Here is a 69,897-nt window from a genome sequence, read left to right on the forward strand (position 1 = left end):
TTTGTAAACTTTCTCTAAAGCGGGTGTTTCACTAAACACCAGTTTATATTGAATATAAACTTTGGCAAAATATATTTCGTTTTGTGCTGTTTTAGCAAAAAAAAAATTCTAAATATGTTGATGTAGTCATAAAAATGTGCATATTCTTGATATTTTATGGACCATGCAACTGCTTTTCTTTTTTTTTTTTTATTATAGGGAAAATGAACCCACAAATAACTTATTTGTCTGATATAACCATAACTTTTGCCTCTAATTTCCAATAAAAAAAGTAAAATTTAAAAGTACATTTCTGTTTTTTTTAACATTATTTAATTATATTAAATTAATTGAAATTTAAAGTTTTATATTGTAAATATAAATGTATGTGTTTTCACATTTATTTAATGTTTGAGTTTAGTTAAATATGTAATTATATACAAACTTTAATACATTATTTTCCATTAATTTAGTTTGATCGGCAAACATCCAATTCCTTGTGACTAATAAAGCTGCTTACAATTTTATTTGTGTAAACGCTGGCTCTGATCATACTGAATTTGTTTTCCAGCCCTACATGTTGAGGAAAACGCTGCCAACTCTCTTGATGACGCACTGGGGGAGCAGCCTGGAGATGAGACACTGCAAGGTCCTGAGGTGGGAGGAGCTGAATTTAGATCCAGCAAATGTTAGAATAACCCAGAATTACAGTTTTATCACCCTATAAAACAATCTTTTGCAGACTGCAGACGGCGCTTCAGTTGGAGTTTTCTCCTCAAGCGATCACTCTGACATTGTGACTCTGAGAGACCTGGAGGAGGGCCAGCCTGCAGAGGAGGAGGAGGAGGCGGCGGCAGCAACCAGCACAGAGGAGCTTTACCTCGGCACCTCCAGTAGCAGTCATTATACCTTCACTGCCTCAGACATCGGTAGGAGTCATTTTAGATTCCTTTAAAATCTCTCCTAACCCAGTCCACAGCAATGAGTCCAACACAGAACGTTTCTCCTGTGCCCGAGCAGGTTTGTTGTTAAGTCACTGGAAGCTTCCACACACTCTGGTGACCTTCAGCGACCACCTGAGAAGTCAGTCTGCTCGTTTTCCTCATCCAAATCTAAATGAATCTAGCACGACGCTAACCGTGTTTAGCAGCATCCCAAACTAATAGTGGCTGGTGCTCATGTGTGTTGGTAGTTTCATCCTGTGTGCACGATGCAGATTTCAAGTGTGAGTGCGACCTTTTTGCATCCTCTAACTGTAGAAGACAGCAGACTATAAAATCCACTAAACATTCAAAATTGATAACATCTTTACACTAGAATAATGGTTTTATATATATAATATTTTTGTGGGTTTTTACAGCACTAGGGTCTCATTTTTTACAAAGTAGGCTGACAGGAAAGGGGTTTTGAGAAAAGGGGGAAGACATGCTGCAAAGGACTAAGGCCTCTGTGTATGGGTCGTGCTCTTTACCCCTGCGCCATCGCAGCACGGCCCAGTTTAAATCTCATTTTAATCACATTTTCTCTTATTTAACAAAAGTAAACTGAAGCTCCGGACTTGAAACGTAGATTCAAAAACTTCAAATACTTGTTTTTGTGCTTTGTTCAGCCATTAAGCACAAGATTAAAAGTCTAACATGCAGTGCCCTGCAAAGGTATTTGTACTCTTATTGAACTTCACTGACTGTCTTCCATCTACTTCCAAGCAGAGTTCTTCTTTCTGCTTTATTCTGAAAGCCTTATTTAAGACTTGCACCACTAATAGGTGCTGATAATAAAATTGGCATTTCTCTGGTGCATGCTGGATAGAGATTAAAAGATAGAGTCCAGGAGATCTGATGTAGGCATGATTTATTTTCACAAGAGCTGCAAGACATGTGGCTCCTGAGCTACAAACTGATCTGAGATTTCCTGCGTTGTCCCGCCCCAAAAACTTTAAAGAAAGATGTCTTAGGGCATGGGGGTAGTGAAGTGTGAATTAAGTTTAATATTTGATTCCCATTAAAAGGTTTGTCAACTTTATAGCTAAGCTGTTTGGATAGGGCTGGGCGATAAATCGATTTAATCGATTAATTCGAATTTACAATTCTTTGAGATTTCATTTTTGGAAAATCTGGATTTTATTTTGCCAATACACTTATTGGGTTTCTATGAAGAGAACAGCATGTGATGCTGAATATATGTTTAGGCAAACGAATTGTCAAAATATTGTTAAGTATAAACTTTTTTTTACCATAATACGAGGTACTTCATTTACTTATTTACTTTTTTTTTTTAAACTTAGTTTGAAGTTCACAAGTGCAGTGAAGCCTGTTCTTAGCTCAATGTGTAATACCACTAGCAGCAAATGTTTTGTTATATTTTCATTGTTTATAATGGCACGGCTGCCATCTTGTTTTACAAGCATGTTTCACAGCTTGTTTTTAGTTGCACTTTGAATTCAGGTCAACTCCCTGACGAAATGCTTGACATAAAAGCAAGGTTTTAAATTAATTTATTGTTTGGAGGCCGGTGAACACCACCTGATATGGAGGCTGGTAGGTGAAAATGGTTGAAATGTAGTTATCAGTAGGTTTACGTGCTGAATAAAACAGCCCAGTGAACCTATGTTCTTGTTGCCTAATATTTAGGTACCTGATGATAAAGTTTAGCCTTTTCAGCTCCAAACTGATCTTTCTGCAGCAGCGGTGACATTTTAGGGTTTGCATGATAAGTAAACAGTTCACTTCTCATGATTGCATAACGTCCACCCCTCTCTTCTATATGGAGGAAGTTAAACCAAGGGTGCAAAAGCAGCAACATGCTGTTCAGCGTCACCAGCACAGTGCTGATTTGTCATTTTTTTAACTAATCTTAATCAGTGGAGCTGAGACGGGGCGAATGTGCAGTTTAAGGTTCTTGTGAATCGATATCGCAGAAATCCCGTCATACTCAGCGAATCTCAGCAGCTGAGCAAAGACAGTTCAGAAACCTCTGTGTTTCCACGAAGGGGTTAGAACCTGGGAGCGCTGGCAAATGCTGCCAGAGGTTGTGTCAATGCAGGTCCAATGCACGAGCATTCAGCGCTTTCATCTGGACGGCCTCCTTGTCAAAGTGATGTCAGGAATCTGGAGTTCATCGAGGAGCATAAGGGGACCGTTAGGAAAACTTTTTGCTTTGGGCTTCAAACTGTGGAAAAGCAAATGCACCTTCCAGCTTGATGTCTGCCTGAATAACTACACTTATTCATGTTTACAATCATGACCTGATGCTACACGTATAATTTTACCTTACACCGCCTGGAGTGACTTGACACCGTCATGACACATTGGGATAAAAAAATAAATAAATTGACAGTCAATGTTATAAAATAACCAGTGAAGTGTCGACTTCTCAGGTGTTTTATTTCTCCACTGTGTTTTTTTTAAAACAAAGCTTCAGGTCATAATGGGCTGGTGTCTTCACTGCAAAAAGGGAACTAAAAGTGAGTCAAATGTTCTTGAAATTAATGTATTTTTCCTTGATTTAAGCAGGTAAATCAGACTATTTTTTTAATGGAGTGAGTATTTTTACCCCTAAAATAAGATGATTAGATATGTTGCACTTGAAATAAGATGATCGAGATGAAATGTTCCTATTTTAAGTGCAAAAAATCTTATTCCATTGGCAGATAGTCTTATTTACCCGCTTTAATCAAGGAAAAATACATTGATTTCAAGAAAATCTGACTTACTTTTAGTTCCCTTTTTGCAGTGTTCTTTGTGGAGCCTGCATCCTAATCTTTTTTTCACGTCAACTGTAGCTTTCCTAGCGCAACATCCAGCAGCGACCAGCTCGAGCAGCAGTGAAGATGAGGTCGTGCGAAGCTCCAGTCCCATCGTACGAAGAAGAAGGGTTAGGAAAAATACCCCGAGCGCTGTGACTGATCCAGAGGAAGAGGAGGAGGTGCTGCCAGAGTCTCGATGCGGGGATGAAGAGGTGAAGGAAGAGCAGCAGCAGCAGCAGGCTGATGGGGTGGAGGTGAGGCTGGATGCTGCTCATGAGGGCCGAGAGCAAGGCAGAGGTGGGAGCGGCCTTAACAAATGCGTCCTCCTCGCCATCATTATCGCCGTCGGCATGGGTTTTGGCCACTTCTACGGTAACTGCAGACCTCTGCTTCAACATGTGCCATCGGTGTGTTGGCATGTGTAGATAATACGTTTTTACCAACCTCTCCTTCAGGCACGGTCCAGACTGAAAAAAGGCAGAAAAGCAGAGGGATTGAGAACGCAGACGTGCGGGAGCTTCTGAAGCAGCATGTCAGAGATCAGCATTTAACAAAGCAGGTTGGTTATGACACAGCTCCCAGTTCAGCTGAACATGCAGGACAAATAACATTAAACTGACTAAAGGACAAAAGGAGGAGTCGCTGAGTGAAGAAATTTCTCTTTCATGCACCTCTTGGTGAATTGACTCAACAAATAAACCTAATAGAAAAAAACGTTTCCCTTTACACGTGATGGAGCGGAGAGTCGACCGTGACACCCTCCAAGTACGGTAACCCTCTTGGTGGTGTAGGTGCTGTGCCCACTGAAGCCCGGTCACTGCCTTGGCTGTAATAAAAAGGATCTCACCAGTCAGCTGAAACAAACAACCCATGATTTCCACAGCAGTAAATACAACACCGTAAAAAGGCCTCTGCGCATAGCGGTTGGTATTTTCTGGGTTTCCAGTTGCAGCAGAAAGCGCACACACCTCCAAATTGCTCATACCATGGTTGACTGGAAGAGTTCAGGTTTTCAGGCTGCAGGTCAAATGGAAAACGTACCAGTCAAGGTAGCAGAGAAGTCCTGGCGTTGTATTTAGTGATGTGTAAGAAAACGTTTACAGTACGGTCTGTAATATGATTTTAAAAACATATAAAGAACAATCTACTAACAACAACTGTGAAAGACACAGATCCTATGTGCATGATTTTTTTTTTCTTCGATATTTAAAGGTAATAATGTAAAATTTGAAGAAAAACTGTCAATTTTTGGTAGTATGGCTTTGAAAACAGCAGGGAAAGATGTACTTGGAGCACTAAAGTCAAAGCTAAAACCTAGATAAAGTATATTATGATTGATGATTTGGACTAATAAAACCTGTTCTCTTTACTCCTGACTCATCCCAATCAGGGGAGCGACTTTGGCCAAGATGACTTAAATGAGCAGCAGATTATTCATTTGCTGTCAGAAGTGATTGACAGAGTCATGCAAGAAAACCAGGAGCTCAAAGCAGAACATGTTCGCATCCAGGTAAATCCAGCTGTTCCTCTTCAGACATGCTCTGAGCACTGCAAAAACAGAACTAAAAGTAAGTGAAATTTTCTTGAAATCTTTGTAAATGTCCTTGATTAGAGCAGGTAAATAAGACTATTTGCCAATGGAATAAGATTTTTTGCACTTAAAATAGGAACAATTCATCTCCATCGTCTTATTTCAAGTGCAGGATGTCTAATTATCTTATTTTAGAGATTAATTGTTCCTGTTTTAAGTGCAAAAATCTCAATCTATTGGCAAATAGTCTTATCTACCTGCTCAAATCAAGGAAAAATACACTCATTTCAAGAAAATCTTTACTTATTTTTAGTTCCCTTTTTGCGGTGAGTTAAACAAAACAAACGGGTAACTTAAACTTTAGGTGTTGAAACTATCAACACCTCAACAACTATCAACAGAAACTATCTCCCTTTTTTCATTAAGGTCCAGAGAGATGATCTGGAGGAGCTGCTGAAACAAGCGAAGGAGGACAGGACAAACATCATGTCTCAACAGCAGAGTCTAACAGATGACAACGCCCGGCTGAGAAGCTCCCTGGAGCGCCAAGAAACGTCTTTGACCGTCTTACAGGAGGAGCTGAGAAACCTGCGCTCCGAGATCCAAGATCTGGAGGCGAGGGGAGCAGAGGCCGATTCGCTGCTGTCAGAAAACCAGAGGCTGAAAGAGCAGATGGAGGAGGAGCAGCAGATGATCAGAGACTTTCACATTCAGAGGGAAGACATGACGGGAGAACTTCACACGCTGAGGAGGAAGTTGGAGAGAGAGAGGGAGGTCACGGAGGAGCTGAGGGGAGAGCTAAGTGTTCTGAGGAGTCACGTTTCTGAGTCTGGGAAGGACGGTGGGACAGAGGCAGAGGATCTGGAGAGACGTCTGATGGAGATGGAGAAGAGGCTGAGCTTCGAGCAGCAACGCTCCGACCTGTGGGAGCGGCTCTATGTGGAGACCAAAGAAGAAACGGCCAAAGGAGACCGAGAATCCAAAACGAAGAGAGCTAAACAGGGAATGGCGGGGAAAGTGAAGGAGACGTTTGATGCCGTGAAGAACTCCACCAAGGAGTTTGTCCACCACCATAAGGAGCAGATTAAGAAAGCCAAGGAGGCCGTGAAGGAAAACCTGAGGAAGTTTTCTGATTCTGTAAAATCCACTTTCAGGCACTTTAAGGATTCGGCCTCGACGTTCATCAACAAGGCCCGGGGATTTTATAACAAGAAATGTGACAAAACAAACACAGGCGAGCCGTGGCAGCGCCGAACACAGAAACCCCAGCACAGATCTGCTTCCTCCCAGAACGACCGCAACACACGGAAATCAGCCGGGAAGGTTCTGGAGGACCAGGATGAGGGCACCCAGAGGAGCAGCGTGAAAAGATGCTCCGGGGTCTTTGACTGCGCCTACCAGGAGTCCATGAGCCTCTTCAACAAAGCTGCTGAACCAATCCGAGCCGACGAGTTCAACCTCCTGCTGCAGAGCTACCTGCAGCAGGAGGTGGGCCACTTCTACCACTGGAGCGAGCTGGGCACGTTCATCGACGGTTTCTTTCACGATGGACTCTTCATCCACGACCGCATGCTTTTCACAGACTTCGTAAGCAGAGTGGAAAACTATCTGGCCGGCATGCACGAGTATCACGGCCTAGACGACGACGTGTTTGGAGACTTCGACGACTACATCTACAGGCACTTCTTCGGAGAAGGCTACACCAAAAGCTACGGCCCGCGGTAGGTGTCCCGCAAGGTGAAATATCCTCCTAAATATCCTCCACGGTTCGGAGCTAAGACTGTCTTGTTTTACAGGCATGTAACATCTGAGGAATTCCTGCAATGACTTCAACTTCAACCTAAAATAACGTGAGGAATAAAATCGGGTTCCAGTGGTTGAAAACATTGACCAGTGCACAAAAACCCCATGATGCAACACTATAAATTTGGCTTTGATTCTGTTATCATCAGGTTGCGATTTTATTTACTAGTAAACCGCAGCTGGTGGTAATTTGTACGAGTTCTAGTATCCTCCTTTTGTTTGCTGAAGCCTGGACAAACAAAACAATAAATCACTTCAAATTTTCTAACCACTATTATCTGGTTTAATGTTACTTTCCCCTTTTCACCATTAAATACTAGCTGGGTCGTAACATTTAATGGGGGCTCGTCCGGGATCTCGCATCTTAAATGAGAATCATATTCCCAGACCACGCTTTGGCAAAGAGAAAAACGAAAGGAGAGTACTAAGAACCAGTACAACCATATTCTTCTTAAAATCACAGGATTATTATTTTTTAATCATGCAGTTATTTGCACAGTTTGTTTATTTATTTATTTTGGGGCCTATGGCTGGTTCCATTTCAGCGCAGCTGGCTGCCGACGGAGCCCACGGGCTCGTCCCCGCAGCTCCCGGGGGTTTCGGCATTGCGGGGCCGTCTCTCCTCTTCCTTGGTGGGGTAGGGGGGGGGGGCAGATTTCCTGTGTTGGCCTCTCTTGGGCACCTTTACTTTGGGGGTCCTTTGGGCATCTGGGGTTTTGGGTCCCCCGGCATCGTCCTCGTTGCTCTTTCTTTTCTTCTTCTACTTTTTCATTTTGGTGTCCATATGACATGAAATACTCCCTGCATAAATTATCATAAAACTATTTACATGTATAAATCAAGCGAAGCACTATGGCGGAAGCCGTACTGCTCCACTTGTGAAAGTAACATCTGTTGGGCTCTTTTTGGTATTAACACAACAATTCTTATTGCCACATTGCCAGACAGGACACTGTCAAAAAAAAAAAAAAAAAAAAAAATATATATATATATATATATATATATCTATATATATATATATATATATATATATATATATATATATATATAATTTGCACAGTTTAAATTGCATACAGACATTCAAACAATCTGTCTCAGTGGCACTTTTGGACCTTTTAATACTGAAATTAATCAATGTTGTCAACCATCACATGTTTTTACCTGCCTGACTGGATGTTTTTAACAGACTGTGAATTAAAATACCAGCTCTGAACTGCTGAATACATATGACAATTAATTATGTTATTCTCTTTTTACTCATTAGAAGTCCTATGAAGGCGATTGGTTGAGTTGGGACTTTAAAACCAGTTAAAGTTTCTGGTGTTCCTCCAACATAACGTAAAAAAAGTTTAAAGGGTATCTAAATATAGAAAGCTTTTCCTGTTTATATTTAATCACTTAACTCACTCTTTTTCATCCCCAAGGCAGCAGCAGTTTCTGCCTATAAAAGTCTTGCCTGTTAATTTCGTTTTTTTTCTGTCCACCCCATAGAGGACCGTTTCGGGGACCTGACCCCGGCTCCAAGGAACACTGGAGAGCGAGGCCCCAGCAGAGGAAGCAGCCCAGGGGAAGATCTCGTCCTCAATGTGCCCGCAGGTGGAGCCGGTCAGGAAGGAGCGCAGACACACACATGGCTGACGTTAAAATCGAGCTGGGCCCAATGCCCTTTGACCCCAAATACTGAAAAGAAGAATTTGTCACGAATGCTGTTTCCCCTTTAAATTTTGGGATTTATTTAGACGCACACTCGTGTTTTTTTTTTTTTTTTTGTGTTTTTTTTGTCAAGTTTGCACAATCTTTTTCAAGCTACTGAACATCCCAGAACTGTTGTGTGTTTAACAATTTAAAGGTTTTTGTAGAAGATCCGACACTTGGCTGGTTTGGGTTGAACTCTTGGATCGTTTCCTGCTGGGTTAACATCCATACTTTACATAAATTCATTAGTTTAGTAACAAAGTCAATAAAAATATCATCTAACCTAATATAAAACGTGACACCATGCCAAACTCAGTCCAGGTTTACTGTATTTTTTGGACTATAAGTCGCACTTAAAATACTTAAATTTTATTGTGCTCAGAAACTTTATTTTGTTTATTTTGGCCTTCATTTGGCCCGTTTAGAAACAGGGCAGTGTAGTCCAACTATTCTGTCCTCCGCCTTTATGGTCCAAAAAATACGGTAGTTTGTAGCTGTATGCAGACGCTGTTTTCTAACATTCCCGCTCGGTCTCGATTTAACTGGACCCGCTTGTTTTATTCCTGCTTTAAATGTTTCTCAAAGAAATGACTGGAAAAATAATAACCTCAAATAATTTAACCGTGGATGGAAATTAGATTTTGAACTGGAAACATTGGGAGTTTAAAATATTTATTACAGTAGAGAATTGTTACATTTTCTCCAAGAGAATATTTTCTTCAGTGTTTCTGCTGTTTCGTCAGTGCCTTTCATAAATAAAGATGCTTCCTCCAACTCTTCCCTCTGCAACGTGACTGTGAAATATCTCTGCTGTCCTCGTGAAGTTATTCCCTTGCAGGAATGTGGAGATTTCCTACAGTGAAAATAGCAAAAATGTGTTTAGTTTAAACATTGGTTATTTGCATAAATACACACAGACTCTTTTTGTGCCCTACCTTTTCCAAAACATCAAATAAAACCAGATGTGTTGGCAGGGAGGATTTGTATGGAAATGAAGTCCTGAGCCAGAGAAGAGGATTGTTGTAGAACTGCGCCGCTTCTTCAAAGTATCCGTCCTCTCCGAGGTCTGGAGGACACTCCAGGATCCTCATCTTCAGAGGACAGTGGACGTGGCTGCGAGGAGACAGAAGGCCGTCAGCTTCTACGTGCGCAAATAAATGTTTTAACCATCCAACATTTCTTTATATGGTGCCTCTAAGCAGCAAGGCGTTCTTCAGGATTTCTGAGGCTTTCCTATGTTTTTATCTTTTTATTCTTAGGTCTAAAAAAGGAAAAAAATAATAGATGAACCCTGTCTCTGCCAAAAGATGAGGCTTATGCTGCAATTTCCGCTAAACTGGCCGTTCAGAATAGAAACAACTGTGGTTCATCCCTTGAGTTTAGGAGCTTTTTTTATGTCTGAATGATTTGTTGGTTGAAGTAAGAAGATAAAAACATTCCTCTGAAAATAAGCAAAACCCAGTAAAATTCAATGAAGTCTTTGAAAGACCTTTTAACAGCTCAAATAAATATTACCAAGTTTGCACAACAGTCTGGGAGCTTTGGATACAAAAGAAAAAAAGATGGATTTATGGTTTCTGGGCAGAGATTGAAGACTAAAATATCATCTTATTTGGGTTATAATGAACATTTATCAAGTTAATGTTAACGAAAACTGATCTCATATACGTAAGTTATGGTTTTCACCTTTTTACAGGTTGAAAATATCACAGCCTATTTTACAAAAATGACCATTTTCCTTAAAACAACCTTCAGCTACTTAAACTGCTGCAGATGTCTGAATAACATCTCTGCTGTCTCCCCAAAGTGATTTTGTTACATCACAAACGTAAACTTTCATGTATTTAGCTGGAATTTTATGTCATTGATCAACACAAAGTGTATTATTGAGAAGTGGAAGAAAATTATGCATAATGTTCAACTTTTTTTTTTTATAAACAGAGAAATCTGTTAAGTTTGAGACACCAAAGTTAAACCAGCATTTCAAAAATAAAACCGTATCGGTCTGCCAAAAACAAAAACGTGCCACGACATGCCTGTCAGGCTGGGAGAGAATAGTCAAAATGGCAGCCAAGAAGCCCGGGTCAACTAGAGGAGCTGCAGAGATTCACCGCTCAGGTGGACAGGACAACCATTAATGGAATGGCAAGAACAAAGCGGTATATTTCCACAAACCATGTAGAGGACACCGGTAGGGATGTGGTCTGGTCAGATGAGAATGAAACGGAAAACTAACACCGCACATCCCTCTGAACATACCAACAGTGAAACACGATGGGGGAGGCGTTGTTCTGTGGGCCAGCTTTTCTGCAGCAGGACAGAGAAGCTGGTTGGATTAAAACTAAAAGGATGGATGGAGCTAAATACAGAGAAAGAAAATCTGGAAGAACCCTTTAAGATTGGGCAAAGGGTTTGAGGCTGGGGCTGACGTTCCTCTTCCAGCAGGACAGTGAACCAAAACACAGAGCTACAATAGAACGGCATAAATCAAGGCATATGTGTTAGAGTGGTCCAGACAAAGCTCAGACTCAAATCAAACCGCCAGACTTGAAAACCGATGCTGACAGAAGCTCTCCATTCAGTTTGACTGAGAATACACTCCGGAGGGTCGCCCGGCTCAGAGATCGGGTGAGGAGCTCTAAGTTGAGCCGCTGCTTCTCTGCATCAAGAGGAGTCAGCTGAGGTGGCTCGGACATCTGATCAGCATGACGCCGGGGGGCCTCCTTTTTGCAGAAGACCCCGGGGCAGATCTAGAATGAGCTGGATGATGTCCTGAGGCGAGGCATGTCTGCGTTTCCTCTCTGAACCGATTGCCCCCCAACGACCCGATCTTGGCTAAGCGGAAGACATCGGACGGATGGTACACTCCAAAAAGGGAACTAAAAGTAAGTACAATTTTCTTGAAATGAGTATATTGTTCCTTTATTTGAGCAGCTAAATAAGACCATTTGCCAATGGAATGAGTATTTTTACCCCTAAAATAAGATAATTAGACATCCTGCACTTGATAATAAGATGATGGAGATGAATCGTTCTTATTTTAAGTGCAAAAATCTTATTCCATTGGCAAATAGTCTTATTTACCTGCTCAAATCAAGGAAAAATACACACATTTTAAGAAAATTCTACTTACTTTGAGTTCCCTTTTTCCAGTGTAGAAACATGCACACCACACCATTCAGATGTCTACTTGTTAAAACCATTTTCCTTTAACTTTGAAATTAACGCACTGCTTTGTGTTGACCAATCACATAAAATATCAGTAAAATACCTTAGAGTTTGTAGCTGTAACGTGACTAAAGTGGGAAAACTCAAGCGGTGTGAATCCTTTGGCTAATTGCACTGACTTGCAGTTTAAAGTAGATATACAGGTTTCATTACAACAAGTGCCGGCTGTTTAGATTCTGCTGCAGTGAAGACGGCCAAAGGGGCGGGGGCAGGGGGGGCTACCTGTAATAAGGCGTGGAGTGGCAGGGCATGAGGAAGAGGACGTCCGACTGTGGGCGGGCCGGATCCACTGTGGGCTCGCAGAGCGTATGAAGGCGGTCCATGACGTCTAGAGTGCCTCGCTGGTGTACCAGACCCGTGTACAGAGCCAGAACCAGGTTGGACACCGCGAGGAGGGCTGCGGCTGGGCGCCGCCACGCTTTGAGGCGGGCTAAAGAAATCCCTGTGATTAAAACACAGCTGTGATGTGAACATATCCCATCAGGGAGCGACCGTTACTGGGTTTAAAGAGGCGAAACCGGGTCCTCACCGCAGAAGATCATACAGAACGGCAGCACGGGGTAGATGAACCGGAACTCCTTGTGGGGAAGCAAACTGAGAGGAGAAAAATAACTTGTGAATGTTCCTCAGCCAACCGTTCGTGACCATCCAGGCAGGTAGGCCTTCTGATCAGGTTACCTGTACACGCCAACGATCCAAACCACCGTGGCCAGCAGGATTTTGTATTTCCTGAAGGCGAGGCTGCAGCCGTGCAGAAAGAAGGGAAGATGGGGGCCGACGACGACGGCGAAGCCCTGGGTGAAGTACCAGTGCCAGGGGTGGGAGCCGTAGAAACCCGCCACGCCGTGCAGGATGTTAAACTTGATGAAGTTGAACTGCACCAGCGTCCACTGGAAGAGAGACCTGCAGTTATCATCCGACCTCGGACACATACAACTTACCAGGGTTTTGCTGTTTTACCTTTTCGTAGAACAGACAGTCGATCAGCGCTGAAATTAGCACCGCCGACATCCTGGGAAAGAGAAAACAGACACATGTGAGGGAAGGAGGTGGAAAAGAAGAAAAAAACGGTGGGAGGATTCACGAGGCTGAGAGCACACACCCTATAGGAATGTAGCTACGAGTGACGAGCCTCAGTTTGTTCTCCTCCTGCCAGAAATGGTACAACAGCAGAGGAAACCAGACGATCAGGGCCGTCGGACGCACCACCACAGCCAAGGCCACCAGGGACAAGTACTTTCCACTGGAAACGCGACAGAAAACCAGCGAGACATAAGACGCTCACAGATGAAGTCAAACAAACAACACGAGGGCGCTGACAAGCATTCAATTCACCTGCTGGATGTTTTGGCCCCCGGCAGAGGAAAGTAGAAGAGAGCCAAACAGGTGAGGGTGGTCTCTGTGGTGTTCGTCAGAGTCCTGGTGCAGCAGAACCAGGAGAACCAGGAGCACAGGTGGCAGAAGAACTGGAGTCCAGAACAAGAGGCAGAGTCAACAAAACTGGATCAACAGCCTGAAACCAGGAAACACTTTTACTTCAAATTTCTAAACCTCTCCAAAGTTTTTAAAACGTTCTGAATTAAAGATCCACTGAAGCAGCTAGAACCGCTGTTGTTTACCGCCGGTTCTCCAAATCACATGAGCAGCACAACACTGATATTTAAGTTCGGATTTTCAGACAATGTTATAGCGCTATTTCATGGCTTTTAGCATCTAGATCAGGGGTCTGCAACCTGTGGCTCCAGAGCCGCATGTGGCTCTTTACACCTTCAGCTTTGGCTCTTTAAAACTTAGACCAAAAATGCAGGGTGACAAAATTGGTCAATGTTTCTAAATGTAAAGGTAATTTAAAATTGCTAGCTTAAGGATGCATTATTTTTGCAATAAATAATGCATCGAAAGAAAGAAACTAATGGTGTATAAAATAATCTATACTATAGCTAAATGAAGTATCTTTTTGTCAATATGTTGCAAATGACTTGCTTTTTCATAATGTTGATGCCATTTGCTATAAAAATGAAGAAAATGTATTAAACCTAAACATAAAAATACTGTTGGTTAAATAATAAAAAATGTTGACCTCTAATTTAAAAAAAATTAAACAAATGTCCTATAGTACACTATAAAAACAAGCTCTTGTTTCAAAGAGATGTGTAACTTTTGTGGCTCTAAACTAATTTTGTTTAGCTGGACCGAGGGCAAAAATGGCTCTGCGGGTTGTAAAGGTTGCTGACCCCTGATCTGGATGAATAAGACCAGCTCTAGTTCTAAAACTAGAACTGTTGAATAAGGACTGCATGCTCGTTCTTCAGAGCCCGGTTTACGAAACATTGGCTCCTTTAAACAAATCTAACCAACTTGTAGTTTTTGTTTTGCTTTTTAGGGCAGACCCACAGGTCCAGTTCAAACTGAATCCATCAAAATCAGTCAAATATCAAAACACTGGACACAATTTTCTAAATTGGATGTTTTAAATCAAACAAATAATTTGTCATAACATAAAATGCAGCAAGCTGCGCTCCCTTTATTTCATTCGTTCTGCATATTAGTCCTCTGCAAGGATTTTTCTGACAAGTCAAAAGTTCAGCAGGAAAAAAAATTAAATCCAGTAACCGAACAATTTTTACTCAGATAAACGTTTTATTCATCAGGAATTCAACAACGGCAAGGTTTTCCTACCGTCCATCTTGCGGTGTCCTCAGTCTCCAATGTCCGGAGGAGTGAGAAGAATTTGACATCAGCAAACGCAGCCAGAAGTGCTTGAACCACCCGAGGGAGCCAAATCTGCAACAGGACCAAATCCGCATAAACGCTGGGAAGATTGAGTCAAAAAAAAAAAAAAGGTGTGCTGAGAAGAAAATAAAGCAACTCACCAGGAGATAGACTGTGTCGTAGTTTAGGAGGTGTAGTATCTTGTAGAAGAAGGCAAAGAACAAAGGATACGTGAATCCTCGGATTCCCGCTTTCCACTCCCAGGTCAGATACCCATAAGTCTCGCTGTTAAGGTCGGAACCTCAATAATAATAATAAAAAAAAACACAAATCCCAGAATAAACCCTGAGAAAAAGATGCTGCTCTGATCCCAAACATGGAAGACAAAAGTAATAGCACTGCAGCTGTCCCGTTAACGCCAAAAAAAACAACAACATTTAATGCTTTAAAGCTCTCTGAGCAGATAGCCTGACCCGTTAACCAGCTACTATCAGCTTGTTAGAGTTACTTTACTCAATAAAGAGCACAGAAATCATTTTAGACGTAACTCTAATGATCACAGCTATTATACTTTAGCGGTAGCCTGAACAACTGTTGCTTTTCTGTTTTCAATTAAAGCTGTTAGATCGTTTTTCATATTTTGTTTTCATCTGGTCTGAGAATAACACGATAGCACCAAAGTGCTGTGTGTTCACTCTGGGCTGTCGTACCCTGAGAGGCTCGTACAGGCCCCGGTGTAAATGAATCAAATCAAATTACCAGAAGACTGAATAGAGAGCGCATATCGTTTTCCTTTCGCAAGAAATAAAAAGCGACAGGAAAATTAACGGTTGTTTGATTTGCTTATCGGCCACAGACGGATCGCAGGTCTCTGCTCCAGGTCAAGAGTTGGTGAGAGTTTGGGAACAGCTGACTGACAGGATCAGGTTATGACAACTTAAAAAGTTGTTCTGAACAATTGTCACCGCATATTAAAAGGATTTGATTGATTAATTAATGAATCACAGACACTAGGGCTGCACCGTGGTGCAGCAGCTAGCACTGTCGCCTTGCTGCAAGAAGGTCCTGGGATTGAAGCCGAGTTTACGAGTTCTCCCTGTGCACGTGTGAGTTCTCTCTGGGTACTCCGGCTTCCTCCCACTGTCTTAAAACAGGACTGTGAGAGTGTGTGCATGGTTGTCTTTGTGACGGCGTGGTGACCTGTCCACGGTGTACCCGGCCTCACGCTCAGGGAATGATGGATTGATGGATGGATGGATGGATGGATGGATCACACACGCTGGCAGAGAAACACAAAGGATATTTAAAGACCATCCGATGGGCCACCTCCAGGGACTGCCAGTACTCATCGGGGACAAAGCTGGTCTGGACCAGGAGACAGTTGACCAGTCTGAACACCACAGTGAAGACAGCCACCCTCAGGATGCCTGCGGAGATAAATCACTGCTCCTAAGGCAACAACGCCGTGGTTTCCTTCCTGCGCACAGCAGCAGCAGCTGCAGAGTTTAATGACAGAAGAAGCTCGGTTGGTTACGGCACCGTGGTTTAAAAGCGTCCCATCCTCCTTGGAGTAAAGCAGGGACCTCCGTTTCCTCAGCTTCACGTCCTCGGCTTTGCTCCCGAACTTGAGGCGAGAGCGCAGGTTCTCCATGGTCAGACGCCGCGGGCGGACATGGCTCACCTGTCGGAGCAGGACTCACCTGTCGGTGCAGGACTCACCTGTCGGAGCAGGACACGGGATCACACCCGGTCAGATTAACTTATTTAGGATGAACCCGTTTAACCGAAGGTTGCAGCAGCTGCTGTGAAACTTTCCCTGTTTGTCCGACTCCCAACATAAAATATATAAATATTTTAATCTACTTTAATTTCCGAGTTTGGACACATCATGCAGGTTCATCAGTGCTTCCGCACTCAAAGCTTATTTCCGGTGTCTTGGTCGTTTTGCAATTTCAGAGTAAAACTTGTTTTTCCAGTCTACCTCGTTTTTCTTAATGCTTGGTAAGTGAGCTAAAAGCGTACATTAATCGCCATCTAGTGGCATTTTAGCGGATGTTTTTATTTTCTTCCTACTGTTATTTATTATCTGACGGCATTCATTTGCTGTCTAGCCCATGCCATATGTCTGGATTGTTTTTATTGTTTTAATTTTCTTTATGTTTTGTATGGCAGGTTAGTTTATCGGGGTTTTTTTTACCTCTATTTTTGCACAATTATTATGATATAGTATAATTTTTACAACAATTGTATTGCTATTTTGTACATTTTATGTCTTTATTTTTTGCTTCTTCAAAAGTTTTTTCTGTTTTGTTCTTTCCTATTGTTATTTTAACTGTCAAATAGTTTCACCACACTCCATTTTAGTTCTCATATGTCGAAAATAGAACAGAATAGAATAGAATAGTCACTACTGTCCCAGAAACATTAAACTAGTGTTTTAGCAGGTCTTGGTATCAGTGCATATCGAGTGCAAAGGACTAATAAATAAATAAAAAAAATCAGGCTATATAACATAGGCTAAAATAAAATTCGATTAAAACCCAATACTAATTAGTGAATACATAAAATATAAAAGAAAAAAATATATAAAAATAATTACTCATGCTTCTGGGATAGAAGTTATTGTTGGCTCAAATTAGAAAAAAGTGTAGGTGCTCTGTATTTATTAACAGCTTGAGTTTAGAAGCTGTTTTGTTTAATTTATTGCAGCTTTCTATCAGAGTGACAGCATTTTAACTGAATATTTACTTTTAATATGATTCTATTGTGTGTTGATCTCAAATCCGCAATTACAGCAGTAAGAATGTTGAAATCTTCGCACAATAATTATGACAGCAATTTTTTTTAAGCCAAATAATTTAAAATATAAACATAGTGATGCACAAATCTTATTTTTACTCAGTGGCTACCTTTACCACAGTATTTCTAATTTTATTTAATGTGGCTTATCTAGTTTAAAATTATTATGTCTATTTGTAGTAAAATATATTTTGCTAAGACTTAATGTGGCTTATTTTTATTCACCGAGACTTTCTTTTATTATGTTGTTGTTGACCAACATGGAACAATGGTCTCATAAGTCTTGTTTGCAACCCCGCCATCCGCCAGGTGGCGCTGTGCATCCTCCGTACAACCCAAGAAGAAGAATGATCTCCGGCCGTACATAAGTGCCCTGTTTGCTTCTACTTGCACCTTTCCTGCATCTCATCAGGCTGTCCCTCGGTCCGGGGTGGCACGGCGTACAAAGCGCTCGCTGGTGAGTGACGAATGTTGCAGATAATTATTTCTGGAATAGTTAAAAATTACACTTTTGATGATCAGTGTGTTCAATAATAAAATAAGGTCAGCAAACTATCAAGACAGGGACACGCACTCATTATCCGGTGGCAACTTTTCAAAATAAGACGCTGCTTTAGGGACTGTAAGAGTTTGTAGAATATTAGTGAATTAATCTCTATAAGAATGTAATACCCTTTTGTCTGTAGATGTTATAGTCAAAATAAGTTTTATACCATTCCGTTGTTTTATATTTTGTGTATTTAAGGGCAATTTTTAAGAATAAGAAATTAGATATCTATTGCTAAAAGTATTCGCTCATCCATCCAAGTACTGTAATCAAAATCAGGCGTTCCAATTACTTAAATGGCCGTAAGTGTACGAAATCAAGCACCTAGTTATTTTCATTTATTTCAAGGATAACCCCTTGAGACGTGTCATCTCATTTTCAAGAGGGTCCTTAGAAAACACAGATATTATGCAGGCTGCTTCTACAAACGTGTGCAAGAACGGGTCTCTGCCAGGAGCTCAGTGAGTTCCAGCGTGGTTCTGTAGTAGGATGCCACCTGTGATTGGGAACAACAGCAACTCGGGCACAAAGTAGTAGGTCACAGAAACGGCTGGAGTTGGGGCGGTGGATGGTGAGGAGGCGCATAGCTAGGTTGACAACTTTCTGCACAGTCAATCGCAATAGACCTCCAAACTTCATCTGGCCTTCAGATTAGCTCCAGAATGTCGTGTAGACAGCTTTCCATGGCCAAGCAAGTGCATTCAAGCCATACATCACTAAGTGCAATCCAAGTGATGGATGAAGTGGTGATAAGCTCGCCCGCCACCACTGGACTCGAGTGGAGGCACTTTCTCTGGAGTGGTGAATCACGCTTCTCCATCTTATGGGGTTGTTCCTTTCCCCGGCCCCTTAGTTCCAGTGAATGGAACTCTGAATGCTTCAACAAATCCAAGAGATTTTGGACAAACCCATGTTCCAAACCTTGTGGGAGCAGTTAGGAGACGGCCCCTTCCTTTTCCAACATCACTGTGCCCCAGTGTAAAAAGCAAGGTCCATAAAAGCTATAGAGGCGAGAAGTTCTGCAAGTCGATGACTCCATGTAATCTGCTAGATTTCCTTAGATAAAAAACCTTTACCCAATCTCTTTGTATGGTTTCATAGAATTCACTTTGCAAAGTGCGTTGGGATGATGTGTTGTGACTTGACGCTGTATAAATAAAGATTAATTTAAGAATAGAATCAGTTGAATTGGTGTGGATGACCTTGACTGGCCTGGTCAAAAATGACAATAAACATGCTCCACAACCTTGTGGTCAGCTTACCCAGAAGAATTGAAGCTGTTATAGCTGCAAAGCGATGGACCAACGTCATAGTAAACCCTATTGATTAGAGTGGGAGGTCACTTAAGTTCTTATGTGAATCAAGACAGGTGAGCAAATACTTTTAGCAAGATAGTGTGTGCATATTAGGGGGGTTTTGTTAAGAAATGTATTTTTGTCTTTAGCGTGCATCAGTCATTTTAAACTCCCAAAATTCATAGTGAAGAAAATTTACTGACATTTAATTGGAGGTCTTAGTAGGCAAAAAAAAAAAAAAAAAGATTTTAAACAGGTTCTAAAATGATCAAAATCCTTCCTCAGACAAAATGTTCCCCACTGTCAGTATTTATGTTAATAAAAGATGAAGCCAAAGTAGAAATGCTGTGTATAATAAAACGACTCAACAGCTTGTAGAAGCAAATTTAGCAACAGAAATGGGAATTAATCATTTTCAGTATGTTAATGTATGGTAAGTCAAAATGCCTCAACAGTTATGCTTAACGTTTTAGAGGAACGTGTAAAATTCACCACAGCACTTAAATTTGTAAGTAAGGTCCGATAATTCCTGGCTGTCACCTGTTTATTATTCTTTCAGGATCGTTTGGGGTCCTTCGATCTGGATTCCCCACAAAAACTGAAGTAATGTTTCGACGAAGGATGCCTTTCTCCCAGCTGGCTTTAGCCGCAGCGCTCGGGGTCGCTGGGGGCATTTACATCTACAGACCTTATTTTGAGGCACGACCGAAGGCCTCTGAGCCGCAGCACCAGGATGTGCCGAAGAAAGGGAACGAAACGGACTGAGGCGGATCGCCACTCCCAGGAAGCGCTTCACAGACAGAACAATCAGGACCGTTGATGCTGGACCGGATGGCAAACAAAACACAAAACCAGTGTGGATACATTTCTGCTACTGTGTGTGACGACAAAATAAGATATTCTATTTTGGGACATTCTGAAAAATCACTTTTAAGAAAAAAAAAAAAAAGGTATAAAATGTTAATCCTTTGACAGTTTTAAACACTCTCCTGCCTTACAGTTATTTCTAAGAGATTTATTTGTAAATGCATAAACGCTGTTGCTTGAGGACATTGTGAACCAAAAAATAAAATGTCTTTTTATGTTGAGTGAAATGTGACAGTCAGTGCTTTTCTAAATGCTCGTAAAACACTCCAGTGTTTTTTACCAGTGCCAAGCAACCCCACAGGAGTTTTATAAAGCCCAAACGTTTTTCTAAGAGATGCTCACAGTATGAATTGTTACAATATTACAGTCTTCCAATAACAGTAAAATATCACATCACCTATATAATGTTATTTAATGCATAAAATTGATATGGATGCATTTAATGAATGTTCAGATTAATAGATTCAAAGAAACTGAGAAATGTTTTGCTGTCTTGTCATAGCATCTGGATTGGCTTTAAACCTGGAATTTGACTAGGCTACTCAAAGATATTCTCTATGAGTGTAAGGATATTGATTATCATTGACTTTTTGTCTTTATTTACTTTGTCTGATATTAGAATCTGTTTGATCCGAAGCACTTATATGACAAAAATGGTACGGTACATGGACAGAAGGTATATAGGGCTTTTCTACTCACACCGACCACAGCAATTAATTGATGCACACAATCATTCATTGTAGCAAACTCAGGGTTAAGTGTCATGCCAAGGAACACATTACAGGAGGAAGATGGAATCAAACCCACAACTTTTAGATTACAAGACCCCTAGTCCCAATCCACACTACTTCCAATTAGTCAGTTTATGAAACTTGTTCTCACTTTTATACAGCTATAAGTATTTAGACTAGAAAGAGATAAAGAAAAATACCACAAACCAGACCACATTTAAGACAAAAAAATCCAATAATATAAAGCTATATAGAATTGAGAAGTAATAAATGACTACCTAAAGGTCTCAAAGAAAGTTGGAAATGTAGCATAAAAATGTATGGGTTTTGTTACTTTTATGTCCATGTGGGATTCAAAGCTTAATTTTATTATATTTACAGCTCTAAAGATTACTCTTCTCCTGTAAAACTATCTGTTCCAGGCGACCATCTTTTAGGGACTTATTGTCTGCAGTCCCATCTGCTTCAGGGCTCTGAACACGTTTGGGTCTAGTTTAATGAACACTCCACAGATTAACTATTATTTATTGGGAAGCTTTTATTTTTAGTTTATAAATACGTTTCGGTATTTTCATTATTGTACACAATTTGGAAAAATCTTTTAATTATTTTTTTTTTTGGTAATGTTTTATCATATGTCTTGCATTTGGTTTTCTCTTTGGTAAAAAGGGTGGCTTTGTGTTGACGTTTTTTTTTTGTTTTGTTTTTTGTTTGTTATGCATAATGTTTTCCCCCCAGTGAATTTTCTTATTTACAAACAAAAATAAATAAATATGAGTTTTTGAAAAAAAAAATAAAAAAAAAATTAACGCCGTGTTAATTCAGAACACGCCCTCCCCGGTGGAGCCCAGCAGACCCAGGCGGTCGTCGGTGAGTCGGACCGACGTCAGTCAGCTCCGCGGGGAGGAGCTGTTTCTCACCGGGGGGGCTGAGAGCAGACAGCTCGGGAAGTTAAGGTGGCGCTCAGACAACTCCAGGCGGTCCTCATGTCCACTGACGGGCCGGACTGAAGCCCCGCTCCAACACCTTCATCTAACAGCGTCCCCCCGGTAGTTTAAGGGAGTTTTTTTTGTGTCTGTTTTTCCACCACAGAGGCAGCGAGCAGCAGCAGCAGCTACGCCCCGGGGCTGGTGAGTAAACTCCGCTTTCAGGAAATGTCTACCCAAGGAGAGCCAGGCTGCTGGGTAGCATCTGGCAGCGAGGCGCACACAATCAACACCTCTCCCCTCTTCTCGCTCGGTGTTTGCGCCCTCGTTTAAACTTCGCAGCGACCCTTTAGTTACGTCTTTTCCCACCCGCGGCGACTTCCTCCCCCACGGCTGCTATAGCCGGGGCTGAAACTTGCTCAATAAGCGACTCTCGGAACGGGACGACTCAAAAGTTTCCTGCAGACAGACGCGCGTCTCTGTGCTCGCCGCACGGATCTGGCCTTCAGGGCCGGAGTTGATGTGTGGATCAGGTCAAAGATGGGAGAAAAGAGGAGGGGGGGTATTTTATGTTTTGAAGAGGTCAGGTGACCCCCCCCCCCTCCTCCTCCTCCAGCTGGAGCCACATGAGGACCAGCTGAGGATCACTGCTGTTTCTGTTGCTTTAAGTTAATTGATTGGGGGGTGATGGTGTCATGGCGTGGAAATGGGTTTGAAGTGCCTCTTACAACCTGTTGCGGCTGCTGGTCGGTCCTCACATGGTGCTGCAGTGAGGCAGCAGCTCTTAAAGATGCATATCTGATCTTTACCAGGGCCCTGGCCGGGTTGATTTTTGGCCCTCATTCATATAATCATCATCATCATCATCATCATCGGCTACCCAAAAGCGTTTTTGTTGCAGGAGCAGCGTCCACCGCTTTGGACTTCTGCCCAGAGGGAGGGTCCTCCACTCCATCCTTGACGAATGATTAAAGCTTTGCTGGCTGCCATTAAGGTCAGCTCCATAGTTTTCCCCCCCAGATCTGAGCTGTGTTTAAAACTGGCGAGGGATCAGTGTTGTGTCTTAAAATAACACAGACCATTGTGAATTAGAAGAAGGCGCCACAGTTTAAATGCCCCACACACTGCGGCCCCCTTTATGACCAGACGCTTCTGTCTTGCTCGTTAGAACAGGGACCCGCTTGTTGTCCGTCTTTTTAAAGTGTTTTTTTTTTTTTTTGCGAAACATGAGACTGTCTTTAATGTCATTTCTTCCTGCTTCCAACCTAGATTGACTCCCACGCTTTCTGAGCAATTGAAGCCTGATTTGTAAAGTCGACGTGTTATAGGGAGTGAGGGGATTACTTGTGGAGGCATCATCAAGGAGGTCGCTCCAGGTTTTAGCTGACCTCCTTCCCTCCTGTTGGTTTGAAGTGGCTCACTTGGAGCGTTTCCCATCCGGCGGATCTCTCGCAATGCAAGAGAGCTTCTGAATAACCAGTTTAGTTATACCTCGGATGGTCGAGGGTTCGCCGCACGGTTGCCCAACACAACGGAAGATGACGCTCCGGCTCGGTTTGCTCAACCCTGGTAAGAACCTGGGAGCACCGAGGCGCGTTAGAGAGCGGTTCTGCAACGCTCGCCCTGCTGGGTTAGAAACGGCACATTTACAACCGCTGAAGTTTAACTTCCCTGTTGGGCTCATTAGTCAGAGCGAGATCAAGACATGTCAGAACTGAGCCGGTGCTCTGTGAGGAAACGTCTGATAAGGCAGATAAAATCTGCAGAAATACGCTGACGCTGTCCTTCCAGCCTTGAGGTTTTGCTTTTCTGTAATCTTTGTTTTAGTTTTTTAGTTTTTTTTTTTGCAGACTCAAGCTTTAGTTTTTAGTTTATTTTTTTACCGACTTATTTTTAAACCTAACTTATTTATATATTTTTTTGCTCAGACTGACTTTGTGGCTCTAATGTTTAAACAATACTGTTTTCAAATAGGACTACATTATGATATTTTTTTATCATAATGCCACATGGCAGCACCTGAACTCTGACCTGATGTCTGACAATCTGATGTAAACAACTTACTTACAGATGAAATCAGAAGATGTTTTAGCTCTCGCCGTTTTCTGTTTCTAGGTCAGTGAGGTTTGCCGAAACGATGCCTGCTAAACGACATCTTTTACGGGTGTTTGTTACGTTCTTCAGACAATATCACTGTTTGAGTTACTGGGAGGCACACCTGAGGCGGTATTTTTATGGCAGCGGCTCCTTGCGTCTTTTGTCCGACAAGGAAGCGTGAAAAGAAATCAGACGAGCTATCGGGAAGATTTTCAAATGCCCGAAAGGGTCACGTTCAGTTCAAAACAAGTAGGAAAAGCGCGGGGATGTCCATCCGTAATGCCGTTCAGGGAGGAGCTCTGTTGGATGTTTTCCAGTGGGAAAATCAACCCTCAGAATAAAAACAGAAACTTTTGAGGATGCTGGTGGAAGCTGGTAAGATTCGGTCATTATCCAGTGAAAGGAGAAGCCATCACTGCAAAAGCAACATTAAAAAAGGCTAATTACCATTCAGGAGGGGAAAAGAGCTTATATGTTCTGATGTAATTATAATTGTTTGGCAGTAATCCATCCATCGTTATATTTGTGGGGGGGAAATGAGGATATTTGCCGTCTTGGAAATACATTGGCGACCGCATCATATTTTTATTTATTTATTTTTTCTGCATGAGGGATCGGTGCTCTTCACTATATGTGTAACAAGGGAAAAAAATAATATTGAAGCAAGTCATCAGCCAGGAAGTTGAAGCTTGGTTGCATGTGGATCTTGTAGTTTGGCAAGGACCCTAACAGTCCAGCCAGACCGCTTATAAAGGGGCTTAAAGGCAGAATCTGCTATTTTTCCAGAAATGTAATCAGGTCCCTTTTTGAATAACTGCGCATGTGACCGTCTTACCTGCTCTTCACTTCTCAGGGCGATCGTGTGGGGAAAAAAAATCTCCCAAATCCACTCTGGTGTTATTTCTTTCTACTGAGGCCTACTTCTTCTTCTTCTTCTCATAAACATGTATGTGGTTTGCTTCTTGAGACTCTCAGCCATGTTTAAAGTATGCAATGTGAGCAGCGGCGCTACAATGAGCAGCTAACACAGAAGCTAACCGCTAACCTAGCCAGATACGGATACATAAACACTAGAAGTGCAGCCAGCAAGCGGAAAACTAACAAGGGAAGAGCACACACACTGGCGTTACGTGAGCTCGTCGGAGTGATTGACATGTGGGACAACTCTGACCAATCACTGCCATTCGGTCCGCACGACAGTGATTGGTCAGAGTTTTTACAGGCCTGCAGCTCCCACAGACGTCAAATGTTTTCCCCCTTTTTCTCAAAACTGTCACCCAGTATAACAAAAAGTGCTTCTGAACAGCATTACATTTTTTTGGGGGGACGCCATCATAATGTCCTGGTCTCTGTAAAAAATGTAAGATTAATTGGCAGAACCGAAAGGGAGTCCGTGAACAAGAGAGCTTCAAACCCGACTCGGTTACACCAGTTCTGTCTGGGTGAAGAGGGTCAAACTGAAGATGAAATTGAAGTGAAGAGGGGTTTACCAAGTAGAAATAATTAGGGTTTTCTTTGCTTACGTAAAATGAGAAAAGGTTTAGTAAGAATAAACGAGGAAGCAGCCTTTTTGTTTTCTTATATAAAGCTTATCCAAACATCTGCGTTCAACTCTTCATGCGACCTTTCATGCAGTCAAATCTTATATAATGTTTACATTTTGGGGAACTCCCTCAGCCTGCAGAAATCTAACATCAGGCTCTGGATCGACCCCATTTGTGAAATGGCCGATCAACCTCTGTGATTACAGCGCAAAACTCCACGGTTACTTCATCATGTCTCCTCGGCTCTCATCGTCAAACATTCAGCACTTGGAAGGTAGATTGTGATGCATAATCTAAATTACATTTATCCTCCACCTGATAAATAACCTGTGTTTGGATCTTTTTCAAAAGTAGGGCTGTTGAACTTGGTTACCAGATATTTAACGGTAAAGCCTCAAACACAGGATCTGGAGTCACGTTCTTCCTCACTAAAAGAAAAATGTTAAATCCTAAACAAATCAGAGGAGTTTAAAGGAGTAATCTGGGCTAAAAGCAGCACAGCTGCAGCAGCCAAAGCTTGCAAACAACCAACAATGTGGGAAAACTTTGGTTCATAAACTTCCTTCTAACTAAAATTGGAGCTTTGCTGGATAGTTTCATATTTTAGTAGTGTTCTGTTTATTTTTTCATGTGACATTTGACAACCAGAGCTAAAGCTTGTCAGTTGATTGTTTGTTGTTGTTGCACAATTTGGGATTATTCTCGATTAGATTCACAATCAAAAAACTAATTCACAGGGTCCACCTCGTCTAAATCCTTTACTGAGAATCTATGAGGATTTTATTTATTTATTTTTTGACAAAATATTGTTGGTCTGTACTTTTTATTTATTTTTACATGTGAAATTATTTTATAACATCTGATTTTTATCAGCTGATGCCAATTTCAGTAAAATAGCCACATTTTCTAATGCAAATATAAGAAAATATGTTGAGCAAAAATGGCTATTTTCACAACAGCATTTTAATTGACAGTGTAGAGAAGCAATGAAGCCGTTGACGATTTTCAAAATAAAATAGGAATCTGCTTCGTTTGCGCTGCCAGATGACTGTGCAGTGCAGAAGGACATCTCCAGAAGTTGTGAATTAAAAGTTTAGCCTGAACATCTAACCCACGTCAGTCAGAACTGGACATTTTGTCCATGAATGTAGTTAAAGGTTGGACCGTAAACTCGCCACTCACGGTCAGATCCGTGTTTCTTTCAGCCTTTTTTTTTCAGCTCGCCACGTTTAACAGGACTTTACACGAGACTCTAATCTGCTTATGGGCCCAGATGAAAGGCTCAGTGGTGCGCGCAGGGAAAGAATGCGAGGCTTGTCTGAAATCTTGTCAACTAAGTGATCATATGACACGTCTCTGCCGCCTTTTCACCCTGCAATTAGTGAAGTGTTGCTAATGAAAATCTTGCATCTCGTAAACGAAACAGAATGGCTCCGTTTACTGGGCAGTACGCGCAGAACGTTATAAAATGTTACCATTTGCTGCTGATTGGATTTTGAAAATGTTAAGGTAAATAATTTACTGATTGGTGGAGCGCTTACTGCATTCAGGCCAGATGTTTTGTAAAGATTTATCCTAAAGGAAGGCGTCTTTGCATGTGTGCTCGGCAGAGAATAACCTAAAATGAAGATGAAGCATCTTATTTTCATAAATTTACTCTTTCTGTTACCTGCAGCAGGTAGCTGCAGTTTCAGTGACACCAATGTGGTTTTTGCAGCTCTGGTTTTTGTGATGACAATTAAGATTATTAGAATTTGCTGCAGGGTAATACTTTCTCAAACGAGATTTATCAATCTAATAAACTGACACATCTCCATGAAAGAGGGCAAGGCGTGTTTAAAACTGTTATTTAAAGAAGAAATTGTCAACAATGACCATATCCCAAGGAATGCAAGCAGCCACCATTGCTTGGCATCAAAATGGCCTCATGTGGGAACATTCTGCACGGACTATTAAAGCTGAAGGTTCACTGGTAAACCGTCAAGGTGGGACGGTTTTGTCTTGTTGAAGAAGCTTCAGAAAGTCAAGGAGCGGCTGGAAAGTTTCCTAGAGCATTTAAGAGCTGCACTGCCTCCAGAGCAGAGCTTGCTCAATGCTGGCAGCCGGTGGGTACGTTGCAAAAAGGGAAAAGTTTGTCAAATTTTCCTGGAATGGGTGTATGTGTCCTTGATTTGAGCAGGTAAATAAGGTTATCTGCAAATGGAATGAGTATTTTCACCCCTAAATTAAGATAATTGAGTATACTGCTCTTGAAATGAGATGATGGAGATGAGTTGTTCCTGCTGTAAGTGCAAAAATATTATTCCACCGGCAGATCATTTAAACTTTCCTGCTCAAATCAAGGGCAAATACACTAATTTCAAGAACATTTTGCCCACTTTTAGTTCCATTATTGCAGTGTAGGAGCGAATTTACAGTGAAGTGAGACGCTTCCGCCAAGGCCCATCTGGCATTGAGAGATGCGAAGAAGCTACATGTTTTTAATAAATAAGCATCGTGCAGAGAAGCATCCTGACACAACCCATGCGTCTTGTTCCAAAGGAGCGGGAGCAAAGACGATTCACCCCGACGACATTGTCACAAATAGATCAGTATAAAAACAAACCTTTTCAACAGTCTAGGCTGTATTTGGGTGGAGGGTGGGGGTTATTTTTCCAGCAGGCAGGAGGACCAGTTCACAAATTTAAAGTCAAAACAAAGAGGATTAGGAAAAAGAACACTGATATGTTTGTTTTTGCCTGAAAAATGTAGCAATTTAATTCCCAGAAATTCAATTTCTAATTTGAAAGGAATGAATCGCCGTCTGTCAGGGTTTGACCCCAAAGCATGGCAGAAAAAATTGCAGAAGATAAGCAACAGGATGAATTACACTGTAAATATTGTTTTATATTTTTTTGAGTCATGATGAATTTTCATGTTGCTATATAACGTACAAAAAAAAATGAAATGGATCAATGCACAAAAAGTTGAAGCATGAAAACAGAGCATTTGCTACACTGGCAAACCTTTGACCCGTGACTGGACGCTTTGAGACGCCAAACATGACATTGCTTGAGTTTAACCCATATTCTGTTGTCTGCATTAAATATAGATTCATCTGAGTCTTACTTAGTGCACAGTGTCCGCGGCTGCAATCAATGGCGAACTGTTACACGCGATGGGTTTTCTGTCTGCATGCTGATAAAATCTATGAGCAAATACGGCCCCAGAAGCCCACACGTGATTTAGAGAAGGAGCGAGGAAACGTTGCATTAATCCCCGCATACGGTTGCTGCAATGATTAACGGTGCTCCTGGATGTTTCAGTGTTTTCATAATCACCATGCAGCCCAAAAGCGTAGCGGCACGCAAAAAGGGATTTCCAATGAATCCTGTTGTAACGCGAGTCAAGTTTCACAACCGAGGTGATGAGAGGAAGGTTTAAAAGGCAGGAAATGTGCCGCAAAATTCAGTTTTCAACACCGGATTGTGCCTTATTTTCATCCGCCAGAACACGACACGTTTCCATTGTTGTGAGGAAAGCTGACCGACTTCCTTTTGTCGAACGTCTGGTGCTTTTAATAATTGGATTAACTTTGTAGAGTAAAATCCTTTCACTTATAGGTTCATAGGTGTTGTAGCAAAGTATAAAATTCTTGCTGACCAAACAGAACCAGTGTCGTTATGGATCAGTCATGTACTTGTGTATAAAATGGTGGCAAATGTGTCTAAAGCTCTGGTCCAACAAAACTGTTTGATTTACTTGAAGGTGAGTTGAGTTGTTTTTAATAATAACGTCCAATAAGACGTGACTTTCAGCTTTGTATGAGTTTTAAAAATCCGCTGATTTTTTTTAACTTGTGACCAACATGCCCACGCAAGTTTTAGATCCCGTCAAAAGTCTGGAGTAACATTTCTTAACTTCAGGATTTAACTGAGGTTTCTTTTTGAGAAAACAAAAAAATAGATTTTTTTCAAAGCTTTAAAACGTCTCAATAGAGTGGCTGAATCAGAGAAACGTGTCAATTACCTGAGTTTTATTCTGAAAAGGGAGAACCGTCACCAAACACTTTATAACAAACGTTTACGTTTTTGAAATTCAGGTTTTTTAAATTTCTATTTCTTTTTAATTTTGTCACAAATTATTACTTCATCGTGACCCGATGGCAAAAAAATTCTCCCTGTTTTTAAATAGCTGCAGCTGTCTTCTTAACCTACATACATGGTCTTAGCATCACATGAAGGCTAATTTTATTGCTCTTTTTATTGACGTGCAACGTTTTGGGAAAGTTGTTTCTACATCACAAAACGATGACGTCTACAGTCAAGCTCAGAGTTATTCATACACCTGGTAAATTTGGTTTAAAGTAATCGTTTAACTTTACTGACATGTTTCTTCTCACTAGGCGTGATATTAGCTGTTAACGTTTTGGAGCGGCCCAACCAGAGTCCAGAATCTATGGATTATTCTTTAAACGACTTTCCTACTCGTTTTACATTGTTTTGTCATCTTTTAAGAGATGTTTGTCTCATTTCCTGCCAGAAACAAATGGTTAAAAAAAAAAAGAAATCTAAATCTTTCAGGGATATGAATAATTTTGCTCTTCACTGTATGCTGATAAATGTTTATCATGTTTGTAGATTGCGCTGACAGTTTCATTGTTGGATGTATAGGAAGTGACTTTAACAAACAAAGTTTTACATAAGGCTAAAAGCTGACACAGAACTTCATTTGCATAATTTCAGATGTATTTAGATAAAAACTAATCGTTCAACTTGTGATATATACCATTGGCAGCAAGTGATGGCTGCCGTTTGCCTTTAATTCTCTGAAAGAAAATACATCTTTTAACATGGTGTTTCTTTAAGAAATTTGAGTTTGATGGTAAAGTTTGTTTGAAAGGCCAGGAAGTTGCCAGTAAAGGTAAACTTTGCTCCATTAATTTGAATAACAGACACAGTATGCATGTATTTTACTGGTATGAAACAAGGACGCAGCTCACTGTGGTATTATAGCCTAGCCTTTTTTTTTAAACCCTCTTATTTCTTATGTAATATTGGTCTTTGTTTGCAACCTGTCATTACTATATTTGAGCAAACTAAATAATATTTTTTTAACTCTGCAGAAAATGATTTTGAAACTTAAATTTTAATCACTGATGCTGGTTTTGCAACCAGGACCACAGACAAAATAAAACATCCAGGCCTGCAGGTTGTTTCTACAAACATTTGTGATCCCAGTGCGTTACTCATGATGGGATAGTCCAGTTGGTGCTGTTGTAACAAAGTGAAAGGGTTTAGAAGGGACAGAAATCTGGCCACGGTGTGTTCGGACGGGTAAAATCCCAGATCTGGTCAAGCCGACTCCAAGGTGCATCACCAACTTTCTGCAGAGTCGAGCGCTACAGACCTCCAAGCTTCGTGTGATCTTCAGATTAACTCAAGAACAGTCCATAGAAAGCTTTGTGGCCTGGGTTTCTATTAGGGCTGTGCATAAAAATGATACAAAGATTAATATTGATATTTTTAAATGATATTCTGGCTTTCAATATCGCTATACCTCCCAACCCCTAGGGGGCGTTATTATAGTGCACCATTACTGTTCACAGTGAGGAAGTGCAAGTGAGACGAATTTGCGGAATGGCTGACAGGATTTTAGAAACGCCTTCGTCCCTAAAACAAGACGTTTGGGCACATTTTTGGTTTCTGGGATACGTTAAATGGATTGAACCAAATGCACTTTATTTTCCTGTTTTCATATATCAATGTTAAATAAATTTAACATAAATATAATATTTGGCTGGGTTTTGTTGATTGAATGACTTTGAGCATTAATTTGAATAATAAATATCAATGTTGGAGTCAAATCAAGCTGAGCTATATTGAGAATCGTATATCCGATGATACCCGGCCCTACTTTCTATAACCCAAAAAGCTGAGCCTCATGTCACCATATGTATGCAAGGTAGCGGTGTTGAGCAACCTACCATAGGTGTGTAGGGGCAGTGGAGACGGTGTTCCCTGGGAAGATGAATCATGCCTGTCTGTCTGACAATCCCATAGAAAAATCTGGGTTTGCCAGGGGAACAGCGGCTGCGTTGTCAGGTGTAAAGTTTGGTGGAGGGAGGATTATGGTGCAGGCCTGCCTCAGCTCCTTAGTTACATTGAATTATTTTAGTGAATTTCATGTTTCCACCTTTTTTGGGGCCAGTTTGAAGACGGCCCATTCTTTCCCAACATGATTATGCAACACATCCCTACACCTTGAGGAAATCCTGCAAAGGGTGAGCCCGCTTCATACTAAACCCCATGGATTAAGGATTGGACAAGTGAATACACCTGGCAAGATGGTGTATGAACCATCATCGGTCTAAAAGCAGCTTTGTGAGCTGTTAAAACTCATTAATGTTGGGGCAGATGTGGATCACTGGGGGCAAGTTCTCATCAGGCAATGCAGAGGCTGTGGGCTGATTCCAGCCTGACATCACAGACGTTACTGTAATATCTGAGAAACTAACACAAATACAGTGATTTTTACTCCTTTTGTGTTTTCAGATATTACGGACTCATTATGTCTGATGGGGAGTATGATTACCTCATCAAGTTCCTAGCGCTGGGTGACTCTGGTGTGGGCAAGACGAGCTTTCTATACCAATACACAGATGGCAAGTTCAACAACAAGTTCATCACTACAGTTGGAATAGACTTCAGAGAAAGGAGAGTGGTAAGTAATCATATTTTCTTTAAAAACTAAGGGGAAGATTTTTCTGATTCCCCTGAGTTTCTACGTAGCTGCCTGATCAGGGGGCTTAAATGGATTCCTGTTATATTCCGCAACACTCAATTAACGACTACTAAAAGATGCTGCTACTGAAATATGAAGTATGACTAATGTAGGCGAACATCAGGAAACACCCTCCTTAAGATTAAACACTTCAAACCATTGGCAAACAGCTGAGTTTAACTCATGTTTGCAGTAGTCTGCTCACCTAAAGCTCCTGAACTAGATCCGGTTTCTCTTTCTTTCCATTTGGACATCAAGCATTGCCTTTTTGATCAGACAATCTTAGCTGTTGTACAATAAAACGTCTTTTGTGAAAACACAAGCTATGATGACGTAAACGAGTAAATCTAATAATGGCGACATGAGTTCAGGAGTAAACGACTGGTACTCTGTTCACTGATCAGCGACAGTTGTTGTTGAAAGTTTCTGAAACTTTCTGAAACTAGACCTGGCTTTATAAAAAAAGATTCATGAATATGTTTTTATCTGTTTTAGATAAATGTGTTGTACGACATGCTGTGGTGCTCTAAGGCATATCTTATTTTAATGTTAACGGCATTTCTGAGCGTAATCTAGAGGGGTGAATGTGGCCTTGTCTTTACAGGTAACTCCGTGACTTCTCAATCTGCTGGTCCAAAGGGGTCTGCTATCAGATTTCTAAACATGGAGGGAGATTGTTTAATTTTGCCACAGTTCAGTGAAAGTTACAGGTTTAGTGCCCCCTAATGGCTAAAAGTTACATGGTGCTGCCTTAAGGCTGGTTCAACACAGTAGGATTTTTAGCCTGATTTCTGACCCGATCTTCCCCTTCCGACAGGCCCAGACTATCAGCATGGTTCTTAAGATAATATTAAGAGATATTTCTGCCGTGTGTGGTGTGTTAAGAGCGATCGGTGGAACGTTGGGACTGCTCCGACCTCAAATCGGGAATAATCAACATGTTGGAGTGTCTTGCCCTGATATTTCAGCGTGTGTGTGTGTTGTCCCCGAGGACAGACGAGCATGCAGCCTGTTGAATGTGACGTGTAGCCAATCATAAAGCGTGGTGAGGGAAACAGAGGAAAAAAAAACATCTCGCCTCCATATGATAGTGCAGCAGACGTAGAGCCTCGGTTCGTTCTGCCTCCACTCATGTAACAAACGCCCTTTTCTTTTTGTTGTATTTCTTCTCCGTTAAAATCAGTCCACAAACTATCACCATTATTCTTCCTCGACGTCCGTGTTTATTTACTCTGAACTCACGTTTGATCTCGAGAGGTTTAGCAAGATTTCCCGTCTGATGTCTGAATGATCCTGAGTGAAATCTATTTATGGTGTTTTGTCCTTGCAGTTGGCCGGTCATCACAGACCTGTTTTATCTAAGTTTTTTTTTTTTTTTATTATCATCGTGTGTGGTGTCTCCCAGGCTTTGAAAATCGTTCGACTATTTTAAAATCTGGCTGTCTGAACCAGCCTTAAAGCACCATTTTCACCACAATTTCTGACTGAATATTTTCAGTCCCGTTTTATTCTGCTATCAGTGCCAGAATAAAACGTTCAATAAGTGAAGGTTTGACCCACAGTGGATGTGAGAATCATGTCGACGTTAAACATTGAACTGATGTTGAGCTGCTCTGTTGAGAATCCTTGTAACAAACTCAAAATGAGATCAGGAGCATGATTTTTTTTTTTCTTCGTAAAAATCCTGGTCAGAGTTGATGGATGGGGCTAAATACCGGGCAATACCGGGATAAAACCCGTGGGAAGTTGCAAAAGATTCATGACTGGGTTGACTATTCAACTTCTGGGTGTTCTCCATTTACCCTGGCTGAGTTTAAGCTATGTTGCAAAGAAGAATGACAGAAATTTCAGCCGATGTGCAAAGCTGGTAGATACAGACCCAGTAACTCAGCCAAGGTTTAGGTGCAGTTGTTTAGTTGCCATCAAGAGGCTTTAGCAGATTTTTCATGGATCTCTTCTTTTTGGAAGGATTGATAGGCCCCCTTCAGGTTTCATGTTTCCTTCTATAGGTTTAAGATGTTCAAACATTTACTTAAATTTGACCTGCTGCGTCTCTTGTTTCCATCAGATCTACAATTCAACAGGTCCAGATGGAACAACAGGCAGAGGACAGAAGATCCACCTGCAGCTGTGGGACACTGCAGGGCAAGAGAGGTGCTTATTCTTCTTCTAGCTCTGATATTTAAAATTCATCCATCCTAACATCATTTACGTCCCTTTTTTTTAATATTTGTCTTTTCCCCGTTCTGAACAACTCCAGGTTCCGAAGTTTGACAACAGCCTTTTTTCGAGATGCGATGGGTTTCCTCCTCCTGTTTGATCTCACCAATGAGCAAAGTTTCCTCAACGTCAGAAACTGGATGAGTGAGTCCTGAAGAGTCCGGCTGAATGTGCTACCGAGGCATTTACAGGATGTTATATAACCACATTATGATATCTGGCTTATACGGGTTGACACAAGGCTTTTGCCAGACCCCAAAAACTAATATAAACATATATTCTATAACAAGCTTCTGCTGATACTACAGTCCCAATTCATTCAATGTGATTCCTGAACGTTGCTTCTATTTAAGCTAAGATGTGACTCCTGGCCGAATGCTTCCCCCCCCAGGTCAGTTACAGATTCACGCGTACTGTGAAAATCCAGATGTGGTTCTGTGTGGCAACAAATGTGACCTGAGTGACCAGAGAGCTGTCAGCCAAGACGAGGCCCGGCAGCTGGCTGAGAAGTACGGGTACGTCCGCCTGGTTTCTGATCCGTCTGTGCATTAACCTCTCCCTCAAAAGTTTGCCAAGAAGGCAGTGGCTGCGGTGTTTACTTAACTCTCCTCTGCAGACTCAAAGACTCAGCTGGTCCTCCTCGAAAAGCAAATATTTTCCTACATGTGTGAGATATCCTGGTCTCACGGCACTAGACACGCCTTTTACTGAAAGTACACCAAGCAGTGGTTCATAACATCTATTAAATGGCCTTGAAAGTTTTCAACTAAGGCTAATAAATAATATATGTTTTATCTTGACTGAAAGGAAAAAGTTTTGAGTTTGACTCTACAAAAAGCGAATTGTTGCACGGATGTATTAAAAAAACGCTTTAAGGAGCAATAAGCAAAATGTCATTCTTTTAGATCGAAAGAACTGAAAATTAGTTTTGTGGAAAGCACTAAAGGTATCTTTTAGGGGGACTATGGTATGACATCACACACCATCTCTCTGTCGTTCTCTAATCTGTTGTTTACACAGCCAGGCCGGCTGCTGCCACTCAGGGCTTAGGCCTTCCCTGCAGCAGGCACTAAAGGGCAGAGAGCACACGGCCATCGGATCAAAATGTTCTAAAATTATGAGTTACTTCACTAGACATGTGCCACTGAAAGCTGATGCTGTTTTTGTTGTGGATTTATCCTTTTCAAATATGCGCATATGAGGTGACGGGGGGAGAAGGGGAAATTGGTGGCGGGTTGCAGGTGGAGCAGGTAGAGAGAGGCGTGGCTTGATATGCATTTTGTTTTGGTCTACAGACAGTCCTCAAGCCCCACCTAGTGGTGAAAAATGCTTATTGCTCCTTTAAAGAAGAACCTTGAACATTCACACATTTATAACCTTTTAATGCACTTTCCAGTTTTTTCTAAATAACAAAAAATTAGCTAAATATATTAATCAAATTCCTGTTTACAGTGCCTTGAAAAAGTATCTAGATCTGTTTTTGTTTTACATTTTGGTACTTATCAACCACAAACTGCAGTGTTGAGTTTGTGAAAAATGAAGTCGAACTTTACTACATGGTTTTCAATTACCATTTTTTTTGCTTGATTTTTTTATTTTTTATTTAAAAACTATGAAAACTGACATGCATTTTAATTCAGCCTCCTTTTGTTCTGATACTCTTGACTAAAATTAACAGCAATTAATTGCTGATTCCACCTGGGTGTAATTTACCTCAGTATAAATCCAGCTGCTCTCTGAAGGCCTCAGAGGGTCGTTGGAGAACGTTGGTGAATAGTCGGCACTAGGGCTGGACGATATAGAAAAAAGCATATTGATAAAATAGAAATCATATTGATCGATATCGATAATTATCAACAAATTCAAAACATATATTTTAAGTGCAGCCCTGGCCATTTTATGCTGTTGCTTACCGACCTTTTTTCAGATGAAGAACACGCAAACACTGAATTCAAACTCAAACCTTTATTCAACCAACTTTTTAATAAAACTGCAAGTTTTTAAAAAAGAAAAAAGAACACGTGCTCTCTGAACCCTTTGAGGGGGGCTTGGGTCCCGAGTCTGTTTTGTGATTGGTTGGGAGAATCTAATGACTAATATTAACCTACATGGCTAAAATGCAACAGGAAGGAAAACTGTTATTCTATTGAACTTTTTATTGACCATTTTTTTTTTCTATCATCGATATACGTCTATCGATCGATATATATATATATATATATATATATATATATATATATATATATATATATATATATATATATATATATATATATATATATATATATATATATATATATATATATATATATATATATATATATATATATATATATAATTAGGGCTGGGCAGCACGCGCTGACTGCAGCGCGCTGTCACGGCAGCACTCTCCCGCTCCCCCCTCCCCTCTCGTACATGGCTCAGCGGCGCCAGCCAATCAGCACGCAGGCTCAGCCTGGCCCGCCCACTCAGCTCTCACACAAACTTGACAAACAAACAGCTGAGAGAGACCGCAGCAGCGAAAAAAACATGAACAGGGGAAGTAGCACCGTTTGGCTTTATTTTAATACCGTAAATGAAATCAAGCTGTATGTTTTGTAAAAAGCCGGTTCATTTCAGTGGAAACACAACAAATTTATCTAAGCACGTGAAAAAACATGAAAACGTCGAGCCCCAGAAACGGAGCGAGGAGACGAAACTTCTGTCATTGCCCCGACAGACCCACAGATGTCTCTGACTGAGGCGTTTCAGTCCTCCAGGGAACATCCAGGTAGATCAGTGGATGGATGGATGGATGTTACTGGAGCCCACACATAACATGTAATTAAGACCTTGAAAGAACCCAGTACATATATTTAAAAGTGTTATTTAAGATAAGATAACATTAGCTAATCCTTTTTTTATCCCACGACGGGGAAATTTATAGGATTAAAGCAACAGGCAGGTGCACACAACACAGACAAAATTACATAAGGATTGTAATATATAAGAGGTGGATTAGCGAAAAAACACTGAACATAACATTATTATTATTATTATTATTATTATTATTATTATTATTATTATTATTATTATTATTATTTAATTGTAATAATAAAATAAAAACCACAAAACCCAAAAGGTCAACAATTTCATGATACATCAAGCTTAGGGACTGGCTGAGATACAGCAGGTCAAAAAAGGCCATATTTTGGCTGCAGTGCTTGCTGTTCTCTTATGAAGAAAAGATCAACTAGTGCACTAAATTCATTAGATGGGTTGAAAATATCCAGTATAAAATAAGTGCTACAAATGTTACAACACTTTTGTTCATATGGCAGCAGAACATTAAAATAAAAGTGCTCTTTACACTACTTTTGAATTCATTCTTGGAGTTTGTAAATACAATGCGATTAATCGCGATTAAATATTTTAATCGTTGCCCAGCCCTAATATATATATATATATATATATATATATATATATATATATATATATATATATATATATATATATATATATATATATATATATATATATATATATATATCGTTATTGAATTATCGCCCAGCCCTAGTCGGCACCATGAATACCGAGGAACTCAGCAGACAGGTGGAGGACAGGAAAACTACATCGTCAACTCCAAAAATAGTCCCTGTGAAAGATTTGCAAAATGAGTGCATTGTTGAACACAACCCTTAAAGCGTCCTGCTTGCATTTTGCATTTTTGCATTTCGCCACAAGCTGTTTATTTTGTACAGCAACCATGTGGAGGAAGGTGCTCTAATCAGATTGGACCTAGATGGATCTTTTTAGCTCGTTGGTAAAATGTTATGTTTGAAAACAAACCCCCCACCCCTACAGTGAAACATGGTGGTGGCACCATCATGCTGTGGGAATACTTTCTTTTAACAGGGACAAGGAAGCTACCAACTCACAGGATGGTTTTCTGAAAATGTTAAACATGGATCCTTTTCACACCAGTCATGTTGTTGGTTGACCACATTAAACCTCTAAAAACTGCAGTAACTCCTGTAGATGCAACACTAAAGGTGAAAGGGGAATAATCACTTGAAAGGTTCAGTCTTGTTTATGAAAAGATTTTTCTAAGGTGCAGTGTCTCACTGTTTTCAAACTACATCCTTTATATCTATAAACCCCACAAATGACTGTAGACTTTAGAAAGTATGAACCATCAAACCTGGGGTCATTTAAGGTGCCTAATTTTAAAAAAAAGAGACGACTTCTATTACTTTTATACTACTAATTAATCTCTGAATCTGTTTTTAAACCAGTGCAACTCTCTCCACACAGGATCACATACTTCGAGACCAGCGCTGCAAGCGGGCAGAACGTCAGCGAGGCCGTCGACGTCCTGCTGGATCTGATCATGAAGAGGATGGAAAGGTGCGTCGACAAGTCCTGGATCCCGGACGGCACCGTCCGCGCTAACGGGCCCGCCGGCACCGACCTCTCCGACGGCTCCGATAGAAGCAAATGTGCATGTTAGAAGGATTGTTTTTGTTGCACATCTTTGTTTCGTTCTGTATCAGGTGGGGGAGAAAAGGAAGATATCCAAGTAAAAAAAAAAAAAAAAAAGTGGGAGTTTTCTTACATTTTGTGTTGAGGAGACCTTCAACATAATCAAGGCTCTTTGCCCCACAATCCAGAATGTTGCATGATCACGCTCACCGACCTGCTGAGCCGTCTATCAGCAAGAGTCGGCATGCCTTTTTCTCAATACATCAATCTTATCGTTGTGAATGTGAGGTATTTATTTTCCTTATGATGCCCTAACGTAGATTTCAAGTTTTCATATTAAGTTAAAGATCAGTATCCTAGATCCAAATGTTAAAAGAACACTGAGCCTGTATGTTGCATGTGCTAATATGTTGTCAGGACCCCTCAACTGCTGTATAGAGAAAAAATGGCAATGAATGTACTTTAGGTCATCGATTATGTGTCCTTGATGCCCAACTGAGTGCCTCGCAATTTCACTAGTGCCACCTCCAGAGAACATGTAGCTCTTAACGTCTTCCAGTGTTTGCTTGGAGGAGAAGATAACAGGAATATTTCTTTAGTCTGTACTTTGATATGATTGCAGTTTTGGTCAGAAAAAAACACTTTGCAATATTTACATAAGAGAAATGAGATTTTTTAAAAAAGCATAGGAAACGATTTAAGAACTATTTTTTTTTACTGTCAACTTGACTCATTATTTTTAGAAAGCTCATATTCTGACAAATTACATTTAGACATAAAATGATCAAAACCTGATCCAAAGAAAGGCCTTTTTAAACTGCTAATCAGTGACCTTCCCTGTTCTTGGATTCATCAGCTCAAGCTTTAAGAAATCTAAATTATCAGATCACAAAATTCCCTTTGTGTATTTCATCTTGAAATCATAACAAATTCAAACTTTAGTTGGAGAAAAAAAACTTGCATTTTGGTAGTAAAGGTAGTCCCTAAGCAAAATGCAGTGTATTAGATTATTATCCGTTGTCATTTATCTATGCATTACAAAATGACGTCCTTGTGTGGAGCTTTTAAAAAAACATGGCGGATGAGAACAAAAGGACATACAATTGTTTTAAAAAGTAAATGAAACATACATAAATACTTAGTTAAACAGTTTATTAATAGGACATAAATAAGTGGTGGGGCTACTTTTCTTGAACTGTTGACATTCTCTGAAATGTATTATTCTAGAGACTCTTGTTAGTGTAATATCCAAGTGCCAAATTTTATATATATATATATATATATATATATATATATATATATATATATATATATATATATATATATATATATATATATATATATATATATATATATAGTAAAAGAAATGTCATAGTAATAAGTCTGTATTTTCTGGGTTTCTGTAGCAGGTCGTCTCTTAAAAACTGTTAAGCTGAGCTTTTTTTTTGGCACATTTTTATAAATAAGTCAATCAGAATATTAGTTTGACGTCACTGGATGAGATCTGAAGACCTCTTTTTTTTTTTGTTGAGTTTCTGTTACTCTATAAATCTCATAAACACTGGAACGATAATACTTAATAGTTTCCTCACACACTTTACGTTTGTGTTACACTTTGATTATTTAGTATGTTTAAAAGTAGATGTTTTTAAGACTATTATATATTCTTCCTCTGTATTTCTGTGCACAGATTAAAATATTTCAATATTGTCTCTTCGTAAGTGGGTTTGATCATATTATTAGGATATATAATGCTGTCACATGTGCCATGCTTTCATATTAAAATGTGTATATTGAGACAGAAAATAACATTTGTATTTATGTATAATCTGGGCTCAAGTGTTTTATTTTACAACCCCTGGCAAATTTCTGGATTAGTGGCCTCAGAGGATGTTCATTCATTTGTTCAATTTTGTAGAAAAAAAGCAGATCACAGACATGACACAAAACTAAAGTCATTTTAAATGGCAACTGTCTGGCTTTAAGAAACACTAAAAGAAATCATGAAAGTATTTCTGATTCTGACTAACAATTTTATCATACTGTATTTCACTATGATAAAGATACCGTTTGATAAAGATTAGACATCATTCAATTTATAATTAAATAAAAGGAATGTTTATTAGTATAGCCCCATCTTAGATTATGTATAGCGCTTCACAGAAAAAAACTAAAATTGAAGAACATGTACATTAAACAAGAAATACATTAAGAAACCCGAAAAGTGGAATTAATGCTAAGGAAATCATGAAAAGCCATTTTAAAACAAAATATTAGTTCCGACTGACGGCTAACTTTTGCAGAAAATGTTTTCAGTATTCATTTGGACGAGTCAAGATTTTCTGCACATCTCAGGTTTTAAGGGAGTTCAAGAGAGCATAGAATTGAATTCTGGTCCTGGAAACAGTAAGTAAACAGATTTCTGATGCTCTGAGGGGTCCAGATGGTTCATAACATTAAAAATAACTCTTTTTTTTTTTTTTTTTCCAAAGAAATCAACACAATAGGCTAACTGAGTGCTGATCTCCAACATTTTTAGGGACCAAAATCAAGGATTTGTTGTTTTTGCTTTAGCCTGGATGAAGTTCTGCCCCATCCACTTCATAATAATAATAATACTCTCACTGTTTGGGACTTTGGTCATGAGGTGCCTTAGAAATATTAAGTTGCGTGCAGTTAGTATAGATCTATTCCCACGTTCGAACTTATGCATAGTAATTGATTATAAGTGGTCTGAGAATGGAGCCTTGAGGAACCCCGCTCCTGATCTTTGTTCCCCCGCATTTGTTATTGCCAAATCACACAAAGTTTCAGTCCATCAATTGCTTTTCCAGTCCATCGATTGTGATGCTATATTACCTAACTTAAAAGCACTGACAAAAATGCAGAAACAATGAAAATTTAAAATACCGTTGATATATATATATATATTTAAAAAAAAAAAACATTACACCCTTGTAAGACATTTTTATTAAATCCCTTATTGACTGGTGTATTTCAAATGCACATTAAGCAATGTGAAATAAGCGATGTAAAATAAATCAAAACAATATACAGATACTGGCTGAAATGCTGGTGTATTCCTTGTACAATTTTCAAGCTCACATCAGTTACGGCATCGTAAACCCATTAACTTTTTTCTTTAGGGGTTTGTGTCCACAAGGTTTTGCTCACTTAGAATAATTTGAAATGCCCTCCTGATCAGGATGAAATAAAAATATAAATAAGTTTTCTCTGAGGAATGTTAATCATTTCAAAAATGACAAGAGAGTGGCCTGAAAAAGAGCAATAAGCAAAAAAAAAGAGTATGTTATTGCACTGGCGTTATCATGACTTAAATGCATGTCTTTACATCAAAGCATGGTAAATTCTTGTGTTGTTTTTTTTTTTTTTTTCACAAAATTGCAAAAATACTGACAAAGCACAGACTAGACTTCCTCAAATGTACACTGACTAGCAGACCTTTTTGGCATTTAATATTAAACAGCAGCCGTTGTTTTGCAAACAATATAGATTCTTATGAAAATTTCCTATTATAAAAAATACCCTTTTAGTCATATAATCCAAAATAGATATGTGGCCTCAGTGAGTTCAATCTCTCTCCAGCAGGTGGTGATGTACTATTACTTTTTGCTATCTAGCTGGGGTGTTACAATGGTCGACTTTTCTTTGCGTCTACATCTTCAGCAGATGGTCTTCTTCAAGGTCCTGCTCTGTTGGCTTTGCCTCTCCGCCTGGAAAGCCACCGGAGGACGACCTCCTCTTATTTCCACCTGCAGACATAAGAACATAATGAAGGATCACGCCACGTGAAGCAACAACAACAACAAAAAGTAAAAAAAAAAAAAAAACAACGGACTACATTCCAACTTTCAAACTAAAATAAAATACCTTGGGGTTGAGCAGACTCTGTCCAAGAATCCCCAGAGCCTGTCTCACTTTCAGCTCCTGTGGGCTCATCGGCGAAAGACATGTAATCTGTTGCTGAACCTTCATAGCCAGAGCCTTCCTCTACGAACAAAGGGGACTCCCCATCTTCGCTCCTCATTGGTGTTTCCTCCTCCACCACCTCCTCTTCCTCCTCCTCCTCCCTAGACGGACTCTCGCCCTCGACTGGTTCTGCCTCCCTGCAAACAGAGTTAAAGCCACACGTTGAGAAAAGATGTTTGGCCTTCTTTCACTTTGCTTTCTGTTCTGTCTCTTTCAGGATGAAAACAAAGAACACGATCGATTTATGTTTGCTTTTTTTAACAAAGTGACAGAGAAAAGCAAGATGCTCTTTCACTTGATTGCTCAATTCGCACTGCCGTCCACAGCTCTCAAAGCGTCCCGGCTCCAAATGTTATTTCCTGTGTCCCCCACCCGCCTGCACACACACACCACCCGAGTTCATTTTCCCTTGACTGCACCACTGTAGATTAAAAGTTTACTGCCCTTACGTTGCTTCAGTAGGAACAGAGGTAACAAAAACACTTTTTTTCTAGGTTATTTTTAGACAAAATGTCAATATAGCATTGCCATGATCAAGATTGTTCCTCATGTCAAGCAAAACCGAGAGCCTGCAGGACTTATAAGTGCAGGGGTCCTTTTTAAGGTTTTTCTTTTAACTTTTTATAAGCGAGTCGCTGGACAATTTAGTAGCTTTGCAACTATTTTTGCTGTCATTAAAAGGAGGTTGTTTTTTTAAGATACGTGTAAGACGGCACCTACATGAAGTACAAACGGTCGCTGCAGGTCTGTCTGATGGGCTTCGCCTGCAGCAGAGTGGCTTTTTATAGCACAACAGAATATGATTTTATCTTCCACTAAGACAGCTCCTAGTAAAATACCAAGCAGAAGACGAATCGTCTAAAGTTCACAGCCATCCAACAGACGTTAGAAATGAGGAAATTTAAAAGGTTTTGTAGAAAAGAAGTCACTATATATACTTTACTAAACAGGAATAGGAAGGCCATGTTTTTGACACTTGAAACATGAGCAGTTTGGGTGAAAGGCATTAATGAGAAGTGTAAACGCCACTGCTTAGCCACACTTTGCTTATCAGCCCTGGTTAAAAAATGACTCTTAAGTTCTCACGCGAATCTTTTAAAGATATTTTGATTTCCGTTTTTTTGCTCCTTTACTAGCATGTTTGCTACTGTGCTTCTACGCCTTTCATCTAACTTTGGCGATTTGCTTAAATGTGTTTAAAGAGGGGGGGGGGTACTCGATAGACATCAGGAAATTGTGTTGCTTGAAAACATGTTGACTACCTCTTAAAACTGATAATGACACAACTTGTCTTGAATTAAAATCTCCTCCTACATGACGCAGCTGAAGGGACCTCAGATGCTGCAGTGCTTGTTCCAACTTTTGTTCACTCACAGATTTTTGCTGTTTTTCTCACATTTAAATTAAATGTATCAGCGTATATCAGATCAGACTTTTATGAAGAGAGAGAGAGAGAGAAAAACAGCTATCAAACCATCCTTATCCATTTTCTGTAACTGGTACCACCGCCCTTGGCAGCTGCAACGGCCATCCTGTGTCCGTGATAAACTCTTAATGAGGTTGTTTTTTTTTTTTTTTTTTACATCGCTGTGAGGGAAATTTGTCCCACTCTTCTTTGCAGAATTGTTTTAATTCAGCCACATTAAGTGGTTTTTAAGCATAAAGCTCCATTTTAAGGCCATGCTGCAGAATCGCATTGAGATTTAAACCCAGATTTAGACAAAACCTTGTTTTGTTTTTTTAGCTTTTCAGAGATGAACTAGCTTGGGTGGTGTTGATCATTGTTACGCTATGTCACCCAAGCTTAAGGTCAGGAACTGATCATTTGACATTCTCCTTCAGAGTTTTCAGGTGGGGACAAGAATTTGTGGATCCGTCACTAAGGCCAGATGTTCTGCAGCGCAGCGGACCGCCATGCTGCCGCCACCATGTTTTTTTTCCTCCATCATTATTTAAAATGTGCTGATTCATGTTATCTTTGTCTGATAAAAAAAAAAAAAAACGTGATTAATGATCTGAAACATATAAAGGATGAGAACAAAGCAAAAACAGAGGAAATCTGTATGGAGGGAAAAGATTTTTCACAGCAGTTGTATTTGAGAAAACTAACTAATCTCTTATCATTGTCACAAGAAATTAAAAAATTATGAAAATTAAGTGGATTTTTATGTTTACTCCTGTTAACATCTAACTAAATCTTGGATCTATTTCAACTGAGAAAACAATTTTCTTTTCTTTTGTGCTTTGTCCTTTTAACACACAGGGCCAGCTCTAGAAAGCTTTGTAAGGCGGGGCCAGAAAGGGATGCCTGTACTAATCTTGGGCTGGCATGTCAAAACTAAAGCAATGACAAAAAAAACAAAAAAAACAAAAAATTTCTGGTATTTTATTTAGGGTATGGTCGAACTTGAGACTCAGAATCCGTCTTACTGAAGGTATTAAACAACCTCATAGTCAGTAGGTTCTTGTTTTCAAGTACCGATATAGCAACACTCAGCTCATTTAAATATTAGAACAGACTTTTTAAGCCTTTGGAAAAACTGAGCATCCATGATTCCAAAATACTGTAACTCTCAGCTTTTTATGCATAAACATGATCTTGGTATCATTTGAGACAGGAGCAGGGAGTGGCAGCCAAAAAAGAACCATAACTAATGAAAAAAAGGACATCAGTATACATTAATAAATGATGCACCTCATCTAAGCCTGTTTTAAAATCCATAGACAAAAAATATGCATATACACAAATTTAACAGGAAGTTTAAGTTTATTTGGTTTTTTTTATACATAGACCAAAATAATGTTGTTTTATTGTGGAGGATACAGACTCCTGCCGTGAAGAGGAAGCCTAATTTAGCAGTTTAGCTATTTAATTGACTTTAAGGTGCAGGTATTAGTGCATGCTATTGTTAGTAAATCAAGGAGATATTCGATCAGAAGTAAATATGGCAAAGTTCAGAAAAAACAGACCGAAGAAGCGGCCTTTCCTTTTAACATTTTGAAAGCGCTGCTCCTCCGTTGCAGCAAAATGTTTCTACACGACTCAGCTGTTGCTGTTCAAGCTTCAGTATCTGCCTGTACCCTGGGACATACGCAGCAATGAAACAATAGACCAGAAGCAGCAGCCCACGAAGCGTTGCAGCCCACTTCCTCCAAACATTTCCTCTGACTTCCTGTGCAAAGTTAGCTGAGAAGCCGTGGAGAGCTGAAGGGCTCTGACGGGCTCCAGATATTATGGAGGTCAGAAAACACTACCCAGAAGAGCAATCTTCTAGGAAAAGTAGTTTAACAAACGTTCCTTAAACATTTCTGGATTACTTCCTGACCTGTAATCTGATTTTACATTTCTGAGGAGCTCCTGTAGCACAGCAGGCTTGATGATGTAGGTATTTAAGGCTTAGTTAGGGTCCACAGAGGGGGGAAAAAAAATCCCAAACCAAACAGTAATCATCTAAATCATTATTGGGGACAGCGGTCTGCCTTACTTGTAGAGCTTTGCTGTGAGATTATACCCCTGAATGTTACTTGGTTTTACATGTTTTCACCGTAGTCGACACAGTGCGCTCTATACATCTGATGATTAAATCTTGAATCTTATCAGAACAAAATGTAGTCTGTGCTTCTTGTTTTTTCAGAACCATACTTCTTCAAACGGCAAAAGTCGTATCAGAAAAAGATTGGCGGTTAAGGGGAATTTACAAAGAGGAAACTGTGAGTTAAGATGAAGGTTGATTAACCGTTTTAAGCAATTACACTTTAGAAAGTTGTAGAGAGAGCAGGTTAGAACACATAGAGCCAAGGGATGGGTTCTTTTACTGCTTTGAATGAGATCAAATTAATTTTCCTTCACAAGTCTTACTCTGATTTTATTCACCATTTCGTGTAAACTCTAAAGGACCTCCTTTCAGAACACATAATAAAATGTTAAACAGGCTTTGAAGTAGGATAGGTTGACTTGTTTATGAAAGGTTTTCATAGACGCTGCTGCCGTGGAAGTGAATAATTGCTAAACTTCCAAGCAGTTTAACGTTTTGCAACACCAAAGCAATATGCTGTATCTTTGATGAAGACATGAATACATGTCCTCTGAAGCGATCCTATATTGTCTAGCATGCAGCATCAGCCTTTCAGGATATTTTTCCTTTGCAGAACTAGGTACGGAAATTTTTGCCTATTATTCTGAGCTCATTGACTTCAGCTTAGTTAGAATGGACGGACAACGTTTTATTTTATTAGTCTTCGCTCAGATTCTAAATTGGATTTTGGTCTGAACTTTGACTGGGCCATGCTAACGCACAGATATTTAGTCTAAACCGTTCCGCTATGGATCTGTCTCTATGTTTAGGGTTGTTGTCTTGCTGAAATGTGACGTGTTTTGACTCGACTGTCCTGTATTTAGCTTCATCCATTGTCCCATCAAGTCCCACTTGCCACCCTGTCCTGCTAAAGAAAATCCTCTCCAAAGCCTGATGCTGCCACCGCCACCGTGTTGCAGAGTGAGGATGGTGTAGTTGTCATTTTTTCATCCCATTTAGCTTTTGGATGTAGACCCAAAAGTTCAGTTTTGGTTTCATGTGACCAGAGCATCTTCTTGGTAGTGCCTACATGACTTGTGGGAAACAAAAGATCCTAATGCTTTCTTTCATCAGTAGCTTTCCTTTCAGTGTGATTTGGAGCGCAGAACTAATTGCCAACAGATTTCCCCCCACATGAATGGCGGATCGTTGAGGTTGTAACGTGACTAAATGTGAAAAGTAAAGGTTCATGGGTCACGGGTACCTTTGCTAGGCGCACTGATCATTGGAGTTATCGTTCAGCTTTATGATCTAAACAATGCTGTACAAGTGTGATAATTTCTCAAATGACAAATATCATGACTCACACGACAATTATCACACCATCATCAAGCTCCAGTGACAAGATAATACAATTACAAGTTAATGATATACATAGTCTAGACTGGAAAAAAACACAACCCTAGATATGACAGAAACATCAAAGTTAGTCATATTAGGAGTGTGTTTCCCCCCAAAGCTTTATGAATTAAAGAGACAGCTTCTGAACTGATATGTGCAGGAACCAAAACTTTAAGAAAAGTCCCTTTTATTAGAACTTCACACTTATATTAAAATTTAAACGACCATAACACAATTTGCTGCCTACGTTTATTTTCTACAACAACCTAAAAAAAAAAACTCCTTTACTATCTCTGTCAACATTGTCACCGACATTTACAGTGAAAAGCATTTTAAGGGTTCTTAATGTTCAGAAGATCTAATCATCTTCTATTTCCAAATAATTTGATGTAAAATATAGCAAACAAAGAGCTGAATATTTCCTGGGCACTTAAGAGTTTAAAAAAATATAGAATCGATAATCTCTGGTATAAAGACTGTTGGATTGCATAAAATAAAAAAAAAGGTTCAGATCGACCTCTTTAAATAGTAAATACTCATAATCTTTGTGGCAATCAGAAATAAACTACAAGCTCTTGAAATCTTTGTTTTACTCCAGCTCTAGCCTCTCTGGTTTCCTGCCTGTCTCTTTCTTTAGCCCTCCACGTTGTCCTCTATTTTTGCCTTTCTTGGCCACGAACCTCACACTTAAATCCACTGTCAAGCAGAGATCATGTGAATGTGCACACACATACAGACAGAGATCAGGCGGCCAGAGCAGTGTTTTAACCAAGGGAAAAGATCCAATGCAACATCAGCATTTCTAAATTTCACATCGACAGTTGGCCTACAGCTGCACTGTACGGCGATTTTTTTAATTAATTTGATGATTTTACGTCTATTAAAGGAGGCTTTTCCTCATCTAAGAAACCTGTAATTACAACCGCATTGCCCACCCGAGGTGTGAGCATCCTCGGAGATGCAGAATACTCACAGGTACTTGGCGTCAGAAGCTGGCAGCTTGGACGGGAGATCTGGACTCCACGGCATCTCGGGGGTCTGCTGGGTCACGCAGTTGGCCTTGCCGCCTTCAGGATTACATCTCAGGAACTTATAAACAGCTGTCATCGGTGCTCCTACAAAAGCAAAATCACAAATGTTCACTTTGCTTGTCGTATCATAGAAAACATTTACCCCATTATTGTGCAACAAGTTGAAAAAAAAATTTAAGTTTACTGGTCCTTTATTGATTCTCTTTAGTTGTGTTTTAGAAGAGGAAGTAACACCATCTCCGTTTTTTTTCTCAACATTGTGGCGCAAGCTGCTGATGGAGCTCATCCCTTGATGAAATTTGTTCGGTTTATAATTGCACAAACTGTTTTTTAATCGTTTCATCGCCACAACGGCCGGGATTTGTATTTCCACACAGACCTGAGGTCCAATCCTCAGACACACCATGTGCTGCATCACTGATCCATGTGTGCAGTCTGTTGACGATTTATGCAAGCCTCGTGGCTCTTGACAAATCTTAGGCATGGATGAGGCAATCCTTTCAAAAAAACAAAAAGGGATTTTACATTAAAGTGCCTGCAAATGTTTTGCAAAACACTAATACTGGTGCCAAAGGAACAGTGACCCAAACAGAATTTAATCTGGGGCCGACATCCTCCAACCCTAAGAACCACTCATGTCCTGTTTATACTGTCCATGCTTGAGCTGCTTTTCTTTTTTCTGCTTTTCTTCATTCATAAGCAACCACAGAAAAATGGAATTTGGGTCTTTTTCAGGCATAAAATGGTGCCATCTATAGTAAGACATCTCATATCAACCATGCATCAATTTCTTCCAGCCATAGGGGACATTTTGTACCCAGCTTGAGTGATTTTCTATTTTCGCGTGGTGCTTGGAAATGTGGTTGTGCAAATATTTCTAGGTCAGACGTCGGTTCGAGTTAGTTTGGTTTGATCAGAGGTCATGATCTGCCATGTTTTATGAAAGTCACCTCGCTCAAAACGGAGATGAAAACATCCCTCGATGGGAACTTTCTAGATTGCAGTATATATTCTGAAGTTAACTACATGTGAGATTAGATGACCGTTTATCTCCGTAATTCTTAAAGTACACTGATACACAGGTGTACGTGGTCACAAGAGGGTTTATTTTCAGACACAAGCAGCAGAAATTAAAACATTAGCTTTATACTACGAGTCCATTGAACAAAGCATTCATGGCGTCCACGTTTGTCCACGTGTCCGGTGAGAACTCAGTTCTGTCCTATAGGCCTCTGCTCCAGGCGTACAGGAGGACCTACGCAGTCGCAAAGTTTGCTTACATTTTGGGCCCGCTTTCTGTTTAAAATGTCAGCCACTAGTTCTGATTGATTTGTTGTCTAACTTTAGAAAGTGAGCGATATGAACTTGACTATTTGATCTAACTTTCGTAGATGGTGCATACTTTCAGCAACTAATATAAAACTTCTTGGTTCTCTCTGCTGAGTGGCACTCTATTACAAAGTTCACCAAAAAACAACAACAACGGTATATTATTCCTTAGACTATGACGTGTAAAAAGCCCTCCTGCATATTAGGTAAATAACATCTACTAGGGATTTCCTCACTGGGTTTCCATTCTCTTGACGGGGAGAGCAAAAAATGTTTCCCTTGCAGGTCAGCAGATCTCAACAAGCTGCATCGAAACCTAACTCGGAACCTGAAACGTATTTGCTCTTTCCGTTTTCATCGTGATCTAGATCAGGCGGCGGCATGAGCGTAATATATATATATATATATATATATATATATATATATATATATATATATATATATATATATATATATATTTTTTTTTTTTTACCATGTTGTTGTAAGATAGGCTGTCAGCGTGTGTGTGTGTGGGGGGGGGGGGGGGGGGGTGGTTGGGTTTTTACCAAGTTTTTGTCCCCTTTTATTGAGGAGACGGGGAAACTGAGTCATAGTAAATTTACAGTAATCCAATTATGCTTGCGCAAATAATGCGCTACGAGAGAATCAAAGCAGTTCCTTCTTTTCCTCCCCAGGAAACCCCTAAATGTACGTTTGAAGTAGCGCACATTTACTTTATAATATTGTTTTGGGTATAAATTAACATGAAATCAAACTAAAACCGCGTATACTTCTTGTTTGCGACGCAAGTTGCGCATACGGGAGGACAACCAACTCTTCTTTCTGCGCGCTAAAGAGCGGCGAAGTCGCTAAAATTCCAATAATGGTCCTACCTTCTCCGTTATGTAAGGCGAGGCAGGTCACAGCGAGAAGAAAAATCAGTTTCATCCTTTAAATTTGACCAACTACTTTGTTTAACAAATAAGACGATGCAAATGAGCTCCTTTTCTGAGCCGAAGCCTCTGCGTAATGAGGAGGAGCAGAAGTGTAAACTATATGTGAATACCTCAGGCTGACAAATTTCCCCGTAAAAACAGTTCAGCCCTCCGTGTGCGTCATGGTTTCCTCAAGTCTGCCTCTTCTTCTTGGTCAGAGCATCCTCAATGGAAACTTTTACCTTAGACACCAAATATCGCTCTTTAATTGAGGAAACCCATGAAGATAGGAAGCCAAGATTCAATCTGTGTGTTTTTCTTCTTCTCCATGATAACAGGAAAGAGAAGGGAGCGATAAGTGGACTCAATTGGCCACCAGTTCATAAAAAAAAGAAGAAAACAAACTTGAGATAACGCGTATGGTTCAGAAATTATCTCAGATTTTTTTTCAGTTTACTTTATTTTATTTTATTCATTGACATAATCAAGGGATTTTTGCTGTCCTTATGAGTCAGAGTTGTGAAATCCTCGTTTCCTTTTTTTTTTTTACATTTACGTTTCCCATGATTTCAGGTTTCTAGGAAAAATGCAGATGTGACGCAGAAGTGAAACACTTTGCATCAACACGTCAAAACTTCAGCGTCGGTTTTAGACACTGTTGAGCAGAGAAGCAATTAATGTTCCTGCTTCCCTGTTAGTTGAAACCAGTTCAAATTCAGATAACAGAATACTTTCTATTTGCCAAATGCCAGAATAAAGAGAAATATCTGCTGCTGCAGATATTTAAGCTGCTGGATTTTTAAGTATAGTTTATCCAGTAAGAACTTCCTTTATCTATTTATTTTCCCCCCCAGCAAAAGCATTGTGAAATAATTACCTTGTTAATTAATTGTGCCATTCTCTCCTGTCTTGTTGTGGATGAAGAATGACAGAAAAAGTTCTGATTGGCCAAAAGTACTGAGAGCTGCCTTTGGCTAGTGAATAATGTTTAAGTAACCTCTGAAAGACCAGCATGAAGTCACATGGAAGCCAAAAGTTTAAAAACCTACATACATATTCATCAGTCTAGCGCCCTATGCCTTGAAACATTAAAATTAGTAGGCCTGGAATGGGGGTGCTGAAAAATCATGAGGCGGACATAGTTTATGTGAGAACATATGTAATAATTCTTATTTCATAATTTATGTTAACTGTATCTACACTTTTTCCTTTAAAACAAACAAACATATACCTATGAATGTAAAAAAACAAACAAAAAGAAACTGGGAATGTCCAGCAATCATAGTGTTAATAAAGCAGACAGTTGTTTGTCTGAGAGATTACAAAACTATGTGTAAAATATTTACTCCCAAACGTCAAAAGATTGTGTGAAGATACTGGCTGTAGCTGATAAGTAAGTAAGTAAAGTTTATTTATAGCACTTTCATAGACAAGGGAGAGTCACAAAGTGCTTTACAAATATTACACAAAAATATAGATAGTATTCCAGTGGTATAAAAATTAAGAAGAATAGAGAGAGGGAGAGCGAGGGAGAGCGAGAGAGAGCGAGAGAGCGAGAGCGAGAGGGAGAGAGCATAGACATCACAGGTCTCTGATGTAGGAGGGAGCCTGATCATGCAAAGCTCTGAAAGTCAGTACAAAGATCTTGAAATTGATATGAAAAGAAACTGGAAGCCAGTGAATTGATTTTAGAATGGGAGTAAAATGAGCTTTTCTGTTGGTGCGAGTCAGCAATCAGCTGCAGAATCTTGAACCTGTTGCAGAAGAGACAGCTCCTTGTTGTTCAGACAAAAGAATAAACTGTTACAGTTGTGTATACGATAAGATACAAATGCATGGATAATCAGCTCAAGATCACCTTTGGAGACAAAAGTTCTTAGTTTAGAGATTCTCCTCAACTGGTTGAAACAATCTCTTGTCTGCTGCTTTGATTGATGGTCCAATGACATTGCTTTGTCAAAGATAATGCTAAGATTTATAAGGCTTGACTTAGTAGACAAGCTCAGATCACCCATATACTCTGATCCCTGAAATGGCCATTGCCTACCTGCAAAACTGAGGTTTTGCAGGTAGGCAATGTTTCATTTTCACAAAGCAGTTCATTAAGGAGGTCAATTTCTGGAATTCAGAGGCCTTAAAGGAGCAGCACAGCTAAATATCATCAGCAAATAAATGATAGGACACATCAGCAAACTCCTGGATTATCTTTATTAAGAGGGGAAAATAGAACATTAAAACAAAACTGGGCCCAAAACTGAGCTCTGGTGCACTCCAGACAGCAAATCTTCAGTCAGACATAACCTGGACTGCCAAAACATTAAAACTCCTTCCCGAAAAATAGGAAGAGAACCATGCTAAAACACAACCTGGCGTACCAACCAATATGTACTGTCTAGTTAACAAGATTTCATGATTGACAGTGTCAAATGCCGAGGAGAGATCCAACAAGACTTGAACAGTGCATTGGTATGTGTCTGTATTCTGTATCCACAGTGAAACAAGTCTTTTACTGACATAGACCCAAAGGCTCTTCAGAGAGGAAGAAGCCAAAAGGTTAAAGTCCAAAAGGATCATCAAAAGCCAGATTAGCTAGTTTGCAAATGCACTCAGAGACCAAGAGCATGACTTTAGAGATGTGTCTGGAGGTCTGATGGAGCTAAAATTCAAGTGTTTGGCCATAATGAACATCATTACATGTGAAGGAAAAAGTGGGAAGTTTGGCAAGACTAAGAACACCTTCCCAAACTGGAAATAATAGTGTCATGTTGCAAAAAGGGAACTAAAAGTATGTAAAATTCTTCTTGAAATGAGTGTGTATTTTTCCTTGATTTGAGCTGCCAAATAAGACTATTTGCCAATGGAATAAGAGTTTTGCACTTAAAATAAGAATATTTCATCTTCATCATCTTATTTCAAGTGCGTGATATCTAATTATCTTATTTTAGGGGTAAAAATACTCATTCCACTGGCAAATAAAGTCTTATTTAGCTGCTCAAATCAAGGGAAAATATACTAATTTTAAGAAAATTTAGCTTACTTTTAGTTCCCTTTTTGCAGTGGGGTGGTATTTTGCTGCAGGAGAAACTGGTGCACTTTACAAACTATTTGGTACCATCAAAAAAATAACACGATAGTGATAATGTCATCTTGAAGACATTATGCAGCAGGTCAAGGCTTGGGCACAGATGGATCTTCTAAACAGACACTGTCAAATTAGTTACAAAGTTAATGAAGGACAACAAAGTGAATATTTTGTTGTAGCCATCACTTAGTCCCATTGAAAAATTGAGAGCAGGGCTGAAAGTTATGTGTAAGCAAGGTAATCTAAAAAATCTGACTCAGTTACACAAATTCTGCTGGGAGGAACATAACAAAATCCCAACAAACAAATTGTGAGAAGCTTGAGGAAGGCAGTGACGTGCAGTCAGGGGAGGCAAGGGGAGGTATTTGATTAATATTAAACATATTAATCAAATAAGTTGCAAAATTTGTAGAAAATAAAGTCAAGACATTGACAAGATTAGAAATAATTATTTGTAGGTTCCAGTTGTAATTTTGTTTGGGTAATCTGAGGAAATGTCGTCCTGTGCTCCCTGAAGCACCTCCCACTGATTGGATTGGCCTAATGGCCAAGCTGCTCCCACAACAGCTCAACGGGGCAACGGGGAGATCCGATGAATGTGCTGGTCATGTCTAAAGGTAACGCATATGGTGCACCGTTGTGGTGAAGAGAGAGCTGAGCTGAAGGGAGAAGCTATCAATGTACCAATTGGTTTACATTCCTATGACTTATGGTCATGAAATTTGGGTCATGAGTTAAAGAATGATATCCCAGATACAAGCAGCTAAAATGAGCTTCCTATTCACGGTGGCCGGGCCCTCCCTTAGAGATAGGGTGAGGAGCTCTGTCATCTGGGAGCGGCTCGGTGTAGAGCTGCTGCTCCTCCTCACTGAGAGAAGTTAGCCGAGGAGGCTCAGGCATTTTTTCTGAATGGATGCCTTCCTCAGGAGGCGCTCCAGGCACGACTCACCAGGATGAGGCCCAGGGGGCGGTCCAGGACACGCTGGAGAGACTATAGCCCTGTTTATGCCATAATTATTAGGAAAATAGAGACTAAATGCAAATATTAATGATTTAAAAAAACAGTTGGACTACAAACTTGAACTAATGATATTTTACATCCTAAACAAATTTGATCTTGATTTAAGAGAACTCAGGCTTTTAGCACTTTTACTGTTTTCTGGAAGTTTGTTCCAGATGAGTGGAGCATAGGAACTAAATGCTGCTTCTCCGTGTTTGGTTCTGGTTCTAGGTATACAGAGTAGTAGGTTGAATCAGAAGAGGTGGGTGGTCTGGGAGGTTGATACACTGACGGCAAGTCTGTAATGCATTTAGGTTGGTGAAGATTCTCAGTCATCCGGGTCATGATCAATACAAAAAGGTTAAAAAATAAAACAACTGGACTTCTATTCTGAGCTGAAGACGTTTTCAGAATAAAAGTCCAGTTGTTTTTTTTTCTACCTTTTTATTTTGGAATGTATTTAGATGCTAATCTATTCAATGTTTTAAGTATTTTAAAATGAAGATACAGGGAGCCTGTATAAGGACTTCACAACTGGGCTGATGTGCTCTGCTTTCTTAGCTTTAGCGAGTTTACTGAACGTTTCCTATGGACAGACGACCAGGTTCAACTGTTGCTTAAGGCTACTTTGAACTATAAAACCAGCAAATTTGATTATTCAAAAGAGTTGGCAGGACTCCACTATCTGCCATTATTGATATTTTCTTCTGTGGTTTTTGAAATTGTGGGGATCTGTTATGTTGTGCATATGTGCATCAGTTTCTACTTTTTTCTGTCATACTGTGCATGAGCCAGGCATTCCCTGTAAGAAAAATCCAGTCTTCCCTGTTTACACAACAACGGAGACATTTTCTAATCATTAGGAACCTGTTTTCAGTTGTCGTGTAAATTAACAGCACAAACGCTACTAAACTTTTCCGTTCTCATCTGAAAACATCATGTAAACAGGGTCTTTGTCCCCCAGAGGATCTGGTAGAGGTGTCCGGGGAGAGGGACGTCTGTAGTGCTGGCTTTGAAGTGGCCTCCCTGGATGTTTTCCATATTCGTGCTCTAATGTGTCTCCACGTGTTTAGCAGATGTTTAGAAGAAGCTAACAACCATTAACTTCTTTTTAAAAAATTTTCTACTTTTATAGATTTAAGGTTTCAGTTGTGTATAGCTGAGCATTTAATATGAATCCATATTTTTTCCGACATTAACATTAAACATATAACACCCTCCCCCTTTAAACGTTTTTTTGCAGCCTCCCACCTGAGATGTGGCTCTCTGCAGCTCCTCCACAGTTTCCACAAGCCTCGTGGCTGCTTTTTTTTTGTCTTTTTTTTTTTTGTCTCTTTTTCCCATGAGAAATAATTCCATAACACTTTTCTCAAATTAGTTGGGCATGTTTTCTTTATTAATTAGTTTGAGTCTGGTTGAAAATATCAAGTGATTCTGGACCCAGAAAACCATCACTCCCACTCACTTTGTGTTGGTCTTCTTCTTGCCTCCTCTTCTCAGTTTCTCCTTGTAACTCTTCTTATACCCGTTTCTAGGAGCAAAGACAATGAAGAAGCAATTCTTTCTGCTGACACATCACTATGATGTTGAAGGAAGTGGTAACATCACTTGCTATCATTTTCCTCCCGGAAATGACACACTAGGCTGCCCAGCATCACCTCTTTGCCTAACCACACACACACACACACACACACACACACACACACACACACACACACACACACACACACACACACACACACACACACACACACACACACACACACACACACACGTTATAGATAGCAATTTCATTTCCTTTTAACACTGTTTGTTAAATACCTTGATACCTACCAGTTTCTTAATATTTTGCAATTTGACATTTGTGCTTAAGGATAGTTTGAGTATCTGCTCCTATACTTTTCTTCGTAGCAGTCAGCATCGCACAATATCTAGAATAGTAATCTTCTCCCAGTGTGGTTTTTTGCTCCCATCTCTGCCACAGTGTGTGGGATCAAGTCTATTGTCGGAGTTGCCAGAGTTTACAGCAGTGCAGACAGGGCTGTTTTCACTCTCAGACTGAGCAACACAGCATCCACACATTAACATATATAATAACACAGAGAGGAGGTTTTCTCAAGCGCATTTAACAGCAATAACTCTAGGTAATCCTTTTTCTACATGACTTCATCGGTCGCTAACATCATTGTAGAGGAATTTTGGCCCACTCCTCTCTAACAACAGCTTCAGTTCATATGAGTTCAGCTGTTGGACAGATGGCCTCACATTGGAGTCTGGGATACTTTGGTAAACAGGGAAGTTTGTTGAGGATTTGATCCCTGTGATTTGCCCCAAGTCATAAACCTGCAAAACAAGAGCGCATCATTAGCCCTCCACCCTTATGCTCAGTTTTTGGTTTGAGATGTTTGTGCTCTAATGGTGTGGTTGCACACACACACACACACACACACACATACCAAAAAATAAAAAAAACATCTTTACTTTGGTCTACCCAGTCAAAAAGACATTAGTCCTGAAGTCATTCAGATGCAACTTTGCGAACGTCAGGAGCGCTGCTTTTATTATTTTCATTCCTGGCAACATTTGGACGCAGCTCCATACTTGTTGAGCACGGCTCATAAAACAGTACGCAAGGCCTCGAGGTTCTGGTATACGTGTGTCACTGTGGATTGCATGATCTGGCCTTTTTTTTTATTTTAAACGTGCTTAGCAGCTATCTTGAATGCTTTCCGTTTGTAAACATTGCTTTTCTCTGCTAAATGAAAAGTGGTATGATGGAGTTCAGATTGGATGTGCAAAACAATCCTAACATGGGCAACTAAACAATTGCTTCCCCTGAGGTCATATCATTGCTTCCTGGGTTTTTACCTGCAGGCATTGTGTTAAAACACGCCTGCACGCTGCCACCCCTACATTTACAGAGGTTGCCACACCAGCTGCAAATCACTTAATTAGCTGGATTTAATGAGTAGCGCTTGGCTGCTTCTCTTCCTTTGTCCAAGTTTGTTCTTTGTTCTCTGTACTACCATGAACATGTCCAAAAGGTTTCCATAGTAGAATAGTTTCCAGAATATTATATGTAAAATCAGAAGTAAGCGTAACAAACCTTATAGAAGCCTTATTTGTGGTTGCTGAAACTGGTTAACATGTTGAAACCCATCAGGGAATTATCACCTCATTTTGACATCTGCCTCAACAGCGGCTACTGGGAGGATAAGTGGCCTGACTAAGACGGATGGTTTAACTTAAGGTTGTAAACACCAATCATGTGTGCCATTGGAATCAACAGATTGGTGTGGAGTAGAAGCCACAGTGCCTTCCACTACTCGCGGTTTGCCACGTTCCTCCAAGGTCTGCAAAGAGGAACTAGCACCAAATAGGTTTAGTCTGCATAAACTCATAATTTGCGGGAAATTGGTCAGGATGTCCGCCCACACACGCGCGCCTGACCTCTTTTGCAGACGCTCTCCGTCAGAATGGAACAGAAACTTCTCATTGCGAAAGGTACTTCATATTTGATGGTGATGCAGTTTTAATTGCCTCTGGTACACCGTGAACCTTGTAAAGCAGAATTTAAATTTTTTAGATTTATTGAAAATAATGAAACCAGAGGCGACACCAAACACAACCTTAACAACACCTATACGACACGTTTACGTCACAAGAGCGTGAACATGACTTTATAAACCAAAGCATACACCACTAGTCAGCTCCAATTTGCTCCCAAATAAGAGGAAAACAGTTCCCTGTTCTGGGAAGTGAAGGATTAAAACCGCAACTTTTCCGGCCGATGGACAAGCATAGGAGCATGGACTGAAAAGAGGACCGTGGCTACAGCGATGGATGGTGGTGGCTCAGTGATGCCTTGGGGCTGCGTTGCTTCCTGTTGCACAGGAAACCTGGAGCATATGGTGGGGAAGATGGGTTTTTTATCATGTCAGGAAATTCTGGGCCAAAACGTCGGGGCGTCTATGATAGAAATGTAAGTTTGGTTGTCGGTGGACCTTGAAAGAGGACAAAGAACCCAAATACATCTCAGAGTCTACCAAGGCTTGGTTACAGAACAGGTTCTAGAAGACGTGGGAGTGGGCATCATAGTCGTCTGACTCAAACGTCAGACAACTAGCTCTCGTGATTTTGAGTGAAATTTTAAGGGGGTCTCACAGATGCCGGCGTCCGGCTGAGTCACGGTCACTAAATACTAAACACGCTTGTCGTGAAGTTTTATTTTGTTTTTAATGTTGATATTCACATTTACTTTATTCTTTTCATTACAAACAGCTGTTAATTTGTACATTTTGCCAAAACACCTAAAACTGCAGCGGGGGTTGACTCATTTTAGTGTAGTTTGTCGCAGTGTAGAACACGTCGGTCAGTCTTTTCTATTCGTTTAAGTAATTTGTTGTTAAAAACAAAACAAACAGAGAATCTCCTCTGGAAAATTTTAATTGGGTTTAATGTCATAAGATGGGAATTCTGCGTAGTTATTTGCTTTTTAACTTTACATAACAAGGCAAATCTTAGGGAAGATACTACTAGTGTCATTTAAAACCAAAAAAAAAAAAAAAAAAAGCATGTTTAAAATATAGGGCATAACTTTGAAAACATCTAAGAGGAAACTGAGAATTACATTTAAGGAACTGATATTGTTAAGATCTTACTGATAAACCTAAAAAAATATTGTGTTGCTAGGTGGAAAACCTTAATCTGAAGACAAGCAAACAGGTCTGCATTCAGTGAGTTCACAGTGTTGAAAACAAATTCATGTTCTGGAAATATACCAAACAGTTTTTTTTCTCCTTTGAATAAAAAAAAAAAAAAAAAAAAAAAGATTGTTTCTCTTTCCTATGTGCAATCTGTTATATATCTGAGATTAACCACGACATTTATTGCACAATACTGAGAGCACTTTGCAGCGGTTATAGGCTGCGATGCATTTAAAAGCAGCATGCTGAACGCACAGAGAAATTAACAATCACCATATTAAGGACATGAGGAACAAGAACCAGAATCTACATTTTGGCTTCTTTGGCTGCCTTGTGTTACATTTTGATCGGTTAATTCGAGTCAACAAGATCAGTTAAGCCATACATCAGTCAGTGAGAAGCGAAAATGAAACTCGGTCCTCAGTTGTTTGCAGCCATCCTGGACTTGAGGCGGTTGATCTTAAGAGGGAGGAGGCCGACCATCTCCGTACTCAGCTCCAGCTCCGTCTCCACTGCGGCGGCCGCTTCGGGGTGCGCCTCGCAGTACTGCACCACGTACCTGGACGGAGCAGTTTTAGCAGTGAGGAAAGCTGTAACCAACGTGTTTGCAAACGTGTGTTACATACTTGTAGTTTTCCAGAGCTCTGTTGAGGTTCTCCATCTGAACCGGGGGCGAGGAGCTGATCAGTTTGCTGTGAAGTCGGGCCACTCTGAATCGGGCCACCAGGGCTGGTCTGAGCACCTCCTCCTCCAGGTGCTCCGGCGGCTTCCCTTCCGGTGAGCACAGAGAATCTAGGAACATCTGGAAGTACCTGGAGGGGAGAAGCTTATTAAGGATTTAAGAACGAGTTAAAGTCACAGAGACGCCACCATAATGGGACACTCACTTGGCAGAGGCAGAGCAGAGATGGTTGAACTTCTTAATGGTGTGGCTATCCAGGGAATGGTTATCCGCTTGTCTGTTGGCCAGAGTCAGCTTCAGGTCCATCATTTCGTTGTAGGTCTCAGCCAACTCAAACATCAGCTGTCTGCGGATCAGCAGGTAGTATCGGGAGTTCAAGTCTGCAGAAAAATGGACCAAAGGAACATCAACAAGGCTAGATCCCAAACTCTTCAAAGGCAGAACAGAAGGATTAAACTGTGGGTCAGAAGCTCGGTACCGTTGCAGATCGGCTCCAGTATGTCAACCCTTCGCTTGTGCATTTTGCATCGACGCTCCAGATCTTCCTCGAAGAAGGCCAGGGCCCGGAACAGAGAACTGTGGTCCTGCAGGATCTCTATGTGGTCCGTCACATATCCGTCCATCTGAAAGTACTCCTTAGCCTTGGAATCACATTTAAAATGGACACACAAAACCTGTTAGACACACATTTGATAAGAGCCTACATCATCTTCCATGCACAGCTTCGATGAGGTAACGTCACGCAGGAAGCATGAACTCAGTGACACCAAAACTCTTTAGACCGACCAAAGCACACACCCAAAACTCAATGTTCCCCTGACTACAATCAATAAGTAAATATTATTTAGCGCATGATCTTGATTGATGCATGTTTGACAAAGAAAGGGAAATTATGCAACTGTGTAAAACTTTATCATGTCGCATTTTCAAAACGTCCAGCGCTGGCGTCAGCCTGGTGTTCGAAATTAACTTCCCCGTTCACCGGCCAAGCATATTTTTTTTACCAGCCAAAATATTAATTCTGACTGACCCCAGCTGAACCCTTCCACCTAATCCCACTTTGTAATTAGCCTGAGCTAAAAGCCAGTTGTTAGCAAACAGACATGACGTAGCTGCTGCCTTTCTCGTGTCACATGTGCGAGCACTGCAATAACGGAGCTAAAAATAAGTCAAATTTTCTTGAAATTAGTGCATTTATCCTTGATTTGAGCAGCTAAATAAGACTATCTGCCAATAGAGTGAGTATTTTGACCCCTAAACTAAGATAATTAGATATACTGCACTTGAAATAAGATGGTAGAGATGAGTTGTTCCTATTTTAAGTGCAAAAAATCTCATTCCATTGGCAAAGCATCTTATTTATGTGCTCAAATCAAGGACAAATACACTAATTTCAAGAAAAATGTACTTATTTTTAGTTTAGTTTTTGTGAGTGTTTGTGTACGAGCACGTTTTTTTGTCATACGAGCTGAAAGCAGAGGCACATAAAGAAGCACCCTCCCAAATGATGACTGAAAAACACGACTTATTAGGTATAAACATTGACTCGCCGTGTGGCACCTAGCTCTCTGAAATTTACTCGACAAATGGGATATTTACTCGCATTTGGCGTCTGGCAAGTGTTAATGTCGGACCCTGCTTCAACTTGTAATTACTCCTTCCTTTAAGGCTTTTTCTTTAAGCCCCATCAGAATAAAACATCCTCATTTCTCAAAGTTGGACAGCTTATTGAAGTGTATTTCAGAAAAGAGCTGCACAATATGTCAACTGCGGTTATTACCGGAAAATAGGAATTGCTATGGTTTGTTTATAGGAGGATGTAATGTAAGGGGACATTGTGGCGATGGAAAAGAAAGAGAAGTCAGGAAAATATGTGGTAATCTTAACTGATTTCATCAGTGCAATCCCTCTTTTACCTGGTTTTATGTACCGTATGTTGGTAAGGTGGTAAAATAGAATAGTGAAAAGCAGGTTTTCCCTTGCAAACATCGCTACAGCAGCAGGACTGTGCAAGCCTGTCAGTCTTTGTGTCCTACCTGCGTTACGTAGTTCTGTCCCACCAAAAACACAGACCTGGCCTCGGTAAAGTCCAAAGGGAACAAGCACATCACCTGGAAACAAGAACATGAAGCGACATTGACGTCTTCTACTATAATGAGATGAGGGCTTCGGTGGAAAATGGCCCCCTCTAAAGAAAAGGCGACCGTTTCCCCCCCTAAGTGAGCAAGCTCATGTTAAGGATGAAGCAGCGTGGAAAAGCAATAAACGTTCAAACTCTTATGAATGTTAAAACAAAGATTGGATCTAATCATTAAGGAGATTTCTTTGGAACAACACGACTACTTAGAAACATTAACACAGCACAGTGTTAGGTTTATTTATATAACACTATTTTATACAACTTATTGAACATTTGACAACCCTCACTCCCAAACATATAAAAAAAAATGAATGAACTTTTATCTCTGAATATTTGTGTGGAGCTTCTATAAAAATAGTTTGTCCCATTTTCAAAAATGGTTTAATTAACCACATTTTAAACTATTAGCAAGTATGAATGAGGCTATAATAACCTTATATTGAACGTTAAAAATGAAATGTGGGAATATAACGGACATTACTCAGAATCAGGTTTGTTGACATTGATACCCGACTGAAAGGGTTCACGGTTATGGAATGCTGTTGTACAACATCTGCAGCTCAAACTAAAGCATGATTAAATCATCCGACACAAACAAACCTTTTCTTCCATGCTGGCGATAGAATCAAAGGTATCTTCAGATCCGAACAGCAGAGCGCTCTTCCTGCCCTTTTCTTCCTCCTCCTCCTCCTGTCTTCTCGCTCTTTTCAACTCATCCTGCCGATCCGTATCCAACTCGCCAATGTTGTCCTGAACGTACCGTCAAAAGAGGTTTTAATTTTTAGACTTGACGCATGTTTATGACTCCGAGAGGCGCATAAACCACAACGGAACAAATCGGTTTTAAGTGATAATCCTAAAAGACGATCCAACCACGTCTCTGGAGATTCACACGTACCTCCAGCAGCTTCTTGGCGTCCTGCAGGAGATTGAGGCAGTATTTGATCCAGCACCTGGCGATCTCTGCTCTTTTCTGCCGGAGCTGCTCCCTGCGCTCGTTCTCCGTCTCACCTGTGGGCAGACAGGAAGAGATGCAAAGATGTCCCCGCGGCAGATGAAAGGAAAGATAAACATGCTGAGATAAAAATATATATATTTTTTTCATAAAATCCAAGTCCGGTTAAAGCCCAGTTCAGACATTCTTACTCAAACCAGGGTTCCAACAAGAAGCAAACACTTGTCCTGGATGGTAAGCCTATTAATCGCCAGCCAGTGAAGTGTTTTTTTTCGTGAGGACATGCTTACTTTCTTGTGCGGCGGCGTCAGAGGGAACCTCTCCCGCCAAACCCGATATAACAGTCGCTGCTGACAGACAGTGCCGGCCTTCCATGTATCGGCCCTGAAAAAAAGACACAAGCACGGTGAAGAAGAAACAAAATGGCCGACAACAGCGTTCCCAAAAAAAACATTTCAGCAGGTAAACTAAACTATTTAAATCAGGGGTGTCAAACTCATTTTGGTTTAGGGGCCGCATTCAGCTTAATCTGATCTCAAGAGGGCCACACGAGTAAACTCATTGCAAGATTAAATAGAACTAATAAAAGTGAACTTGTTGATTTTTATATTAATTTAATTTTACTTTTACACAATGTATTATGAATAACCTCAGCGTTTTTAAGAAAAGTATGTGCAATTTCAACAATACTTTTACTAAGTTAAACATTTACTTAAGTGCATTATGCATAAGAACTGATCACAGTGATTATACAATGTTGAAAAACATTTATTCAAATTTTTTGGAACTTAAAAACACTGTCTTGCATGACATAATACATCAAACAGATAAAAATTAAGAAATTATTTAAAATCAATTTTCCACATCTGAAACTCAGTGCTACCATCTGCTGATTAAAACACAGCGCCCCTCGTGGACAATATAGGAACTGCAGATTTTCAGTTAAACAAAGTACGTTTGTTTCAATAATTGTTTTATCATTCTCTTCCTTTTATCTCCTCTTTCTTTCACCTTTTCTTTTTTCTTCTTGTTCTTCCTTTCCTCTCCTACTTTCCCATTGTAGTGTCCATATCATTTGAGATATTCCCCGCATGAATCATAATAAAACTATTCACATTCATAAATCAAGCGGAGCACTATGACAAAAGCCGTACTGCTCCACTTGTGAAAGTCAAATCTGATGAGCTCTTTTTGGCCTTAAGACAACAATTCTTATTGGCACATAATTTTTTTTTGAATAATGATAATGCATTTAGCCACCGGGCCAGACTAAATTGTTCAGCGGGCTGGAACTGGCCTGCGGGCCGTATGTTTGACACCCCTGATTTAAATGGACTTAAAGCAAACAAAATATAACAGATTCATGGAGACTGTTTGAGCCGTTTACATTTTCAGATTAAATTAATACATTGCCCACCTTAGTGATATAATACTGAGACAGTGTAGCAGCGTTCAGAGCCCACTCCATTGGACTGAACTGGTTTAGCTGCAGCTGCCTCTGCAGTGTGCTGTGGCAGTAGGTGGCGGCGCGCTCGTTTTCCCCTGACAAACGAAACACGCTGATATCATTACCAGCGAACAAGGCTTAAACTGAACACTCATCTTTATTATTTAACAAAATTAAAGGTTTTAACTCACTAAACAACAGCCACAAAATCTGCCTCAAATGGAAAGCTTACCGAGGTTTTTGTAAACTTGAGCCAGGTAGTACATGGTATGGGTGTAAGCCAACTCAAACCTGGTAACAGGGGGGAGGGGAGGGGGGGATAAAAAATAACAGTCAAAATCTGCAAACCTACATGCTTGTCCAGTGCGATGCCAGAGCATCAACACTTCTTCACATTATGACCACAAACTCCAGCGTGTTTCATCCGGATTTTATGCGACAGACCAGCAGAAACATTAGTGAAACCAACAGCATCACGAAGACCAAGGAACAGAGCGGAGCGGGTCATGGAGAACGTTGTGGAGAAGTTTAAAGTAGAGTTGGGTTATAAAACAACGCGCTATACTTTGACCACCTCATAAAGCATTGGTCAACGCCATCATCAGAAGAAAGAGAGATGGCGCGACTCCAAACCTACCGGGACAATTTCCCTGAACCTACAGGCATAGAGAAAGGAGAGTGTGATGGCTGCATTTACAGCCACACAGATGTGCTAACAAATACCATTAATGTCATTTTTTTTTCTTTTCCATGTCGTTATTTGGAATTTATTTATCACCATTACACTGTATTTCAAAATTAGTGTGCACATTTTGGTTTACCCTGTTTTTGTTATGACTCTGTTTAATTAATGTTCTGTTTGAGTTTTGCACTAGTTAAGCCACTATTTAAGTTTCTTTTTGTCTCATTAAGGCAGGTCAGTTTGTTTGAGTTAGTTTTGTTCTGTTACTAATTTTTTTTTAGTCTTTTCTGGATCCATTTTTGACAATTTTTTGCACTTATTACATTTTATCTTTTTTAGGTTAAATAAAAGAACCATGCTTTTTGGACATACACCTGAGCCTGACTGTCTTTACTGCTCGGTCCGTCACAGACAGCATTTATCTAAAAGCAACCCAGAGGCCATTGGTAACTCTGGAGGAGCTGCAAACGATCCGCAGCTCAGGTTGGAGAATCAGCTGACAGGACAACTCTCAGTTGAGCACTACACGACTCTAGGCTTTAAGGAAGAGAGGTTCACTTTCTAGCGCGACACCGAGCCTAAACATATAGTCAGGGGTACAACGGTTTGGGTCAAAGCACAATCCTGTGTTAAAATGCCTCAGTCAAAGTCTAGACATAAACTAAACATATAATCCGCAGCAAGATCTGACAATTTTATTCCATCCAATCTGAGATTTCTCTCCACTTCCCAGTTCAAGCCGTGTAAATACTTTCTTGAGGGCAATGTAAAGCACATGGAGACAAGGAATTACCTCTTGAACCTTTCCTGATGTGTCAGCTGGTTCTCCTCCGTACTGAAGTACTCCGTCATGTCCGTGGGAGGCCTCCCATCCTGGAGGAGATGAAGAAAGCACAACATTCCTTTGTGTTTAGGGGGAATTATCATTTTAACATCAACCAAGCAGGATGTTGCACGTTGGAAGTCAGTAATGTCTGTGCCAGATTAATGAAAGATTGTGCTGTAAAGTAGCAATCCGATTAGTTTACAGAAACATGATGTGGAGAAGCTGCTGGACATAAACAGCAGAGGGAGTCCTGCTGAGCATCTTTAGACTTCTGAGTCAGGAAAGAGTGCATGTGTCCATATTCCCTTAAGAAACAGCATGATTTATCACATTTAAGTATCTTGTACAAGAGCAGCGGGATATTTCTAAACCCAAAATAAATCTTAATAGAAGGGTAAGGGTAGTAAAATCTCTGAGAAATGGGACTCAACCTAAAAAGAGGGAACATGTTGTCAACATAACAAACAGGACAGATCTGGTTTACAAGAGCTTTAGATTAATTTCTACAAATGATTGCAATAGCATCTCATCCTATGTTATAGCGTATATTATATTATAGCTATTTTTCCTACTCGAATGTGTATTTCCATACGACTCTCCCTGTAGCTCTACGCTTCTCCAGGAATAAATGCTGCTTGTCTGGACTTTGATGCAATCAACTGGTTTCCTTATATAGGAACATTTTTAACCAATATGTATAATATGATTGAATTTGTAAAGACTGTGTTTCATGAACTGGCGCTATATAAATAAAATTGAATTGAAATTACATTATATTCTATATAGAGTACAAAAGTCTGGAAATATGAATATTTTTGTCCTCGTCCGGCTTAATTCAGATCTGCAAACGACTTGAAATGTGTTGTTTGTGCAGACCATGCAGCCTCACCTCCTTCATGTAGCGCTGGTAGATGGACTCTGCTGTTTCCAGGAAGCCCTGGGCTGTCTCGGTCTCATCACGGCCAGCCCAGAGGATGCCCAGCTGGTTCTGAGAGCACACAGAGACCCAACTCATGATCAGCATCAGCTGATGAACGCCACGCAGGCCTAACTGTGGATGTGGGGGAACTGCAGCGGCACGCAGAGTCTGGCACAATCTCATATTTACGGAGAAACATTTATTAACCACAAACTACAATTAAAGGCAAAATTATATTTACCCTGGCATGGATGAACAGAGACACGTTCTCTGAGGACACCCTACACCGCTCCAGCATTTTCATGCAGTTCATCAGATGCTCCTGCCCGGCTGACAGCTCCTCCGTGTCCACATGATTAACCCCCAGGTAGTACTCCACCGCCCCGAGCTTGGCTGCCCGCAGTCCGGCCGGAGAGTTGCCGTGGAGCCCCTGGCTGAACACGTCCTCCCTCTGGCCGTCCACCGGTTGGTCCTCCGGCCGTTGCTCGGAGATCTCGCCGCCGGTGTCCTCCTCTCCATCCCCGGCCTCGAAGCTCTTCAGCGCGCAGTAGATCTCTCTGAGGAGCTCCCTGGCTCTGTACTTGGAGCGGAACGGGTCGTTTTCTGGGTCGTTTCGGGACTCCGTGTCGGTGAGATGCTGGGCGTTGGTGAATTTGTCGCAGATGGCCCTCCACTCTGCGCTGTTGGTGGACGCCATGTTTGTTTTCTTCTGCCCTTACCAGCGCTGGGTCGGCCGCGAACGAACCGGCTCTTAGAGTCGGATCTTTGAAGTGAACGATGGGAGTTGGCTCCTCGCTGAGAGACGTTTTTTTAATTATTATTTTATATTTATTATTTTTTTGTTTCTGAAAGCTAGTGTTGGTTTGTACCTCCCGGCCACCGTAGCTGCTTGTGTCAGCGAGCGGACAGCGAAGAGCAGAGGGGAAAAGGCGGAACTACAGCAGAGTTTTCTGAAACCGTGAGTAGAGAAAGAGAGAGAGGAAGGTGCGCACATACACGCTGTAATCATGAGTGAAAGAAAACAGAGCAAACTTTGGACACATTTTAACTACACAGACAGATCAAGGGCAGAGTTTAGACTCTGCAAAGTTAAAATTTCTGCACCTGTTCGATCTATTTAAGCGTCTTTATTTACTTTAACATGATTCTTTCATGTCCTACCCTGCTGACATGAAAATAATGTTTTGAAGTAACTAAATATGCCTAAATACATCCAACATGTAGACTTACCAAAAATTTTCACCTGGTGCTGCTTTTTGTTTTGTTTGTATTAATATTTTGAGTTGTATGTTTCTCTGTAAATCTTTGCAAACGTATAAACGCCCACAATGTGTGATTGAACCTTCTTGTTTATTTCAGATGGGTCTTTACTTTCAGTTGTATTTTATTTATTTTGTTGCACTGCTCTCCTGTTTCAGAAGCTGCTGCTTCATTGTTTTGCTGTTGCATGTAAATGAACATTTTCATACAGGTACAAGTAATTTATTTTACACCTACTTTAATAATTAATGCATTAAAATCTGAGGAGCCGGAAGAGCCGAATATTTTTAGTGAGCCGATCCACAGGATCCGGCTCTTTAAAAAGAGCTGGATCACTAGTCCTTACGGGCAGGGGCGGAGGCTGCGGTTGCGTTTTACTGCCACCTACTGGACCAATCGAGTAATGACTGCCAAATAAGGTTTTAAAATACTGAAATCTTTCCTTTTTATTTGGATCCAGACTGGAGAATTAAAGATACAAAATAAACACATTGTGAATATGTAGAAGTTTACAGGAAAGTGAATCATTTTAACAAATGTGAAACACGCACAGGTATATTTTGATAATCAGTAAACAAGAATATAATCTGAAAGTGTATTCTAATTTAAAAAAAGTCAAACTAGAATTTTACATTGATTCATTACAGAGAGATGTTTAGGTTAATTTATTGCAGATGAAAACCCAAAAATCAGTTTCCCAATAAATACAATATACAATTAATAAATTAATAAAGAAATTGGCCTACACTCCCAACTTGATAGCTGTCCAGCAGTCACCAACACCTCACCTGTGGTAAGCCAAAGAGGTTTATATCCGAACACATCAATTAAAAGTTAAGTGGAAGGAAAACATCTGTTAGAAAAGGCCATACAACCAGCAGAAACAATTGCATATTTGAGAGAACTCTGAAGAAAAAGCCATTCAAGAGTTTGGGGGGATTCACATTGCATGGAGTTAGTGGTTGAGCTACTACACACAGCAGGTGTATCCAACCTTCTGGACCAGGGGTTCAGAGGTGCCCTACCTGGGCCAAGGAGGAACAGCATTTGACCTGCTGCTTGGTGTTTTCAGGTAA

At 40.3% G+C, this 69,897-nt stretch overlaps 6 protein-coding genes across 8 annotated transcripts in view; 3 read left to right on the forward strand and 3 right to left on the reverse strand.

The window, feature by feature from the left end:
• Nucleotides 1-9,125, forward strand: part of ccpg1 (cell cycle progression 1) — a 10,852-nt gene extending 1,727 nt beyond the window's left edge. Inside the window, exons 4-11 of one of the 2 annotated variants that reach the window (XM_036136388.1) lie at nucleotides 551-636; nucleotides 722-908; nucleotides 3,761-4,096; nucleotides 4,180-4,283; nucleotides 5,115-5,234; nucleotides 5,682-6,976; nucleotides 7,052-7,105; nucleotides 8,550-8,673. In XM_036136388.1, the coding sequence (XP_035992281.1) occupies nucleotides 551-636; nucleotides 722-908; nucleotides 3,761-4,096; nucleotides 4,180-4,283; nucleotides 5,115-5,234; nucleotides 5,682-6,976; nucleotides 7,052-7,082 (2,159 nt within the window). In that variant the 3' untranslated portion in view covers nucleotides 7,083-7,105; nucleotides 8,550-8,673. Of the gene's footprint in view, nucleotides 1-550; nucleotides 637-721; nucleotides 909-3,760; nucleotides 4,097-4,179; nucleotides 4,284-5,114; nucleotides 5,235-5,681; nucleotides 6,977-7,051; nucleotides 7,106-8,549 lie in introns of both variants that reach the window. The other variant, XM_036136387.1, reaches the window with a different exon arrangement.
• Nucleotides 9,126-9,408: 283 nt separating this feature from the next.
• Nucleotides 9,409-16,641, reverse strand: pigb (phosphatidylinositol glycan anchor biosynthesis, class B). Of its 2 annotated transcripts, XM_036136389.1 has the most exons (13): nucleotides 16,413-16,641; nucleotides 16,233-16,374; nucleotides 15,997-16,120; nucleotides 14,855-14,972; nucleotides 14,661-14,765; nucleotides 13,317-13,447; nucleotides 13,084-13,224; nucleotides 12,942-12,993; nucleotides 12,660-12,871; nucleotides 12,511-12,575; nucleotides 12,204-12,423; nucleotides 9,689-9,866; nucleotides 9,409-9,606 (listed from the first exon to the last, which is right to left on the reverse strand). In XM_036136389.1, exons 2-13 carry the CDS (start codon nucleotides 16,342-16,344, stop codon nucleotides 9,493-9,495), a joined length of 1,572 nt encoding a protein of 523 aa, XP_035992282.1. In that variant the 5' UTR covers nucleotides 16,345-16,374; nucleotides 16,413-16,641; the 3' UTR covers nucleotides 9,409-9,492. The 2 variants fall into 2 exon arrangements, with proteins under 2 accessions (XP_035992282.1, XP_021167723.2); XM_021312048.2 differs by having other exon boundaries at nucleotides 16,233-16,641.
• A 1,187-nt stretch (nucleotides 16,642-17,828) lies between these two features.
• LOC110367172 (protein PIGBOS1) lies at nucleotides 17,829-20,428 on the forward strand. The gene is made up of 2 exons (XM_021312049.2): nucleotides 17,829-17,949; nucleotides 19,894-20,428. The coding sequence occupies exon 2, from the start codon at nucleotides 19,941-19,943 to the stop codon at nucleotides 20,097-20,099; it is 159 nt and encodes a 52-aa protein (XP_021167724.2). The 5' UTR covers nucleotides 17,829-17,949; nucleotides 19,894-19,940; the 3' UTR covers nucleotides 20,100-20,428.
• A 1,359-nt stretch (nucleotides 20,429-21,787) lies between these two features.
• On the forward strand, nucleotides 21,788-40,770 carry rab27a (RAB27A, member RAS oncogene family). Its single transcript, XM_012855160.3, has 6 exons — nucleotides 21,788-22,062; nucleotides 32,033-32,201; nucleotides 34,330-34,415; nucleotides 34,522-34,625; nucleotides 34,873-34,996; nucleotides 38,775-40,770. The coding sequence occupies exons 2-6, from the start codon at nucleotides 32,049-32,051 to the stop codon at nucleotides 38,968-38,970; spliced, it is 663 nt and encodes a 220-aa protein (XP_012710614.2). The 5' UTR covers nucleotides 21,788-22,062; nucleotides 32,033-32,048; the 3' UTR covers nucleotides 38,971-40,770.
• Nucleotides 40,771-41,892: 1,122 nt separating this feature from the next.
• On the reverse strand, nucleotides 41,893-51,239 carry srgn (serglycin). The gene is made up of 4 exons (XM_036136390.1): nucleotides 51,081-51,239; nucleotides 48,822-48,963; nucleotides 42,834-43,069; nucleotides 41,893-42,715 (listed from the first exon to the last, which is right to left on the reverse strand). The coding sequence occupies exons 1-4, from the start codon at nucleotides 51,133-51,135 to the stop codon at nucleotides 42,618-42,620; spliced, it is 531 nt and encodes a 176-aa protein (XP_035992283.1). The 5' UTR covers nucleotides 51,136-51,239; the 3' UTR covers nucleotides 41,893-42,617.
• Nucleotides 51,240-59,421: 8,182 nt separating this feature from the next.
• On the reverse strand, nucleotides 59,422-68,258 carry kifbp (kinesin family binding protein). Its single transcript, XM_012855155.3, has 13 exons — nucleotides 67,803-68,258; nucleotides 67,532-67,630; nucleotides 66,610-66,689; nucleotides 65,367-65,425; nucleotides 65,105-65,229; nucleotides 63,978-64,071; nucleotides 63,631-63,743; nucleotides 63,333-63,482; nucleotides 62,629-62,703; nucleotides 61,071-61,233; nucleotides 60,798-60,972; nucleotides 60,537-60,722; nucleotides 59,422-60,469 (listed from the first exon to the last, which is right to left on the reverse strand). Exons 1-13 carry the CDS (start codon nucleotides 68,256-68,258, stop codon nucleotides 60,331-60,333), a joined length of 1,914 nt encoding a protein of 637 aa, XP_012710609.2. The 3' UTR covers nucleotides 59,422-60,330.
• Nucleotides 68,259-69,897: the final 1,639 nt, after the last annotated feature.

This window comes from Fundulus heteroclitus, chromosome 4 (assembly GCF_011125445.2).
Source record: "Fundulus heteroclitus isolate FHET01 chromosome 4, MU-UCD_Fhet_4.1, whole genome shotgun sequence".
Classification (NCBI taxonomy): Eukaryota; Metazoa; Chordata; class Actinopteri; order Cyprinodontiformes; family Fundulidae; genus Fundulus; species Fundulus heteroclitus.

Bases quoted from the DNA above. Each gene is read 5' to 3' on its own strand.
- pigb (XM_036136389.1), bottom strand. From the start codon at position 16,344: ATGGAGAACCTGCGCTCTCGCCTCAAGTTCGGGAGCAAAGCCGAGGAC. The intron at 16,121-16,232 runs GTGCCGTAACCA...TTATCTCCGCAG, and splicing joins TGGGACGCTTTTAAACCACG to GCATCCTGAGGGTGGCTGTC. The intron at 12,872-12,941 runs GTAAAACAGCAA...TCTCTCTTCCAG, and splicing joins ACTGTCTGTTCTACGAAAAG to TGGACGCTGGTGCAGTTCAA.
- kifbp (XM_012855155.3), bottom strand. From the start codon at position 68,258: ATGGCGTCCACCAACAGCGCAGAGTGGAGGGCCATCTGCGACAAATTC. The intron at 64,072-65,104 runs GTGGGCAATGTA...TCTTTTTTTCAG, and splicing joins CTCAGTATTATATCACTAAG to GGCCGATACATGGAAGGCCG. The intron at 63,483-63,630 runs GTACGTGTGAAT...CGGTACGTTCAG, and splicing joins ACGCCAAGAAGCTGCTGGAG to GACAACATTGGCGAGTTGGA.
- rab27a (XM_012855160.3), top strand. From the start codon at position 32,049: ATGTCTGATGGGGAGTATGATTACCTCATCAAGTTCCTAGCGCTGGGT. The intron at 34,416-34,521 runs GTGCTTATTCTT...GAACAACTCCAG, and splicing joins GACACTGCAGGGCAAGAGAG to GTTCCGAAGTTTGACAACAG. The intron at 34,997-38,774 runs GTACGTCCGCCT...CTCTCCACACAG, and splicing joins CAGCTGGCTGAGAAGTACGG to GATCACATACTTCGAGACCA.
- LOC110367172 (XM_021312049.2), top strand. From the start codon at position 19,941: ATGTTTCGACGAAGGATGCCTTTCTCCCAGCTGGCTTTAGCCGCAGCG.
- srgn (XM_036136390.1), bottom strand. From the start codon at position 51,135: ATGAAACTGATTTTTCTTCTCGCTGTGACCTGCCTCGCCTTACATAAC. The intron at 43,070-48,821 runs GTGAGTATTCTG...CTCTGTTTGCAG, and splicing joins GCTTCTGACGCCAAGTACCT to GGAGGCAGAACCAGTCGAGG. The intron at 42,716-42,833 runs GTATTTTATTTT...TTATGTCTGCAG, and splicing joins AGAGTCTGCTCAACCCCAAG to GTGGAAATAAGAGGAGGTCG.